Genomic DNA, 72089 nt, shown 5'->3' on the forward strand with positions numbered 1-72089 from the left:
GATGAGGACTTCTGGGGCGCCATGTCACAACTGGATGTTTTCGATGAAAAACTTCGCCACTTCGGCTGCACTGCCTTTCGGTACAGCTTTAGCTTCAGCTAAGGGGGTGAGATAGTCCATCGCCACGACGATTCACTTATTCCCGGATGATGACGTCGGAAACACTCCCAAGAAATCCAACCCGATCTGCTGAAATGGTCGGCAAGGAGATTCGATCGGCTGTGGTAATCCTGCTGGCCTTGTTGGCGGTGTCTTGCGTTGCTGACAATCTCGGCATGTCTTGACGTAATGGGCGACGTCGGCGATCAGACGCGACTCGTAATACCTTTCCTGTATCCTCGACAGCGTTCGGGAGAATCAGAGGTGCCCAGCGACTGGATCGTCATGTAAGGCGTGCAGTTCTTCTGGATGGAGCGCTGACGAAACAACAAGAAGGTAGTTGGCGAGAAGTTCTTCAGGAGCAGGTTGCTTTGTAGCGTGAACGAAGACAATCCGCGCTTAACTGCAATGGGGACAACGTCGGTGGTCTCTTCCATATACTCGACGAAGCCTTTTAGCTCCGGGTCTGCTCGTTGCTGTTTAGTGAAGTCGTCCGCCATTATTAGTCCAAGGAAGGCGTCGTCGTCCTCTTGCGGTGGGGGATCGATGGGGGCGCGTGATAGACAGTCGGCGTCAGAGTGTTTGCGTCCGGACTTGTAGATTACCGTGACGTCACAGTCTTGCAGTCTGAGGCTCCACCACGCCAGCCGTCCGGAACTGTCCTTTAAGTTAGCTAGCCAACAGAACGCGTGATGGTCGCTGACTACTTTGAATGACCTGTCATATAGGTAAGGGCAGAATTTTGATGTAGCCCAAATGATGTCAAGGCATTCCTTTTCGGTCCTAGAATAATTGCCTTCCGCTTTTGACAGTGGCCGGCTAGCAGATAATATCAACCGTTCAAATCCGCCTTTCCTCCGGACTAGGACGGCACCGTGGCCCAGGCTACTGGCTTCAGTGTGGATTTCGGTATCGGTGGCCTCGTCGAAGTGTGCAAGTACTTCCGACTCCATGCGGCGTTTGAGTTCTTGAAATGCGTTGGCCTACGGTGTTTCCCACTTGAACTCGATATCACATTTGGTTAGATGTGTTGGCGGCTTCGCGATGCGTGAAAAGTCCTTGACAAAGCGCCTATGGTAGGCACACATGCCAAGGAATCTACGGAGTGCCTTCTTGTCGATGGGCTGCGGGAACTTCGCTGTGGCAGCTGTTTTCTGCGGGTCGTGGCGGACTCCAGATTTGCTGATTACGTGGCCTAGGAACAGAAGCTCATCGTAAACGAAGCGGCACATTTCCGGCTTCAGAGGGAGCCATGATGACTTGATCGCCTCTAATACTTTCGCAAGCCGCCTAAGTTGATCGTCGAAATTTCCGGCGAAGACAACGACGTCATCCAAGTAAACAAGAGACGTTTGCCACTTCAATCCTGCTAACACCGTGTCCAAGACGCGCTGAAAAGTTACAGGTGCCGAGCACAGTCCGAATGCCTTGACCTTGAACTCGTAGACGCCGCCTGGGGTGATGAAGACGGTCTTTTCGCGTTCTCTCTCGTCGACTTCTATTTGCCAGTAGCCAGACTTGAGGTCCATCGATGAGAAGTATTTAGCGTTGCAGAGCCGATCCAATGCGTCGTCTATTCGTGGGAGGAGGTATAAGCCCTTCTTCGTGATCTTGTTGTCTACCATAATCGACGCAGAAACGTAGGGTTCCGTCCGTTTTCTTCACCAAGATTACAGTAGATGCCGAGGGGCTTTTCGACGGCTGGATGATGTAGCCGCGCAGCATTTCGTCGACTTGTTGCCTAATAGCTTGACCTTCTCGTGTCCAAAACTCTGTAAGGGCTGTGGCAGGGTGGTCGAGCACACTCTTCGGTGATTATGCGATGCTTTGCGACTGATGTTTGTCGAATCTTCGATGTCGTCGAATATCAGTCTTTGTAACGTTGGAGCATGCTTCTGAGCTCTTGCTGCTTAATCATGGGGAGACTCTGAATCATCACTTGCATTGATAAAGACCGTCTGGTGTTACAAAACTAGTCTTCTCACGGTGGAGATCATCCACGGCAATCTGCCAGTAGCCGGAGGGAACGTCAATAGAGGAGAAGTAGCGAGCACCGTGGAGGCAGTCAAGGGCGTCATCAATCCGATGTAGGGGATACACGTCCTTTTTGGTAACCCTGTTAATGTGCCGATAATCTACGCAAAAGCGCCATGATCCAGCCTTCTTTTTTACTAGTACAACAGGTGACGTCCATGGACTACATGACGGTTCAATAATGTTCTTGGCAAGCATTTTGCGAACTTCTGCGTGAATAACTTGACACTCTGCTGGTGACACTCGATAGGGGCGGCTATGGATAGGAGGGACATCGCCGGTATTAATTCGATGTTTAACAGCTTGTGCTTGGGCCAAATGACGATCGATAAAGTAAAAAATATTGTGGTAGGAAAACAGAACGCGGTAGAGTTCACGAGCGTGCTCGGACGGAAAGTCGGGGGCAATCATTTTCTGTAAGTCAGCGATGGTACAATTTCCCGACTGCGATGGTAGAGGAGTATCGGAGGAAGTGTCGTCTACTGCAACGGATGCTACTGAGTGATCCTTGCATGAGCAAAGGTGGGCCAGAGATATCCCACGTGGCAGCACTTGTGTCGTCAAGCCAAAGTTGACCACTGGTAGGCAGACGCAATTCGCCGTAATAGATAAAACTGTATGAGGTACTGTGATCCCGTGTGTAAGGAGGACGTCTTGCATAGGAGCCGCTATGTAGTGACCGTCGGGCACTGGTGGGGATGACACTAAGTCAACTTATGTCAGTGCCTAAGGTGGCAAGCGAACGAAGTCGACGGAACTGAGGCGAGTGGGGTGTGGTTCAGCGGGATCCAGAACGGACAGGTCAAGGCGGAGACAACTGGCGGAACAATCGATGAGAGCAGAATGTGCGGAGAGGAAGTCTAAGCCGAGGATGATGTCGTGGGGACAGTGGGCGATGACTGTGAATAGCACGATAGTGGAGCGATCGGCACAGGAGGAGCGGGCGGCACACATACGAATTATAGGGGCTGTTCTGCCATCGGCGACACGGACAACAGGCGTCGAGGCAGGCGTGATTATTTTTTTCAGGCGGTTGCGGAGGCCAGCGCTCATTACCGACAAATGCGCCCTAATAAGAGCAGATACAGAAACACAGTCGACTTGCGCGTCGAGAGCGTCAGTAGAGGATTTGGCGGCGTAGGGAACAATGCAGCGTCAGCCCGAGGCGCTGCATCGTCTAGTTTTCCGGATGGGAGCGGCGTGCGAAGGGAGTCGGCGAATAGGAGCGATGGGGCAGGGGAGAGCGAGATTGTCGTCGTTGGGGCGATGGCAAGCGAGAATAGGAGCGGTTCGGCGCAGGAGAATCAGTCGCGCCATTATCGGAGCCTGCGACACAGGGACGAGAAGGGCCAGCTGAGGGGCGAGAGTAGTCAGTATAAGCAGACCGGGTCGGGGAATTCCAGCGACTGCAACGGTGCCGAGAAATGTGCCCGATTCGACGGCAGTGAAACCAAACGGGCTTGTCGTCAGCAGTGCACCATTCAGATGGGTTGCGGAAACGTGGTGGGTAATAAGATGCCGGACGGGGCGGAATCGAAGAAGCCGGGCGGGTATCAGGACGATGGGCCGAGAAGATGGTGTGAAGACCCATGTTTTCGACCTCTTGGCGGACAACTGCCTGGATCAGTGAGACCGTGACTGCAGATGTGTTGGTGGAACTGGAGTCGAAGGCAGCCGGATAGGCGGCCGAGATCTCACGCCGGACGATCCAGGTAACATCGCCAGTGTTGGTGGGACAAGGAGCGTCGGCACAGGAAGATGTCGCTGGGGTGTTGGGCAGACGGGCAAACTGCTGGTCAATACGTCGGCTTTTAGCGAGTTCCAGGCGGTGGCACTCTTCTTTAACTGCATCCACCGCCGCCACGTTGTTAAAAACGAGCAAGTTGAAGGCGTCATCGGCAATGCCTTTGAGGATGTGGGAGAGCTTGTCGGACTCAGTCATGTGTGCGTCAATTTTGCGGCACAGAGCCAAGACGTCCTAAATGTGCGTGACGTAGGGCTCCGTTGACGTCTGCACGCGGCCGGATAGCGCCTTCTACGCGGCAAGTTGGTGACCGCATCGGTTGCCGAACAAGTCTCGGAGCTTTTGCTTAAGCGAATCGCAACTGGTGAGCTCATCTTCGTGCGTCCGAAACCAAACTCGAGGTGTGCCAGCGAGGTAAAAGACTACGTTGGCGAGCATGATAGTAGGGCCCCGCCGGTTATTGCGGCTGACGTGTTCGTACAGAGTGATCCAGTCATCGACGTCTTCCCCATCTTTGCCCGATAATACGCCAGGATCACGAGGAGCGGGGAGAGTGATGTAGGTCGTCGAAGTGGCAGCAGGTGTCGGAGCCGGTGGAGTCGAGTTGTCGTCGTCGGGAGCCATTACGGAAGGCACCACGTTTCGTCCACTGCCAAGCTCCGTGACGAGGTACAGGGAACGTCCACCTTCACCAGATATGTTACTTAGGAAGACCCAGACACAAAGCTATATACAAGTATATTTACAACGGAATACGCCGCACTTTGCCAAGAGGCAAGAGCCCGCGCTAGCCTCGAATTGTCGTCGTCGTCTTCTGACTGCTCGCCTCTTCGTAATTGTAAACACTGTTGCGTAGCAATATTATAAACCTGCGCCCCTGAATCGATGAGGCAGTAACGCATCTTCAGCTCTATCAGTTTAGATATTAGCACTGTGTGCGGCTCGCTAAATTACACTAAAGCCTATACATGCTAGCCTTGTACGAAGGCTGATCTATTCTCAGTCATCGTCAACTCAACAGACGCTCCTGGAAAATGCGTGTACTACATATACGAGTGGGTGATTTAACCTCCTAACGAACCACGATGAACATAATGTATTTATTTACCCTGCATGGTGTTTCATCAGTTTCAGAGTGTATAACAATATAGAAAGGTGCTCTTTGATATTTTATTATACATGGAAATCGACAGGGAGTCAAACCGGAAGTCTGCGAAAATTGGTATTTTTCATCTAACGTCAACGCACACAAGAATTACAGGTCCAGTACACTTTTTCTGGCAACTGGAAACAGTTGCAGATAAGCGACCGCCAAATTCACATATTCACCAACTTATATTTGCAGATAAAATGACCCGCTCGGTTTGTTACCTAGTCAAGCTACAGGCCTCTTTCACGAGCGTAGGTGGAAAGCGGCAAAAGCGCGCAAAGGGAGGGCCATCTCGCCCCTCTTGAACTACATTGTGGCACATGCGAGGAGAGAGCCGCTGGCTCTGCGCACGCTCTGATGCCCTCAAAAACCCGAAATTCTGATTTTTGATTTACGGTACGAAAGCCCTATTCCACGATGTCTTATGCCGATCGCCAGGTACATGCGATACTGGTGTACTTCAAGGCCGTTCGTTTGGGCAGCCACTGATCGGAAACATTGTACGATTCCGCTTGAATATTCACGCTTGATTACCCGTACCGCTCATTCCAAGACCTGGAGCTAACGTGCTTCCATCAAGTGTAACGTGGTTGGCACAGCTGGAATAGGCATCGCTCAGGCACATAGTACATAGTACCTAACACCGAGTCGCACCGCTCGCCTCTTGATTTCCTGAGACGGCGTCTTGCCTTCCCGGTTGCCAATGTTCCACGTGTCGTAGCCTTGCCCCGTGCACAAACATAGCGTGATATATACTCGCGAGGTATCTTGAAATTGCACATTGCGTTGAATATTTTTCCCTTTTACCTTGGAACTGCGCACGTAGACTCCTGATATAGAGCAGATGCACCCGGAACAGTGTACAGCATGTCCCTGCTATCCTTATCCAAATTGTTTGTACTAAAATATGTAATACACGACGACACAACCGATGGTATTCCGTCAACAGTGACGTATCGCACCAGTATTATATTTTTCTTGATGGGATCATCCTTAATCAATTGATATCAGTTAACGAAGTCTTTGGTTAATGAATTTCTGCAGCAATATCTTTTTTCACCGAAATATGAAATAAGAATGTGTGCGAAATGTGAAAATAGCCGCATGATTGCGCGTCCACGCGCCGCGACACCAGCGGTGCCGGGCGTTACTCGTAAGAATTAACACGGAGCTGTCAGCATTCCGCGTAGTTTGTCCCCATCCTAGATCGTTGTCAACATATGGTCCGCGCGGGCACGCCATACGAAGCCGCCGCCGGAGTAGAACGCCCCTCTCCCCCTCCTGCTTGCCGCCGCGCCTTGCGCGTGACGGAAGACGGCGCGCTTCGTCCCCGCTTTCCTGCCTTGCTCACGTGAGATTGAACCACCATAGTCGGCTCACCTTCGCATGGTTTCATTCCCACATAGAGCATGCGACGCGCGGTAACGAAGTTATCGCCCTTCGATTTTACGCGGAACGTTAGAGCGACGGCGCCACCGACGACTACGGCAGAAAGCGCCAGGAGGCTTCCAATAATTCTTATGGCAATAACGATATTTAAGCGAGATAATCTCGCTACTTCGCAAGCGAGCGAACGCACTTCATACGATTTTTACACGCAATCACGCAATGTAATAGAGAGAGCACCAGCCGCATGGAGTAACGCAGGCGTTCATTGATCTGGAACGATTATCCTACATTAAAACATCTCCAGTTACATTAAGCTCTTCTTCACGATATTGACATGTGTACTTCTTTATCTTCATCGGGCGACCACTTCTCGCCGCCTAACAAATGTTATCGCACAGCGCAGCACGCGCCTGCATGTAAAAGAAGTTTCTCGATTGTTATCGATGGTTCCGTCCACTGTCTTTCACCGCAACTTGTGTAATCTGATTGCATGTGTGCGCGAGGCGAATAGTGTGCAACTTTGTGGAAGGGACGCGGGTCCCAGCGATTACTCTGGAACATTCGACGACAGATGTATAAAAGCCGACGCGCTTGACCCGCTCATCAGATTTTGGACGATCGCCGACCGTGTTCGCCCCTATCGTTGTGCTATAAGTGTAGCCTGTTTTGTGGACACATGTTCGCCAAATAAAAGTTAGTTTTTTCATTCACGGTATTGCTACTGCGTTATTCAACGTCACCACCACTTGACAATATTGTCGCGGTACAACGCGGGCAGGAGACCGGGAGACGTTGAAGAACAACGGGACAACCTGTTCAAAAACAAACGGAACCGAGGCACCTCTTCTTCGTCCTCTCCCAATCTCAGCCACCGACTACACGGAGTCCGTTAATGCCCCCATCGTCATTGCCTTCTAAGTAGAATACACGCGTCATTTGTCATTCCCTAAAAGAGCATCACCCCGATGCTAAACCAGAAATGTCACTCGCGGAAGTAAGACTCTCTCGCATAGTTATTCGCGCACATACGGCTTCATGCGGACAACGTGCACAAGTTCAGGACAATGTGTGCGGCGCCGCGTACAACTGGGACTATCGAGGAAGACCTCGTACATGAAATCACTGAGTCGGCGCAATACTCTATATGGTCCGAAATGTCGTCTTTACAGCTTCCCGGAGAGGCCTTGTTTCCATATGGGTGTCCAAACCCACACTCTGTCGCCGACGTCATAGATTACCATTCGACGGTTAAGATCATAGCGCCCTGCTTCGTAGTCTTGCTGCTGACAGATACGCAAGCGTGTGAGCTGCCCAGCCTCTTATGCGCGTTGCGCAAACACATCGGCGTCCGTATCGGTGTCGTCAAAGTCGTGTGGAAGCATTGCATCCAACATCATTCCTACATCCCGTCCGTGAACAAGGTTGAACGGAGTTATGCGCGTTGTCTCTTGTTTCACCGTGTTACATGCAAAGGTGATATAAGGTAGGATGTCGTCTCAATTTTTCTGTTCAACATCCACGCACATGGAGAGCATGTCTTCAATTGTTTTGTTGAGGCGTTCTGTTAATCCATTGGTTTGTGGATGGTAGGTGGTTGACCGCCGATGAGACGTTTCACTTAACAGGAAGGCGTGATCTAAAGGTGCAGTCGTGAATGCGGTTCCTCGGTCTGTTATGACGACGGTTTGCGCGCCGTGTTGCAACGCGACATGCCCAATGAAAAAGCGTGCCACCTGTGCTGCTTCACTTCTCCGGATTGCCTTTGTTTAAGCGTAACGTGTGAGATAGTCGGTTGCGACGATAAAGAAAGCGATTCCCTGCAGTAGAAGTCGGAAGTGGGCCTAATATATCCATTCCGAATTGGTCAAATGGTCTTCGAAGAACCTGGCCGGGTTGCAGGAGACCGGCTGGTGTCGACGGAGGCGACTTGCGCCTCTGGCAGTCGAGGGAAGTGCGAACGTGATGTTTCCCGGTGGTCTCTGCCAGTAGTACCTCTGCTGCGCTTTGACCAGCGTTCTCGTATAGCCTAAGTGACCAGAAGTAACCGCGTTGTGACAGACTTCAAGTACTTCCGTACAAAGAGCTGCAGGAATGACGAGCAGATAGGGGGACCCGGTCGAAGAAAAGCTTCGTTTGTAAAGTAATTTCGCCCGCAAAAAAATGACGACAGTCTTCTTGCGAAAACTCTAGGTGGTTTCGCAGATCTGCCCTCTAAGTAATTGATGAGTTCAAGGAACTAAGGGTCGTCCCGCTGTTGTTGCGCGATGGTGGATGTGTCCAGAACACGAAGAAATGCCGAGCCTTCTTCGGGTGGATCAGGTAACTCTAGCGGTGATCGAGACTGGCAGTCAGCATCCGTTTGCCGATTCCCCGGCTTGTACATGACAGTCATGCCAAAGCCTTGCAGCCTTAGGCTCCAACGCGCCAGTCGTCCACAAGGAACCTTAAGGTTTCTCAAACAACACGGTGAATGCTGGTCGTTGATAACTGTGAAGTGGTGGCCATAGAATTATGGCTGAAATTTCCTAACCACCTATATCATGGCGAGGCATTCTTTTTCAGTTGTGGAGTAATTAGCCTCTCTGGGTGCGAGTGTTCTACTTGCATAGGCAAGCAATCTTTCTGTGTCCTCCTGCCGCTGCACAACAACAGCTCCCAAGCCAACATTGCTGGCATTAGTGTGGAGCAATGTAGGAGCGGTCTCATCAAAGTCAGCAAGCACTGGAGATGCCTGTAGACGTCGCCGCAAGTCGTTGAGTGCACCTTGCTCTTCGTCGCCCCATACAAAAGCAATGTCCTCTTTCGTGAGGAGAGTCAACGGCGACGCAATGCGATCCAAGTCTGCAATAAACCACTGGTAATAGGCACAGAGGCCGAGGAAGCGCCTGAGAGCTTTTTTATTGGATGGTACAGGAAACTGTGCGACGGCTGCAATTTATCCGGGATCCGTGCGGGCACCTGCGTGGCTGACGACGTGACCGAGAAACTGCAGTTCCGCAAAGCCAAAGTGGCACTTCTCCGGTTTCATGGTGAGGCCGTCAGACTGGATGGATTGCAGAACCGCTTGAAGCCATTCGAGATGTTCTTCAACTGTTGCAGAGAACACGATGGCGTCATCGAGGTACACTAAGCAGGTTTTCCACTTCAGGCCTGAAAGCACGGTGTACATGAGGCGTTGGAAGGTAGCAGGGGCAGAGCGCAAGCCGAAAGGCAAGACCTTAAATTCGTATAGGCCGTCTGGTAAAACAAAAGCATCTTTTGCGGTCTCTCGGGTCTACTTCGATTTGCCAATATTCGCTATTTAAATCCATTGAAGAGAAGTAACTAGGGTGTCGAAGCCTGTCGAGTGAGTAGTCTATACGGGGAAGCGGGTGCACGTCTTTCTTTGTCACCTGATTTAGTTTTCGGTAGTCCACACAGAAACGCAAGCTGCCGTCCTTTTTCTTGACTAGAACTACAGGAGATGCCCAGGGACTCATTGATGGTTGGATCACGTCATCTTTAAGCATTTTTGTCACTTGTTGTAGTATGGCTTCACGTTCTCTGGGAGCAACACGATAAGGATTTTGGTGAATTGGTCTTGCCGTATCCTCTTTAATTATTTGGTGCTTCGTTAGAAGTGTCCGACTGACGCTGGACGTCGACGCAAAGCAGTCGCTGAATTTGGCCAGCAGCGTAAGAAGCCGTTCTCGTTCGTGTGGTGAAAAAGCAGTGCTGACGTCAAGTACAGGAGCTGGGTCTTGCGTAGGCGTCCCTTGGAGTAGTGAACAGCAGCCGCGGACATCCGCAACGCCGTCAAAATAATCCACAGTCGTGTCTTGGGAAGGTGCCGTCGCTCTGTGCTAAAACTTGTTAGCAACAGGTTCGTGCGCCCGTCCGTGACGTTTACGATTGCTCGTGTGACCGAGATACCATGCGTGAACAAGAACTTGGTTATTTGGTAGGCAACGCCTTCGCAGTGTAACGGTACGTCGCATGCTACCTAAACGGGGCTACACGATCGAGGTGGGATGACAACGTCGCCTTCTGTTAGACGAAAGGAGTGGTGTTGCGGCGTTAAGCAATAGACTAAACCAGGACTCTTATAAAACGTCACCATGCGATTCGGGATGTTAATTATGGTGCCATATTCTTTCAGAAAATCCATTCCCATAATCAAATCTTTAGAGTACACAGGCAGAACGATGAAACCGGCCACGAAGGAAGAATCCCCGATATTAATTCTTGAATTACATATTCCATTAGGCATCAATTATTGGCCGCCTGCATTCGTTATGTGAGGTCCCGTGCATGGCGTCCTTACTTTCTTCAGGCGGAGGACGAGTTCCTGACTCATTATAGAGAAGTCGGCACCAGTGTCGACTAAAGCTGTCACTGGCTGTCCGTCCACCAAAACATCAATGTCGGTGCTCACAATTTCTTCGGTGTTTATGGGATTCACTGCGTTCTGCAGCGGGAGTGTTCGGCGCTTTTTATTCTCTTGCGGCGGGCCTGCAACCTTACCCCCAGATGTCGCCGCCTTCAGTTTCCCCGGCGTGGGCTCGGCGACCTTCCTCCTTGGACGTCAGCAAAAGAACGTCCAGTAGGCGAAGTCATCTGACGTGGAGGGGTTGGAGAACGCGACCGACGGCAGAAATCAGACCTATCGTTGGGCATGGATTCGTCATTCGGGTGCGCTATTGGAGGTTCCCGAAAAGTGGCGTCGTCGTGGCGTAGCATGGAATCGTCATTTGCACGTCGACCATAGGACCACGGACGATGAGGTCGAAATGACGTGTCGCGATGCCAGCAATTACGCGAAATATGGCCGGCGACTACGCAGTGAAAACAAAGTGGTCGCCTATCGACGGTGCGCCATACGTTGGTTCTCCGAAAATGCGGCCGTCCCGTAGCGTCGTTTCGCGGCGTTGACCAAGGTGCGGCGAACGACGGTTGCTGGTGTGACTGCAGTGGCATAACGGCTGCGCGCCTCGAAGCATTCTCTTGCGGCGGCGATTAAGGAACGGCTGTTAGAGGCTGGTGGTACCGCGGTGTGGTTGTGACGGGTGGTGGACATCGGACACGGCGGCGTAAGTCATGGGACGCTGGTGATCTTGAAGATCGGCTGCCGCGAACGCCTGCCTGATTTCGTAGCGCACCACTTCGGCGATTGATGCTACGGGTCTATAAAATGTCGGTGTTAGAATCTTTTGCACTTCCTCTCTGACAAATTCTGTGATCGATTCACGCAAGAAGTGCTGATACTCGGCAGTCCCTGCGGCGGCATTGATTGCACTGCTGGTGGACAGTCGATCGTACCGCCTGCACCGTTGATGAAGGGCCCGCTCAATAGCCGTAGCCTTCTTGATAAAGTCAGCGACGGTGACTGGTGGATTCCGCACAAGCCCCGCGACCAACTGCTCTTTTACATCTCCCATGAGGTAGCGTATCTTCCTATCTTCGGTCGCGTTCAGGTCGGCTCTCCGAAAGAGGCGGGCATGTCCTCGGCAAACATTGTGACCGACTCATCAGGTTGTTGCACCCGTAGCTCTATCATCTGCTGGGCGCGGTCGAATCGGTCCGCACTTGCAAAAGTATCCGTGATCCATTGCCGAAAATCATTCCATGTCGTCAGGCTAGGTTCACGGTTCTCGTACCAAGTACGGCCACTGTCGTGAAGGGCGAAATAGACATGGGAAAGCTCTTGCTACTCATTCCATTGGTTAATATGTGCGACGCGTTCATACTTGTCAAGCAAGTCTTCAATGTCTTAAAAGACTGCACCGTGATAGCGATCGGGAACCAGTGGATGCAGAACGGTTACCTGTTGTGGACTGGGAAACCGGCTGCTTTGGGGTGCTCGCGGTGAGCTGGTTTCAGCCATTGCGAGATGTCTGCAGCTCCCGGAGAGAGGTGGTTGAAGAGGGGAAAACTCCGGGGCAAGGCCTAGCACTCGGCGACTAAAGCGGTGCACGGGTGTCGTAACTGGTGACAATGCCTCCGGGCTAAATGAACGACTACCAGAAGGACTCCAGAGCATCAGGCGAGCTCAGTACCCAGCGCCTCCACCAGTGTCGCGGTACAATGCGGACAGAAGAAAGGGAGACGTTCAAGAACAACAGGACAACCTGTTCAAAAACAAACGGAACCGAGGCACGTCTTCTGTGTCGTCACCCAATCTCAGCCACCCACTAGACGAAGTCCGTTAATTCCCCCATCGTCGTTGTCTTATAAGTAGAATCCACGCGTCAATATATTTAGGCAGGGCAAGACTGGCCATAAAGAAACTTCTCTTATACGTAAGTGCCTTCTGCAGTTCATCACCGTCGCCGCAGTCGTCACGTCCAGTATTACGCGCAGTGAGGATACAGTGTCGTCCAGTGATTAAGTGCGAATACGCACTTTTGCGAATACAAGCCATAGTTCTTATTTATTTAACTTCATGCTTGAAAACTTATTGTCATTTCCAAACCTATGCGGTGTCGCGTAATAAACTGCAGATTTCTTGCGCGCCCAGAACGCAGTCTTCTGTTACGCATAATTATAACAGCGGGTGGCACCAGACGCTGACAATGCAAATTGCATACGTAGGATGATTCGGCCTGGCATCGCTTAGCTACGGAGAAAAAATAGCAAATGGTAAGAGAAATACCTAACAGCTTTTGAATGCTTATTGCGCTACTTCAATTAATCCCATACCCTAGTAAAAGCGAGAACTCATTTTGTTGTCTTTGTGCCCATAACCATATATACTGTATGGAACCAGCATTGTCTATTTGTACACCCACCTTTTCCTATGCAGAGTAATTATTGCTAATACGCGCCCACTCCATGAACACAGTGTAACGTTTCTGAAATTGATGGACTTACAAGTACGAAAATGATCCAAGTATTTGAAGGTATGCGCCAGTTTAGTGCACTGAACAGTGGTATTCATGTTCATATAGGTTTTGCAGTTTGCCCGGCTAAACTCGTCCACATCGCTGTCTTTACCAAGAGCATTTCAAAGCCGGCACGACTGTCACTTATAACGAAGAATTATTTATATATATATATCTATATATATATATATATATATATATATATATATATATATATATATATGTATATATATATATATATATATATATATATATATATATATATATATATATATATATATATATATATATATATATATATATGTATATATTCATGTCTTTTTCTGGGGTCTCGAGACTTACGTGAGAAGCGTTATAGGTGTTCCTTACCTATTTACTACAAGCTTCCTGCTTCCTCTGCATCAAGGCTTCTAAGCTTAATTCCTGGGCGTCAGATTTATCTACTCACCCACAATAAAGAGCAAAACACTAATGAGACAGGTACCAGTATCCGTTCTCAGCAGTAACAATACGGGTCACGGCCAGGAGAAGCTCATATATTGCTGTAGTTCGACAAATAAATGATTGATAGCATTGTACATGTAGTATAGAAAAAGAAGTTTTTCAGCTTTAAAAATAATGTTCTAACTATTGTTCAAATGCTCCTGCGCTTCCATTGCAAACAAAACAATATTGTGAAGAAGGACAACTTTATTCTTTTGTCCCCATTCCAAGGTAAAATTCACGGAATTTAACTCGTCACTCAGGCTAGACGTCCTTGTCGCAGGTTTTTGCGGATAGAAGATTATGTGCCACTAGGTGTAGACAGAAACAATAACAAACTGTTGCACTGCACCAGACCGCACTCATAAAAAAAAATGAAGGTTTTGAGAAGTCAACAGCGAAAAAAATCAGAATGAGAATTCTCGTATTGGCTGCACCGACCTCGCAAACGTAGGCACTCCAGCTAAAGCCAGAAGGAAACCTGCAATGTAAATGAAAACATACGCTCCACCTGAACATTTCGCTATACGCGTGCTCATGGCCGAAAAACTCCGTTCTCTATGTAAACAAGTTAACTTAGATAAATACCTGCTGGCACTCCTCCACCACAAAGAAGAAGAAATAAAAAAATCGAGGAAGGATGGAACCAGCAGTTTAAGTCTTCAAACATTTCTTTTATGAGGAAGGTTCCTATGTGATTACATTCTAAGATATAATATATTCCAACGGTGTCTATGACCGTGTCAACCACTTGAGCAATCTGGTAGATGCCACTTACTTGCCTTTGTGTCGGCGTTTATTCGCAACGGTGACTGAACAGTGGGGCAGAGCGCTGGCGCACTGGCTTGATTGTTGTGATCACACGAAGGGCATATTGTCGTATTTTTCAAGGGAGAGCGTGAGGTGTGGCTACGGGTGTTGCTACATCGAAAGCCGGTGCCAAACCAACCTAACGGGTCCTCTTACGGCATATAGGTAGGATTGACTTACTGTGGAATGGTAGCAAAAGGAGAAAAAAAATAATAAAAACTCCATCCCATGCTTTAGAATATAAATATACTTTTCGGAACTGCCGACCAGGAACCACAACATTACATAACCAAACTAAATTCACCTTTCCTAATTCCTCTTGCATTACGATACATTTACACACACCAGCTTCTAGTATAGAAAATTCCCCGGACTGTTCAGTGTGTGGCGTTGTAGAGAATATAGACCATGTGCTCGTGGTGTGCCCCGAGTATGCGCGCGAAAGACTGACAATGGTAGCTACCTTAAGACATTTGCACTACAGACCACTGCCGGAGGACCTCGTGATAGGCGCATGGCCTCAGACTTGGCAGACGATAGAGACAATGCGGGCTCCTTCACGTTTCTTAGGCGATACGGGCCTGGACTCACGCTTGTGATAACATTTATGCAATGTGTCCTGCAGCTCCTTCCTCCCATTATCATCCCCCATTGTGAGCCTTTTTCTTCCCTTCTTCCCCTTCCCTTACGTAGAATAGCAGGCCAGATGCTCCATTTTCCGGCCGACCTCTCTTCATTTTATAATCATGAAATTACTTCTTCATGTCATACAAATACAGGCTACTTTTGAGTAGAGCAGGCAGCTTAACTTCTTAGTAATAACGTAGCCATAGTAAGCTGCTTTGCATTGGTGTGTACTTTTTTCATGTGAACACGGTATAATTGCGTTGGAGTCATCCTCACAAAATTTGTTACCTTAACAAGGAAAGACCGTTTTATTTCATAGTGTTGATGGATGGGTTAAGTGCTATCTTAGTAATGAAAAAAGCCCGATTTCGTGCAGGTCTGTGCCCGAGAACTCTATGCATCCTCGAGCTTCAAAAAATATTGTCTCACGCTAGGCCGGATATGTATCCTGCACGCTGAATAAAGAAATCGAGCTTTATATGGATGGTTGCCTATAGAGCCATTTCAAAAATGCTTTTATTCGATTTCCTTGTTGTCTTGCTGTCAGAAGTATGCAATGGAACCAGAAGAAATAGTGCACACTGACACATTTCCAAGCCCAATGTTGCCCATATATATTGGGTGTTATATGCTGCTTATATTCACCTGTTTTAAAAGTTATAGACAGTTTATTTATTGATTACACTTATTTATTGATTACATTATTTATTGATTTACACTTTATTGGGCGTAAATCATGCGAATGTGCTTAAAGTCTCTTCGAAACGGCTTGGACACATTTTCTAGACATATCTTATAGCGGTACAACTACAGTTGAACATTCGCGCCACAATTTAAGTGACACTTCTCATATAAGAGTGCTACGGACGATTACAACTTACTCTCCTCACTCGGGACGCTTTGTCTCATGGAGGAAGGAAACTGAGGAAAGGCCCTACCCCCTCCGCGCGCTAGGAGAAAAGTGTGGAGGAAATGACGCAATAGGTTCTCCTTTTTTACTGTTTTTTATTCATTTCCTGTAGCGGCCACGCCTTTCGGGCCAAAATGGCGGCGGTGTTATGGTTATGGGCGCTCACACGTGTTGCTTTGTAGGATCCGTACAGTGGCAAAGGCGCCGTGCGGGCAGGTTTGCGTTGGTCTCCGTGTGTTGTTGTTTTGCGTTATCTGGACCGTGCGCTCCCGGATGTTGCTGTGGCAAGGTGGGACAGGAGGAACAAAAGTTCGCGAAATGAACGCGCATGTAACGCTGTACGCAATGTACCGCGCCACGGCAATGGCAACGGACGAAGGAATATCCGCGGGAAATATTGCCCTCGTTGGCGGAATCATGCTAACGTGCCATCGCAAGCTGAAACCGATGCGTTTCAGTATGTGTACAATGAACGCCTTGCAGGTCAGTGATTCCTGCTTTTGACAGCGCATATGGTGCATTTGCGGCACGTAGAACGTACGTTATGAATTCATAGTTTGTGTTCAGTAATAACTTGCTTTCGTGCATATTCTAACACACCTTGCTTAACTGTTGCTTGTTCCTCGCAGTACTCGCGACAGCACGAGGTCTTTTAAGCAGAGCGCGTTCGAGATTCATGCACACCTGCACAGGTATACCTCAATACACGTGCTGATAGAGCGTTACGCAGAATATGTGCATTTTGCTGCCCTCGGCACCGTGCGCCTGCGAGCCGACGCTTCACCCTGGAAGATGGGAAAGAAGCGGCTGGTTTGACTTAAGGAACGAATCCTCCCTACCGCAGGCGTATTTTATATGTGCGTGCGAGAAGCGCAGAGAAGTGAAGGTTAGCGGGTACGCTGCAAGAGTGAGCAAGGCTCCACAGAACGTACGCCTGCTAACACATCAAACGGCTGTTCCATGGTCGCACGTAGGCCGGTTCTACGCGCGTACTGTTTCACAGCGTGCGCCGGCTATCGCAAAACTTTGGTTCCGTGATGCTTCACTTACCGTGGTAAGAAGGCACCTCAGGCCGCAGTCGATGAACCTAAACGCGGAGTCAGAAATAACATTCTGCCTCCTCACCGGCGCGCTGTCGTAGTGATGCGCGGCCACCGAAATTTTCATCCATAAAGCACGACGACTCCTCAAACGAGAATGTGTTTGTGCTCATAAACTCCATATGGATCGCAAATGGGTCGGTGTGTCGTACGTGTCTCAAGTGCGTTCTTGCAGTGCAGTGAGTTTTTTGCGTATCGGCAGACGTCTAGCTCGCAAGTCCGTCTGCGAGCCACAGGAAGACCAAACTGAGAAAAGCAAGTAGAAAGCAGCGATAAAGGTGACCTTCTTTTAAAAACACGCAAGAACTGAGCAGCGACATGTACCTGCGGTTGATGAGAAAAGTTCAGTTGGCAAGCCTTATAAGGCATGCTTATTCTAATAAAAGCCGCGAAAAGAGGCCGATTCGACCTCACGGCCAATTTGCTAAGTTCATTATAAACTTCTTTCAACACGACTTCTGCAACGGTAATGCAATGAGACATCGCGATTGTTTATTATTGCTGCGGAGCGCGCGCGTCCGAGCAGCCCCTTTGCGCGCAGCGCGGCGCGGTTTCACGAGAAATGTAAACAAGAGAGGAGAGCTCGCCCGATAAGCGGAGCAACGCCACGAGCAACGCCAACTTGCCGCTTCACTTTAGCTTCACAAAGAGTGACGTCAAGGCCTCTCCTGAGTTTCCTTCCTCAGTGCTTCGTCTCCTGAATTTGTTCCCCGACTGACTCGGGGCAAGCTCCGCCTTCACTGACTCTGCGTAATGATGTGACATCGTGTCGTCTACTTCTGGTTGCCTTGGAGGCAGCGTGCCAAGTCTCTCCAACCTCTCCGCTGGCTGCTTTGCTGGTGTTCCCTAGCGAGAACTATTCAAGCAGCGTGCGTTGCGAGTGCTCTATCGTAGCGGCGAACGTGTCCACTTTTCTTGTAATCGCAGGCAAGCCGGGCATTTTGACGGGTTTGCGTGGAGGCGTATACCAAAGCCCCTCCATACTACTACCACTCGTGTGAAGGGTTTTAGCGTAAACGTGACTGCCCTGTAAGGTGTAGTCAACTGGTCGCGCAGAGATTACCCAGCCAAAGACAGAGCTAATATAGCTGTAACCAACTCTAAAATATTTCAAAGTTTTACATAGGCAGCGTGTTCACAATTATGCTCCTGGAGAAAATTTACGCATAGCAGCAATGTTCGGTACGCTTGGTTACTACTATATTAGCTCTGTGTTTGTCTGGTTCAGCTATGTGCCACCAGATGGCTCCACCGTTCAGGATGGTAACATCTGAGCCACCACTCATCCGGCAAAATGCCCTGTCGGCCTGCGCTTACGTTAGTCTGAATACCGGTAGTAATACTCAGGCGTGAAGTTACCGGATACCGAGAGGCCGATGCACTACAGCCACTTCGCTCGCATATTGCCTTGCAGAGGGACATGATGTCGAGGCTTGACACGTCGCCAGTCGCTAGATTTGCAGCAGACAACGTAACAAAGGCGATTCATAATGATCGCGAGAAGGAAGCTAGAGACCAACGGTAACCCCCGCAGCTTGCGTCAGCGCGGAGAACGTTGCAACACCAGCGTAGACCACTATCTCTGGGCAGAAAGTGCTTCACTGTAAGGAGAAATGGTTGTGCATTCTCTTTCTCTTCCTGAATAAAAAAAACAAACCAAATAGGCAACATTGCAATTATTACAAACACTAGTTTGACATTAAGTTGAAAAACGCTATCGATGACGCAACCTCAGTACAGTAGCTACAACCGATAGCTCGCCCAACCAACGTCTGTTCGGCTTTCTACGTTGGTTCTCAAAGGGGCGGCTGGAAATTCAGGCGGGCGGCGCCGCTGCGATCGGTAGCGATGCACATTTTAAAACGTTTATATTAAATTTAAAACATTTTACGGAGCGCCACAATCCTTCTCCTAGTAAACAGAACGCCTAGCCATAATGACTCAGTGTGTTTGTACAAGATCGCAGAAATCGTTTCAGGCTTGCTTTTGCTATTATAATGCAGGAGAACGACGTTTTCTAGTGATGAAAGCTAGGTGAAATAAAGGTGGTGGATGCATCAAATACTGATGGTGGTGAGTTTCCTGAAATAAGTATGTTTGAGAAATAGCGGACGATCGCAGTTTTCCTTTGATTTGTGTGACTAGCACTATGGGAGATGGACAAAATAAAACGAGTGGCACGTTTATTCACTGCATCCAGTTTGTTATTAAAACCTTGCCAGGGTGAGATATTGACGCATACCAAAAAGCCAAGTTTTATTAGCGTATGGCATATTCATCCCGCAGCAACTCTTTTTTTAATACCTGTTTGTAGAACGTCACCCCACAACAACTTGACCTCCTTGCAGTCCAGCAAGACCTGTTTAGTGGTGTCGCTCTTGCGAAGGACATGATACGTACCTCCTTAAGGTACCAAGTAAGGTACGGAGAGTGGTACCTTATGGAATTACGTCTCATGCTTGTCGCAAAAGCCGCACCACTGCTACGTGGGCGGCTGAGCCAAATGCGTGGGGAAGTGGCCAGTCACCGTACTTATTGACATACGGGCTAAGCATACGACGAAACTTCGTCACAGAGTGCGGGTAACTCATTGTGACAAGGTCCGCAACGATGACAGAGGAACAAAATTTCATGCAGCGACTAACATCTTAAACTGACAAACAATTACACACTACTCAAGGATTTCTGCGAAAGTCAACAACGACAAACGGACGCCTAACCTGCACCTCCTCAACCAGTGGGTGCAGCACCGCCAAGCTTAACACAGAGCTAAATGTAACCCATTGCCACTCCAAGCCCCCGTTTTGTCAAACTGAATGAATGCGCTTGCTCTGCGTGGCGGAAAGCAACTGTCACATAATCGCAGGCTCGATTCGTGCATGAAGTTAGACTAGACGAAGTTTTGGAACCCATTTAACAACATTGAAGATTGCGACAGGAGAGAAAAAAATAAAAAAAGTGGAGCAATTATACGGTATGGAATGTGTAGTGCAATCAAGTCTGTCGGCCATAGTGAGCAAAAGAGTTGCGTAGATCTTTGTACAACTACGCATACTATTTCAAATCTAGTTAAAGGTGTTTTGAATAGTTGCATATAATAAACACGCAATACGAAAAATATTTGAATTACGCTAAACAGTCCAAAATTATAGTATTCAAAGAAAACGAATGCTCTAGAATATAAGGTCAAACAAGAACTATGTCAGGAACGAGTCTCGAATAATAGAAGATGACATATAGAATAAGTTCTCATAGAGTCGAGTGTTTAAGCAAATATACAATAACCAAGTCCACACATTGAAACGATACTTAGCATAAAATCAAGGTAAGATATAAGTATGTCGTATTCTAGTTTCATATGCAGTAATAAACGGGGTCACCTTTACTATGCGATAACGCGAAGGATCATTTCTGCTACAGTTCTACTTTAATAAACAGTCAAACTTGCACTCATACAATTTATTTACACGAACAATTTTAGATCTCAGGGGCAGGAGAAGTGATGGGGCATCACATAAGGTACCCGCCATTATCACGAGCATTTGGTTCTACACAAATTGTTTTTGAATATTCGAAACAGTGGTGTTGCTCCTGACTAGAAAACACCAAATTAGATACGAGTAAAGGAAAGCGTAGTAAAACTACGCTAAAGAAGACGGGTAAACTATGCCTGCTGCGCGAAAACATGGCAATATATCTAGATAGAGTAATACAAGTTTTATTTATGGTAAGCGCGCCATAGCAGAGTGCTAGTAAGAGGTACACCAAGACAAATAAATTCATCACGATATGCAAATATTACTACAATTTAAGACTAAAGGCCACGAATTTGTTATGTATATGTTCTTGAGGTGAAAAGTCATCGATTTACTCTTACCTTTGTTAATTTTTCTTGAATTGTAGAACGACCATTTCGCCAATGTTTAAAGAACCTAAATGGCAGTGGCACTTACTTCCAAAACGTTACCGGATGAAAATAAAGACAAGTATCGTCTCCGTGGAAAATGAATTTTGCCTCCTTAGAAATATTAGTAATGCCATTGACATGAACAATAAAGAGATGAGCTGACAATTAATGGCCTTGCGGGACATCATTATAAGCATGATATGTATTTAGCTCCCCTTATCGGCATCGTTCAAGTTACTTTGAGCCAAAAGCCAAAAGCATTATGCCGGCACTCAAGTGAGACTATCGGGGCAAGTTTTGATAACAAAACGACCCCTTCTGGGCAGCCAGTCAAAACTTAAGGAAATGCGTTCTCTGGCCCTCAACCCTTTATACAGGACCGCATTACATAGCTTGTTTACTGCCGAAGCAAGTTATAGGAATGTTATTTCCGAAGTCTTGCCAATTTTGGTTCACAGTATCACTCAAGCTGTAACTTCTGGAACGCTGAAGTTTTATCTCTAATTTTCGATGGCGAAGTTCAAAGGGCAGGAAGTGGGTCCCGTGCACTTCATTGTGATTTTTGCAGCTTAGACAGGCTTGCTTGCGGTCTTTCGAACGCTGGCGCTGGGTGAATGCTGCGGGCCCGGGTTTTACGTCACCTCGAGAGATGGCGCCATGCTGCGTGGCGCCTCCTTCATTCGCCTTCTTCTAGCTAGGCGGTGTACTCTGCCTCGCTGGCGTCTTTCGATGCCTGTCGTACCGCCTTCAGAGGGTTTCCTCTTCTAGCCGGGCAGCACCCAAAACGACTAGTGCACAGCATGTCGTGGTGTGTTGTGGGCCGGTGTGGTGCGGCCCGGTGTGGTGAGGTAGAGTGTGCCTTCGCAGACACGCACTACAACCATACTAAGGCTGTCGCTAACACCATCTTTAACCAATCAGCTCTGCCGGTTGCATTTTATGCTATCATCGAGTCTCGATTACGGAAGAGCCAGCAATATGCGGATTTGCAGGACTTAGCAAGAATAGTTTCCAGTTACTACATACTGGAAATCAGAATTTAAGTATGATTCAATTACAGAAGGGCGTGCCCTGTACGACAACGTGTTTTAGTCTTGCAAAAAGAACGCCGTGGTTGGGAGTGTTGAACGCCATTGCTGAAATAAATAAATATCCGTAATGTAAGTAGTTGGGTTTCCAATTTATTAAGTGTACGTTTTTTTCATCACGCAGTGCAGGTGCCATTCATTTGTTCCCAGTATAGCCATACTGATGATCAGTAAGTGTAGAGTGCTTCATAAACAAGAAAGTCACAGAGAGAGCATCGAATCATTTGCTCCAGTCCCACTGAGGCGTACGGAAGCATGGATATAGGCCTACAGTTACTCAAAATAATCTTACTGCGTTTCTTATAAATGGCTGTAACTCTTGCTAGCTCCGTATCGAACTCGTGCTGTGATGTATCAAATATATCTGTTAGACATGGGACGAAAAAGGATCATGCATACTTTAACGACCTACTATGGACATTAAAAGCGTCTAAGGAGAGTTATCAGCTAAAGCTTTAGAGGGAACCTGAATGTCATGTGGTGGCTCAAAAAAAAAAAAAGCTGAATGGCTTGTTCGGTTATCCATAAAACATGAAAAGTTAGCATTGTAACTGCTTCTACCAACCGGGGAAATGAATTCTTTCAAGGCAGCGGCTAACCTTGAGCCACATAGTTTTTGTCTGCCTATGGTCTACCATCTGAGTAGCTCGGACTGGGTATCTCTGTTTAATAGTGTATTCAAGTATGTCCATTTATCTTTTGGCTTGCGTAATAGGGCTAAGTGTAGTAAGTTATATGCAGTAGGCATTCCTAGCAGAGCAAATTTCGCTGCTTCGTTACGTAGGGATTTGAATTGGGCCAAAATTTTAGGGGTTTTAGTGCTGATGACGTTAGCTAATAGTTTGTGTTTCTTTCTTATAATAAGTATTAGGGAAACTTTCATGCATGACGCCTTATTTTTAGAGGTGAAATATTATCGACAAGCAGTCGCTGTCGATTGGCAGGGCATCAAAATTTCAGAAATTCTTTCTGTCCGTTTTCAGACGTAGATTGTACGTAAATTCCACTCCACTCTGTACATGTTATGCGACCTTAAATGTTTAAAGTCGTACACTACTGTCATGCGCCACTGTAATTAGTTGTGTGACCGTTGAGAGGGACCACTTCTAAAGCAGTGTTGTTGTGGTAAAATATATGTTCTTTCTCGAGAAATATACTGATGTGTTTCGAGATAATATGTTCCAATATTTTACACGATGTGCCTATAAATGATATTGGCCTGTAGTTGGAAGGTTCCTTGCTGTCCCTGGATTTCTGTATAGGAATCACCTTCTCTTTTTTCCACTCATCTGGTAGTCATGCGGACGCACGCGAGTGATTTGCGGTATATAATGGTAAGGTATTGGCTACAGCATTCTGCATACGTTTTAGAGAACATATTCGGGATATTATCGGGCCTATTAGCTTTCTTGATGTCAAGATTAAGCAATAGACTAAGAACTCCGGCATTAGTAATGTTTAATGAATCAATGGTTTAAGACGGACAGGGTCGGGAGAGAAGTAAGCCATTATCTGAAATGAAAACTGAAAAGACGAAGTCGAATACGTTCGCTCGAGTCGTTTTATTTTCTAGAGACCGTTCAGATTACACACCTGAACACGGGCGAAAATATTTCCACAACTTGTGTAAATAGTTTGCAATGAAGTCGAGGAAATGCTGATGCTTTGAATGTTTTAACTTTCCTCTGAAGTCAGCGAGAGTGCAGATCAGTTTGTCTTTCAGAGGTATATTCGGCCCGCTTCTTTTAATAGTATGTCAAAGTCTTTTTACACTACGCAAGGATCTCACGCAAGGATCTCTTACACTACTTGAAGGACCTCACGCGGTACCTCTGGGTTTTTCTTTTGTGTTTTGCAACGTTTCATCGGGATGTAGTTTGTTGTGGCGTGTAGCACAATTCACTTAAATTTATATCAGAAAGGGTTGACGTCACAACACGTTTCTGAAGCTGCTTGGAGAAAAACATCAAACTCGTGTGCCAGGTGAGTGAGAATATGGTCATGAGCTGCTCTACGAAAATCAAGCAGAGGACGCTCCAGGTTCAGCTTCTTGGTGCTGCCTTTTAGCGAGAGCTTACATTTAGGTGTGTCGTGGTCCGATATACAACCGACTATTGCCATCTCAAATGCGTAAGGTGGAAAATTGTGACTCATTAGTATGAGTATAATTATGCTGTTCGTAGAGCCTTGTGAGCGAGTTGGCTGGTCGACTACCTGGTAAAGCTTGAAATTTAGCATTAGATCCGTAAGTGTAGCGGACGTGGCTGAAGTGTAGTGCATGGCACTCTAGTTCGGGTCTGATAAATGCGAAAGATAAAGTAAATGAGGGATCGGAGGACGCCAGTTGACGGTTTGGAGAAGTCGAACAGTAATCGCGACATTATAAGTATTCCAATGGTTTAGCATATGGGCACAAAAGCAGACTAGAATAGTTCTAGGTTATACCACTCCTGGCGACAGAGATGCCTGGCAGTCGAACTTGCTTATAACTCACAATTTTGGTGCCGTTGCAGTTTTGAACCAGTTATTAGGAACCTGCGTTATTCGCCTGGACAGCTTCGAAATCACAAGGATAATGTATGATCAGGTCACGGCGCGCGATAACCATTGTGGAAATCAGAGTAGGCATGTGGCGTTTATGATGGAATATCTGCTTGTTAGCATGAAGTGTCTGTTTTTTTTCTAAAACGTGTATGCTTGATTTCTGGCGAGCCGGCGGCGATCTGTATTCTCAAGAAAAATAGCTGTGAGCACAAAAACGAAGCGCCTTTCACCGGGTGTTTCGTTTAACGATGCCCCACTGCGGGGAACTGGGCTCGAGCAGGCAGATGGGGTCGTTCGAAAGAGGCAAAGAGGTTTACATAACAAAATATATTGACAAGTGTACTTGCCTTTCTTTTTCAGGCGACCACGGTTCACGGCCTAACAAATATCGCACAGCGCAGGAAGCGCCTGCATGTATCGGAAGTTTCTGGAATGTTATCTATGGTTACATCCGCTGTCTATGACGGAACGTTGTGTAATCTGATTGCATGTGTGCGCTACGCGAATAACGTAGAACTTCGTGGAAGGCACGCCGGTTCTAGCCATTACTCTGGAACATTCGACAACTGATGTATAATTGCCGATGCGCTTGACCCGGTGATCACATTTTGACGATCGCGGAATGTATTCGCCGTTGCCGCGGTTCTTTAAGTGCAGCCTGTTTATGTGGGCACAGGTTCGCCCAATAAAAGTTAGTTTCATCTTTCACAGTATTGCTGCTGTATTCTTCATACTTCACTCAACGTGTCATGTGGTGGAGGTGCTTTTCGTTGATGTACCGGACGCTCCCGAAAAGCCGTGATCCAAGCCCGGACCGCAAAGACAACACCAACGTAGTCGCGGGCCATCGAGAAAGCCGCCGTCTTCAACAGCTGCCCCGGAACACGGACTTCTACCTGAGAAGACCAAGAAGATTGTGGCCAAGGCAACCACAATGCAAGCCCCAGTGTCACCCATCGTATTTCAACAGCCCAGAGAGCCCCCTACCTCCCGTGGAGCTACGTCGGAGGATCCGAAAACCTGGCTCGAGCCTTTGAAAGGATCGCGTTATTCATCAACTGGACCTCTGAGGATAAGCTACGACATGTGCACTTCTCCTTCGAAGATGCCGCGAGGACTTGGTTCGACAACCGGGAGTCCACCCTTACGACATGGGACCTGTTCCGCAGTAAGTTCCTGAGGACGGTCACGAGCGTTGTTCGTAAAGAAAAGGCCGAAGTTCTGCTGGAAACCCGAAGCCAACTACACAATGAGACCATCGCCATATTCACGCAGGAGATTACCCGTCTTTTCCGGCACGCTGACCCGGAAATTTCCGAAGAGAAAGAAGTGCGTTTCTTGATGCGAGGCGTAAAGCAAGAACTTTTCGCCGGACTGATCCGAAACCTACCGAAGACCGTAGCCGAGTTCTTGACAGAGGCAACGACGATTGAGAAAACTTCAGAAATGCGCACTAGGCACTATAACCGCCAAGTGCTCACGCCTCAGCGCGCCATCCAAGCACTCGACTCCGGTGATCTCCAAGAGACCATCAGTGCCATTGTGCGCGAAGAACTGCGCAACGTCTTGCCTTCGTCGCAGCTTCAACTGGCCTCGATCACTGACATCATGAAAGATGAGGTTCAGTGATCGCTTGAAGTTCCTGAGGTGCAACCTCAATTACCGCAGCCCCAGCAACAAGCGATGACCTACGCCGCCGTCGCACGCCGTCAAGGTCCCCGTCCGCGACCGCACCAGGGCCCTGTAACGCCCCACTTCCATCGTCCACCGCCGCCGCCCCCAGCATGCCCACCCGTAGCCCAGTGAACCTATTCGAGGAAGGCGCACAACTGGTGCGGCCCCGACCACCGTCCGCTCTCCTACCACTGCGGCGAAGCCGGCCATTAGTACCGCCGATGCCCATACCGCGACGATGGATTGCGAGGCTTCGACGTCAACGCAAAGCGTCCGAGGGAAGGTGAGCGCCCTCGTGACTTCGCCGACTACCTCGCCGCTACTAATTGGCGACCGTCTCGTTCGCCGTTAGCACGACGCTACCTGTCGGCACAGCGCCGTCCATACACTAGCCCAGCCCGGGGCCGGTCCATGAGCCCATATCCAGAAAATTAAAAGCAGCAACCGATATAGGTTCGGTTGCTCTTCGTCGAACTGACGATGATCCTCCGCCGCCTACGAAGACTACGAAGGGACTACCTCGACGAATAATGACACGCCGCCGTCGCGACGAAGTCTGGAAGCAAAGAATACGCAGACGAAAGACCACCCGACGACGCCTGGTACAAGCGACAGGTCAACGCGACGCAGCAGTGATCCGACGCCAAGGCCTAACTGTAACGCGAGACAAAGAACCACGGACCTCGACGTGCTTCTCGACGGCCATGCAGTCACCACCTCTAGTGGAAACAGGAGCCGGTTACTCCGTCATGAGTGGACCCATTGCCACCCAGTTGAAGAAAGTTAAGATTGCATGGGAAGGCCCGTCAATTCGGACAGCTGGAGGACACCTCATAACGCCGACTGGAATCTGCACGGCAAGAATTACCATTCATAAGTCGACTTACTCTGCCACATTCATTATCTTCCAATAGTGTTCACGAGACGTCATTCTCGGCATGGACTTCGTGAACCAACACGGCGCAATCAATGACCTGAAGTCGAAGTCAATAACACTGTCGGAAGATCAACCTATACCACCGGAGAGCCCTCGTAGTCACCACGCCTTGAGTGCGTTCGAAGATCAAATGAGCATCCCGCCTCGCTCCAGCATTGTTATTTCGGTCGGCACCTAAACACCCGCTGACGTTGAAGGCGTCATCGAAAGCGACCAACGTCTACTGCTCGATCGCGAAATTTGCGTCGCAAGAGGAATTGCTCGACTGCACGGAAGAAACACGAAAGTGTTGCTGATAAACTTCAGCCAGGAATTCAAGCACATCAACAAGGGCACGACAATCGCATACATCAAGGAAATTCTGGAAACCAGCAATGCGTTCGTCTTCTCGGATTCTGCCGCATCTACCCCGACGACCGCAGTTCCAGAACCAGACTTCGACATAAATCCAAGTCTCCCCATGATTAAGCAACAACAACTCAGAAGTTTACTTCACCGATACAAAGAGTGCTTTTCGATGTCATCAAGGATTCGACAAACGCCAGTCGCAAAGCATGGCATAATAAACGAAGAGTGCGCTCGACCACTCCGCCAGAGCCCTCACGCAGTTTCGACGCGAGAACTCGAAGCTATAACACAAGTCGACGAAATGCTGCACGACGACATCATCCAGCCGTCGAAAAGCCCGTGGGCGTATCCTGTTGTCTTAGTGAAGAAAAAGGACGGGACCCTACGTTTCTGCGTCGATTATCGTCGACTGAACTAGATCACAAAGAAGGACGCATACCCCTCCCACGGATAGAGGACGCAGTGGATCGTCTCATCATCATCATCATCATCATCATCATCATCAGCCCGGTTACGCCCACTGCAGGGCAAAGGCCTCTCCCAGGCTTCTTCAACTACCCCGGCCATGTACTAATTGTGGCCATATTGTCCCTGCAAACTTCTTAATATCATCCGCCCACCTAACTTTCTGCCGCCCTCTACTGCTTCCTTTCCCTTGGAATCCATTCCGTAACTCTTAATGACCATCGGTTATCTTCTCTCGTCATTACGCGTCCTGCCCATGCCCATTTCTTTTTCTTGATTTCAACTAAGATATCATTAACTCGCGATTGTTCGCTCACCCAATCTGCTCTTTTCTTATCCCTTAACGTTACACCTATCATTCTTCTTTCCACAGCTCGTTGCGTCGTCCTCAATTTAAGGAGAAACCTTTTCGTAATCCTCCAGGTTTCTGTCCCGTACGTCAGTACTGGTAAAACACAGCTGTTATAAACTTTTCTCTTGAGGGACAATGGCAACCTGCTGTTCATTATCTGAGAATGCCTGCCAAACGCACCCCAGCCCATTCCTATTCTTCTGATTATTTCAGTCTCATGATTCGGATCCGCAGTCACGACCTGTCCTAAGTAGATGTATTCCCTTACCACTTCCAGTGCCTCACTACCTATCGTAAACTGCTGTTCTCTTCCGAGACTGTTAAACATTACGTTACTTTTCTGCAGATGAATTTTTAGACCCACCCCTCGGCTTTGCTTCTCCATGTCAGTGAGCATGCATTGCAGTTGGTCTCTTGGGTTACTAAGCAAGGCAATATCATCAGCGAATCACAAGTTACTAAGGTATTCTCCATTAACTTTTATCCCCAATTCTTCCCAATCCAGGTCTCCGAATACCTCCTCTAAACACGCTGTGAATAGCATTGGAGAGCTCGTATCTTCCTGCCTGACGCCTTTCTTTATTGGGATTTTGTTGATTTCTTTATGGAGGACTACGTTGGCTGTGCAGCCCCTATATAAATCTTTAAGTATTATTATATACGGCTCATTTACGCCCTGATTCCGCAATGCCTCCATGGTTGCTGGGGTTTGGACTGAATCAAATGCTTTCTCGTAATCAATCAAAGGTATATATAAAGGTTGGTTATATTCCGCACATTTTTCTATCACCTGATTGATAGTGTGAATATGGTCTATTGTTGAGTAGCCTTTACGGAATCCTGCCTGGTCCTTTGGCTGACGGAAGTCTAAGGTGTTCCTGATTATATTTGCAATTACCTTAGTAAATACTTTGTAGGCAACGGACAGTAAGCTGATCGGTCTATGATTTTTGAAGTCATTGGCGTCGCCTTTCTCATGGATTAGGATTATGTTAGCGTTTTTCCAATATTCCGGTACGCTCGATGTCATGAGGCATTGCGTATACAGGGTGGACAGTTTCTCTAGAACCATCTGCCCACCATGCTTCAACAAATCTGCTGTTACCTGATGCTCCCCAGCTGCCTTCCCCCTATGCATAGCTCCCAAGGCTTTCTTTACTTCTTCCGGCGTTACCTGTGGGATTTTGAATTCCACTAGACTATTCTCTCTTCCATTATCGTCGTGGGTGCCACTTCGTCTCTGCAACGCTAAATACTTCTCGTCGATGGACCTCAAGTCTGGCTACTAGCAAAAAGAAGTCGATGACAGGGATCGCGAAAAGACCGCCTTCATCACGCCAGATGGCCTCTGTGAGCTCATGGTTATGCCATTTGGACTTTGCTCAGCACCTGCAACGTTCCAGCGCATGTTGGACACGGTTTTAGCAGGATTGAAGTGGCAGACCTGTCTTGTTTACTCTGATGACGTCGTCGTCTTCGCCAGAAATTTTCGCCATCAGAAAATATAGAGTCCGCCCCGATCCGCAGAAGACAGCTGCCATCGCAAAGTTCCCTCAGCCAATCGAGAAGAAGGCAGTGCGCGGGTTCCTTGGCATGTGTGCCTACTATAGGCGCTTTTTCAAGGAATTTTCACGCATGGCGGAGCCGCTAACACATCTAACGAAATGTGATGTCGAGTTCAAGTTGGAAACGCCGCAGGCCGACGCATTTCAAGAACTCAAACGACGCATGCAGTCGCCGCCAGTACTTGCCCACTTCGACGAGGACGCCGATACCGATATACACACTGACACCGCAATAGCCTGGGCCTCGGTGCTGTCCTAGTCCAGAGGAAAAGCGGACTTGAACGGGCGATATTTTATAACAACCGGTCGCAGTGAAAAGCGGAAGGCAATTATGTTACGACTGAAAAGGAATGCCTCGCCATCACTTGGGCTACAGGAAAATTCCGCCCTTACCTCTATGGCAGGCAATTCAAAGTCATCAGCGACCATCACGCGTTGTGTTGGCTAGCTAACTTAAAGGACCCTTCAGGACGGCTGGCGCGGTGGAACCTCATACTGCAAGAATATTTCGTCACGGTAATCTACCATGTCCGGACGAAAACACACTGACGCCGACTGCCTATCACGCACCCCCATCGAGCGCCCGCCGCAAGAAGACGAGGATGACGACGCCATGCTCGGAATAATAAGCGCAGAAGACTTCACTAAACAGCAACGAGCAGACCCGTAGCTAAAAGGCCTCGTCGTGTATTTGGAAGAGAGCACCGACGTTGTCCCAAGGGCATTTAAGAGTGGATTGTCTTCGTTCACGCTACTAAACGACCTGCTCGTGAAGGACTTCTCACCAATCCGCGCCAACTACGTTCTTGTTGTTCCGTTAGCGCTGCCTCCAGAAGTACAACACGCCCTAAATGGCGATCCAACAACTGGGCACCTCGGATTCTCCCGGAAGCTGTCAAGGATACAGCAAAGGTATTACTGGCCGCGTCTGACCGCCGACATCGCCCGTTGCGTCAAGACATGCCCAGACTGTCAGCGACGCAGGACATCACCGACAAGGCCAGCAGGATTACTACAGCCGATCTAACCTCCTCGCCGACCATCTCAGCAGATCGGGCTGTATTTGTTGGGACCGTTTCCGACGTCAGCATCCGGAAATAAGCGGATCGTCATGGCGACGGACTATTTGACCCGCTTCGCTGAAACTAAAGCTCTACCGAAAGGACGCGCAGCTGAAGTGACGAAATTTTTCGTCGAGAGCATCCTGCTGCGACATGGTGCTCCATAAGTCCTCATCACCGACAGAGGAAGGGCCTTTACAGCAGAGCTCACGCAAGCCATTCTGCAATACAGCGAGACAAGCCACAGGAGGACAACTCCCTACCACCCGCAGGCGAATGATCTCGAGGAGCGCCTCTTCAACACCCTCGCCAATATACTGGCACTGTACGTCGACGTCGAACACAAGAACTGGTACGCCGTTCTACCGTACGTAACCTTCGCTTACAAGGCGGCGGTCCAAGAAACAACGCAGATCACGCCGTTTAAGCAGGTTTACGGAAGAAACCCGACGATGACGCTCGGCGCCATGCTGCCGCACGTCACTGACGAAGAGTATCTTGATGTCGCTGCCTATCTCGAGCGCGCCGAAGAAGCCCGACAGCTCGCCTGCCTACGGATGAAGAACCAGCAGCGTACCGACAGCGGACACTGCAACCTACGACGACGCTTCACCGAGTACCAGCCCGGCGACCGTTGTTGGGTTTGGACCCCGATACGCCGACGAGGACTCAGTGAGAAACTATTGCGACGCTATTGCGGACCCTACAAGGTCATCCGACGTATTGGCGCACTGGACTATGAGGTCGTGGTAGACGGCATTTCGCTTGTCAGAGCGGCGCCGCGCAAAATCTGAAGAGGTCCACGTAGTGCGTCTTAAACCCTTTTGCGCACGTTGACGAACTTCCTTATTTTGTTGTTTCTTTGCTAAGGGTGCTTTTTTATTACTATCCTTTGTTTCCAGCATCGGGTCGATGCTGTTTAGGAGGGGGGTATTGACACGTGTACTTGGCTATATTTACCAGGCGACCACACATTGCCGCCTAACAAATTTCGCACAGCGCAGGATGCGCCTGCATGCATCGTAAGTTTCTGGAATGTTATCGATAGTTCTATTCGCTGTTTGTGACCGAACGTTGTGTAAACTGATTGCATGTGTGCTCTACGCGAATAATGCCGAACTTTGTGGAAGGCACGCCGCCCTCAGCGATTGCTCTGGAACATTCGACGACTTATGTATAAAAGCCGACGCGCTTGACCCGCTGATCAGATTTTGACGATCGCCAACTGTGTTCGTCGTTGTCGCGGCTCTTTAGGTGTAGCCTGTTCTTGTGGGCACAGTTTCGCCCAATAAAAGTGAGTTTCGTCTTTCACAGTATTGCTACTGTGTCCTTCATACATCACTCCACGTGACAATATTAATTAAGCTGTAACTAATCTGGAAGAAGAAAGGCGCAAATGCAACCGTAACTTCTTTAACAAGTAATGTCGACCACCCACGAACGGCCTTTGAGGCCACCAATGGAAAAAACATTTACTCGGATGTTTTCGCCGGCTCATTGACAGAGATTGCTGTGGCCGGTATTTATTCCTGTGAATACGCCTGTTATCACAATTGTTGGCAGCATGATCTTGACAATGTAACGAAGATGCGGTTGTAACTCGGAGGCGTCGAGGTGACTTGTTATGAGATCTAAGTTACAAAAAGCAGGGCATCCTTGTGGGCCATGAAGAAAAAAAAATTACACAAATTTTGGGCCATTAAGCTTCAAAGTTCAATGAAAGTAAATTCTGCTGCTTTACGTGCGAAAGCCCTCAGTTCATTATGAGCACGCCACAGTGGGAGACTCCGGGTTAATTTGAAACTCCTGCTGTTTTGAACGAGCACTGAAAGCATGATACAGGGGTGTTTCTGCTTTCCACCTTCATCGAAATGCGGTCGCCGCGGCCGGCGTTTGATCCCGCCACCTCGCGGTTATCAGCGTCACACTGCAGCCACTAAACAACCACGCCGGGTACGTTCCAAAGTTTAAACATGACAACAGCTTGCCAGTACCTTTCCGGTCTTGTTCGTGGCTATATTAGTTAAAGGGAAGGCTGTTGCAGGCAGCACATTTTTCACCATCAGACACATGGCTCTTGCCCCTCATCATAGTCCAACTTCCTAAGCTCTGCTTGATATTCATGAATGCCATCGACTTCCATTTCATTGGAAAATTATGAACGGAGTTTTAGAGGCTCAGTTTGCACTCTCCTCCAAAGCTTACATTGATGACCTTCTGATTTACTCAAGGTCAGAACAACACTGCACACTCTGCGTAAGCTTTGCATGTCATTACTAACGCTGATCTTAAGAATAATAAGAAAAGTTAGTTCTTTAGGTCAAAGCTAGTTTTCCATAGAAGCATGTTCAATAAAGGTATCAAGAACACTAAAGAGGAGTCCTTCCTTACAATCACGAAGCTTACAAATCCACTGACATTCCCTCGCTCTGACGACAGGTTCTTACGAAGGTATGCCGACACAAAGGTAGCCTTGGTGCAAACAAAATTCTAACTCATTTGCACACGAACGCGATCTATTGCCACAACAATCTCACAAAAAGGAATGAGTATAACCAAAAACACACGCAAATTCAGTTTAAGCCACAGCCATAACACGCATATAAAGATAGAGGGGACGAGACAATTATCTCTTATATAGATAAATGCACCCGTTAACGTCACTGAAAATCAAACTGGGAGAGTTATTTCGAAAGAGCAAATCGACCAGGGCCATTCCGACGGCTTCGTTTCGACGCCGTCATCATGGCCAAGCTTAATTTTTGTCGTCAGCGCGGTGGACAAACGGGTAGTTCCTACGTTCTCGGGAAGAAGTTAGTTGGGCCGGTTGCGAATCCAACCCTCAAGAACGGCTGCAATGGTCCAGGTCGTGGAGCTAGCTCGCGTGAACTCGCATGAATGGACAGTCGTATATACACACCCGGCACAGCTCGCCCTGCCGCCAACTTTCTGAGGTCCACAGCCACCCGCGCTACTTAACGCATGTATTGCGCTCTGTTCCTCTTGTATTGCCCTGATACTGATTTTCGAACTGCCCGTATTTCGTGTAGGTCTTTGCTTGTTTCTTCTTGTCCTTTTTTTTTAGTTGCAACTGTCGAGCACATCCTCAAACACAGGTATGACGTCGCACTTCGAACTTTCTCACCACCTTGCTAAGACTCGCAGGTCACTAAAGGAGCTTTCTGAAATATTTCGCCAAGATAACCATGTGATCAACAGAACTCACCAAGAAATATACGTTTCGTATAGTTCAAATGATGCCGTGAGATTGAACAAGAACTGACACATCGTATTCGACTTGCCCTGTTCCTACACTACCAGGCTATACCTTTTCTTTCGAGGTGAGCAAGGACGCACCAAACTACACTACAGGGGCCGGTTATGTACGAAAAAAAATTGCCTTGTTTCACTGAGCAGCTTACGGTTAGAGGACAGTACTATTATACGTCCAATCCCTCTCCCATGAAGCATTCCGCAACTGGAAGAAAGTCACTGACTTTTCTAATTGAGCTGGTTTACTTCCAACCGTAGATCGGTAGAAGCAAGTTCAAAAGGCTGATCACCAAGCACTCATCCACTTTTGAATATGTGAAAGCGCAGAGAGAGCCTGGCCTGTCAGATTAATGAGGCAGTTCGGGTAGCATGTGGAAGAGTCAACAGATTGATGGCATAGGTATTGAAACGTGCACATTCAGGAAGGAAGGCTCACTGCACGAGAGATGCCAGTATGAAAATTATTTAGCTTATATTAAGATAGCTCTGCATCTGGCAGCCAAAACCGCTTTCGTGGAACATATAACGAAACTCATAGGCTCACAGGAAACAACTTTAAAAAGGACATCAAAGAACATATCAAGTCGCGACATTTGTGCCAATTTACTCAGGCCAAATGTCGGTCACGACTAACAACCATGCCGACAAGGTCGTGCATGTAGGCTTCCGGGCACCTAGACATCCGTGAAATCGTGCATGTAAATTTTGCTGAACTAAGGAAGAGTTTTGAGTTGAGGAGGTGGCATGATTAGTGGTCGCAATAGGTGGCTGCAACAAAATGGTAGTAGCATGCTAGATGTAGACACAAACAGTGTTGCGGCTTTCCTTGATCAAGCAGCTGAGACTTGTAATATCAAACGATGGTCCCATATTCCTATGCAACAAACTTCGGCAGAGCAAAATGCTATGACGTTCGCCTCTATACTACCGGCCAAGAATTGAAATTATTGAGAGAGTGACTTGTGACATCAAGCCGACCTCTCAATGTACCCAACGTTAAGAGGCTGGTGAAAATTCAGCCTTGTTGCGGCTGCGGCACACACAACGAGTGCAGGTTGCAGCCCGCATTTCGCTGTTCATATCAAAGCACCGGTCCTACCCCAGGACAAAGAACTGGGAATTATGGATGAAATGCGCATGTTTTTAAATTCCGTAAAAGCAAGGAGGAGCAAAGCATATGTTGAAAGACGACGAACTTACAATTTGACATGTGGCGCGCAACAAGACGATGCAAGATGACAGTTATCAGAAAGTGAAGAGGAACAAGGGTCCAAAAACAGTAATCGCGACAGTACGAATATACTCTTCAATGTCGTTAAAAGAAACAATTGATTCAGTGCTCTGGTGCAGTGCCACAACGAGAGCAAGAATATTCAAATTAGTCTATCTTGCGAATACAATAAGTGTTTTATCCCCTAAGTATAAAGCCAAAAGAGTGCTCAACAATTTCCTAATTAAGTATGAATCCTAAATCAATGACTGTGTCATCGTATTTAAAATTTTGAATGTTAGAATGCCCCCAAATCCTATGGAATTCTCTCTCTTATAATTTTTATTCCAGCAGGAATGAGAACCTGGCTTTTTAGAGGCTAAGTTTCTGAAGCTTTCCTTGTTCCATCGCAACTCTAAATTATGTGTGTGTTACAGGATTAGTCTCGAGCACAAAATTAAGCGCATAAATTAGCCTACTATTGAGACACTAACTAAACGCGCGCCTTCGGTGAACAAAGTGTTAGAATATTGAGCTTAAGAACGCGCAGGATCTAAGGCCTACTGCATATTAGTACGCCAAGAACACTACGCTCCAATAAAGGTATTCTGCTGTTTGTGTTTTTACGGTATTTAGCCATACTCCTGACACCACGTTCGATACCGCATGAAACCCACACTAAAGTTTATATGACATGGCTGTACAACAGAAAAATGCAAAAAGAAAGGAAACAGGACCCCCCGTTTGTTTCGCGGTTGCTGAGTGCTTGTGTTTCAGCGGGGTCTTCATTCTTGCGTTTCCTGGCTGCCTTTAAGAAAGTCAGAAATTATTACAAGGAACATTGCAGAAGGATTACAAGACTGATTACATTACGCTTCCTGTGCTTTACTGTTGTCTATAGAGTGCCTTGTAGGTAATTCGACAATGTTTTTGTTTATATTTTCTGTGCGAAACGTTTTCCAAGCTTATCCACCGGCAAACCTAATTGATTACAAACATTTTATTAAGAAAGAAAGAGCGATGATACGGTGGTGTGTAACAACCACCTCCAGTGCTAAGAAGTAGTTTTAGTGTAATTTATCGCTAGCCCTGCGTCATATACCCTTTGGACCGCCTGGAGCAAGTTCTAAACAGGCTATAAATTTACTAACAATAATGCAGTTTTTCAGCGTTTCAATATCGTTCAATGTATATCCATAGTCCTCATCTGTAAACGCTGTCACCTTAATGAAATCACAATAATGAATGATTATTGCACTCTCAGGAGCTTTAACAAGTTTGGAGAATCTATGTCTTCTCTCAAATACCCATTTTCCCAAGTCGATCATCAACTTGGGCCACTAGCGTAGGCCGGGCGCTGCCTTGCCGTGCAGACGTGTCACTCAATATGCGTTGGATTAAAGAACATGCTGCTATGTAATGTTTGGCCTAGTACAATACTTAGGTCTTGGCCAATCCCCCAGAATGGATGTCCTAAGGGTACACATAGGGCATATAGCCTTAGATATCTAAAAGCCATACCACCGCATTTGCAACAGATAGCTTAGCGTCGAGTGCGACTGCTTCATGCACAGCTGTTGTAACAAATTTAAAGTCAGGTTACAAGGAATAGTGGAAGTTGCTACGGAGATTTGACTGGGATGCGTGCATTACGACATGATATTGTTACGGGAAGGGAGAAGCGCACGTCTATTCACAGATTACTTTCAATGGCGCAGTCAACATGCCCGTACAGCAGCGAAAAATCCAAAACCTTCTCCATCGTCTGCAAGGCCGTCATCAATGTTCTCTTCTTGCCTCATTACAGATTGTCACTTCACCCCAGGCGGAAAAAGTACCTTATGGGTGAGGCCTATGGGTCTGGGAGAGGTGCAATGTGAGGCGGCTGACGCGGATGATGTCAGATAGATGTGAAAGCACGGTGACATCCACTGGAGACACCTCATATGTGACAGGGGTTACCTGGCGTAGGATGAGTTAAGGGCTGTAGTATGGCGAGAGGAGTTTCTCCGAAAGATCAGCACGCCGCATTGGAGACCAAACTATCAGAGGAGCACGTGGTTCGTCTTCCACGACGTGATGGCGCTGGTCATAAGGGCACTTCTGGCGTGTCTGTGAAGCAGACAGACGAATGCGCAAAATGCGCGGGTTGCTGTGGCCATGACATCACCAGTGTACTCTGTCGAAGAGTCGACCTTGGTCGAAAGGAGAGTATCGAAACGCAAAGTGGGCTCACTGCCGAATAGGAGATAGGAGCGTGATCAGCGAGCTGTGTCTTGGCGCCAGGAATAGTAAGCGAACGCTAAAATATATAGAGTCTTAATATCGTTCCGCATTGTGGTTGGCAGCGAGATTGCTATTTTTTGTGTGTCTAGAGGTGCCCATAAGGTGTCCTGATTCACAGATGGCATAGATATACGAGGTGGGAATAGAGTAATCACCGTATTGTTTATCAACATTTAAAAGCCTATCTCTACTACGACCCATCATGGGAAAGTTGCATATTCTCATTAATGTAGCCCATCATATCCAGAACAAGGATGCGCCGTTATCTTTTTTTTTCATTGCTGCCCCATTGTGAGCAATATTATAATTTTAAACGTTACCCTTTCTTCTTCTAAACTAGCCTTGACACTTAAGGCCATATTACGCGCCTGCTTCAAATAAACACCTTTAGGCCTTTTCGTCGCTTTGTTATATGCTTTGTACTTGGGAGCGCTTGCCTAGTGGTTGTCTTCATGTCTTACTTCAAACTTGAATTGCGCCCTCTGAAATTTGTTAAGCTGCTGCCTCATTCACGATCCCTATGTTATCATTGCGTTCCTGTTCTAAAGCCGCATATTTGTTTGCCAGCAAAAGTGAATTCTTATGCTTTTCCCCTGATCGCATTCACGTTGACCTCCTTCCTCTTTACTAATTTTATCGTTCTCTCTAAAAATTAGGAGTAATACTGGACCTCACTAATACAGAATATGACCAGTCGCGTAGCAACAGGGGGGGCCGGGGGGCCGTGGGCCCCGGGTGCAAGGGGCCAGGAGGGGCGGAGGGGTCATATACGTCTGAAGACACCCTCTCCGCCGGCTACACCCGGTTGGGGGGGGGGGGTGTTGCCAGAAGACCTATAGGCCCCGGGAGCCAGACGACCTCGCTACGTCACTGAATATGACTGCTCTGGGCCATACATAAAACTTCTTATCCTGGAGAGTGATGTAGTTGGCCCAGAGAGTCAAATCTTTTTAATTTCTTGTTTCGCTGTTAGGGCTTTTACGAGTCCGCTTCCTGTTATCGCGCTTCCTGAAGGATGCGTTAATTATTTGGAGCTAATTTAGTTCTACCGAACGTACCCACATATCTCATGTGCCATTTCTAGAGGCATCAAGCTTGGTGCATTTATTATCATTGAGAGTAGCAGCAAATCATAGTCAGACTGCGAACTTCTTGCCAGAGACAAAGGTTGGGGTAAATCATTCTTACAAAAATGCTGGGCGTAGAACCAACCAAACTTGGTGACTATAATGATCAATAAGAGCCATGGACCCATTTAGCACTATGTAGCTAATAATTTGATAACTCTAATTAGGGTAGTTCACTTACGTTGTGCGGGCTGACTGCTTGGCAATCAGTCTGACCGTTTTGACGCTCTTCTCAGGCTTTCACCATACCCTCTTCTTCTGCTTTCCGTCTCATGGTTCCGCTGCTCCCTCCTCCTCCCCTTTTCCTCGCTCTCTATGCGCTCGCCATCTTTAATCCCCCGCTCGCTCCGCGTTGGGTCTTTTGTCCTTCGCTGTGCTCATTCGCTCGGTTACGCCGAGGGACGACGCCGACGCGAAACGCAAAAACGGGCGCCTGAGAGCTATGCTCTAAAACAGTCAAGCGGAAGACTTCCTGCCAAAGTGACTGTGAGGCACTGACTTGCATTGGGATAAGGTGCATTGTGGGACACATGAGGGCTGTATAAAATAATAAAATCTATGAACGCTGTTGACATCTCGTATATATTGGTGCAAGGAACAAGCATGCAATAGAAAACAATAGAAGCAGTTTTACGCATAGCGAAGCATCCCACACACAGAAAAATGATTCTGCAGAGCTCACAAGTAGAAGAGCGCAAATTATGTGTGTCCTCAAACTTGGGCGTGGATATTATAAAGTGGAATTCCCTGACTTTGTCTTACATCCTTTACTGTACAAATGCTGTGAAATATCAGGCGTTATCGCATTTGAGGGTTATATATATTTTTTAACATGTCACGGCCTAGTGCTTCGATGTGCATGGTGCGACTACCTTCGAAGTGTAGATACCGGTAAACTAAAAAAAAAAATGTGCAAGTGTGATTTCTTGTTTTCTTCACTTGCACAGAAATTAGTTACGTATATATTTAAAAAAATAAAACGCATAAGTCATAATTTCGCACGCATTCGCTGAAGAAGGATGCCTACGAGGCCTAATGTTACTATTTTGTTCTGTTCTCCATAGCTTATTTCTATATCTTATATGTTGAATTGACTGCAAGTACTCCAAATATTGTTTGTTACTTCACTTTTTGTAAGAGAATAAAACACAATGAACTGTAATCTTTTCCTTATCGTAGCGGTAAAGAAGTGAATACATATATCCGCCAATTCTATTGAAGTTTGCTTTTCAAGCCTAAAGCGGTTGCGTTAGTGTAAGGATAAAAGCGAAATTAACACAGAGTTACCAAGACATCAGAAAACATAGCATTTTATTAAAGCTACTTGTCAGAAAATAATCGTGCTTCTTTATTAAACAACCTTTTTTCTGCAATTCAAATATCACTTTCCGCTTATGACGCAACACCCCTAAGTCGAGCTACGATATTTTAACAGACAGCGGAAACCTGCAAAACACATCCTGTAGCGTACAGGTAAGTTGTCATGATAAAATCACAGATCAACGTTCGATTAGTTTGAATTACATGCAAGTTCTACGATTCCATTTAGAAACGGTCCAATTGAAGCCGCTCATTACTTCAAGCGGGCACATATATACCAGCAATTGTTTGGCTAATGCGACTTTCGAAATATCCGTTGGTTGTTTTTTGGCGTGAGAGCCGTTTTACTTATTGGATGCTTTCACTGGCTTATATGAGTCTAGAAATTTGTTGTCCTGCAAATAAAAATTAGGAAGAAATAATATTCAGCGGGAATGTCAAAACGCCCGTGTCCCAAGATTAAGACTTAGGCCTACGGAGATCTACTTGGAGAAAATTATTTCCCAGTGCTCAACTACATGCCTCTCATAGCGAATTCCGTAGTCACCACGAAAGGGGAGGACCTGGTTGAACTAGCATAGTTAAAATATTATCGTAATCACCACGATGAAGCACCACCGTATGATGACATGTCTATTTTTACCCATTGCTATACGACCGACGCCCCTACTGATTGAAATGGATAAAAGTGTTTGCCTTCTTCCCCTCTATACTCCAACACCAATTTACCAGTGGCGATAGGGAAACTCTCGCAACTGAGAGTTAGGCTGCTTGCGAGATGAACCCTCTGCCAAAGCCCTTTATGTTCGTTAGTTGAAGATGTGCTTCCAGTGTACTAGTTATCTGATCTTTTAAGTTCAGCTCCCTTCATGCTCTTTGTCAAAGTCGGTGTGAATGCCAGTTGCGTCAATCATCACTAATAGTTTTGATCTACCCCGTGCTTCTGTGTGCACCGGTGGTGTCAGGAGTGTAGGAGGACTGTCACTGTTGTAGGTGTTTTTCTCGGTGGTGCCGGATCCAGCAGCTGCGGCTTTGTTTATTGTGGTAGTATCGGTTTTCTCGGTGGCCTTCGTTCTTGTAACCTGGCTATTCTTGGTAACGCTGGATTTGTACTGTTCGTGATGACTGTCGCGTCGGTTCCGGTATTATTGATTTTCCTTGGTCTTGTTTGTTCGAACGCCTTCGCTTGAGTCGGTTTTACAGATATTCGTCTTTCATGCCTCGTCGATGCCAGCAGGATTGTTCGTGTCCGTTCCAGCGCCGTCAGGTTGCGTGGTCGTGCTGGCCTGAGCCCCCGCGGATGTCCTCTTCTCGCTTGCTAGAACGCCAGTGCCCCGGGCGTGCCGGTTACTATGTGGGCTGTGTTAGGTGTCGCTCTGCCTTGAGCGTCAACTGCGTCACCCACCACGTAGCCTGTATAATGTTGAGAGAATCAGGCAACTCTACCTTGATCTCCGCCGGAGCCCTTGCGTTTTTGTTTGCGTTTGCGTCTGAATTTCTTTATTTTGTTAATGGCTTCGTGAGTGAGCGTACTTCCGACGGCGGCGCCCGCACCCATGGCCACTCCTCTCGCTAGAGTATCAAATAAATTTCTTTTGCGTAGCGAGTGAACTGCAAGTGAATGAGCATTGCCATCAAAATTGCTTTGAGGATGACCAGCAAATGCGGTTATTCTGCGCTCTTTACGGCTCCTTCTGACTCTTGGCAGGGAAATATATTTTCCACTTTCAGTCAGTTGGATTCCGCCACGCCCTTCTTCGGATAGTGACGCAGCACGTTTCTTACGTAACAGATGCTGAAGCGCACTTCGCGCGCTCAGTTCGCGGGGAAATGAAGGGCCGCCGCTTTCCTTTCGATTTTTGCTCCCAACTTTGTTGGTATTCCAATTGAGATTTTCTTCACTGAGTAGGCCGTATCTCATATAGCTGCCGTCAGTTGAGACTGCAGTGCTCCCGGCATGAGTGTCGCCGTTGGTATTGCTGTTGTGGTAGCTTGTCATGCCGGATCTGGGTCCCAATACGAAGTCTTCTGGGGCAGCGAAATTGCCAATATCGAGGCAGGCGCCTGCACTGCAATGGCCCGTAGGCTAGTGGAAAGAAAGAACAGTCGACGAAAATTATTAGCGATCCTTGTTTGAAGTGAGCAATACTCAATGCATAATTCTTCAGGTTATAATCCGTTGCAGCTATGAGCACAAATTTCGAAATTAATTTAAATACCTCCGATATGAGAAGCCGGACGGCTCAGCGAAATGGGACACGCAGAATACAGAAAATGAAGTAGGCAACACGCTATGCGACCATGTAGAACATCCAGTACGATTTCAGGCGAAGCTGTTGCTCATGAGTAGCTGTTTTAGACATTTGATTTGCGATTATTTAAACCCCATGTTTTAAACACTGCGCGCATACGGCTTATCCGATACTCACCCATGTAAAGAGTTGTTGGTATACAAGGCTTTCGAGCGCTTGCCTTGCTAGTTTTCTGCAAAAGCCATAATTCACCTACCCATAGGCATCTTCGCAGGCACGTCAGCCTATATGTTACTCCATTTTCAGCCAATGTTGTTTTGGAGGAAGTTGTAGCTCTTCAAGCTTCACAAACCTAATTCTGTGGTATTCGTAAAGCACACTTATAGCTTGCCGGAGCGTTGGCTTGCGTGACTTAGTGCAAAGACGATTTTTCATCTGTTTTAAGTGAGGCGTTGGAGAACAATCAACAGTCTTATGCACCGTTTATCAATATCGGCAAAGCATTTGACCGTGTTTCCCATAGCCTTCTTTCACCCAAGTGTGACTGTTGAACTTAAGCGGTTCCTTAATGGCGTTCTACAGGAAGTTTTGGTCAGATAGACATACAACTTGTGCATCGTTGCTATGAACGCAGTAACCTCTCCCTAAGGAAAGGAGGCATATTCCTAGTTTCTTCACTCAGTCCCTAATTACATGACATTTTCCTAAACGTCCTCTTCGTACCTAATTTGTTTCCCACTCCATAGAGCTACCGTACAGACGCGAACTTTGGACTACAAGAAGCATTTCAAAAAGAAAAAAAAAATGTTTTATCCTGATCTATGATCCCTGCAAACAAGCCTAAAAATATTTCTTGTTTTGTTTTCATAACCGATTAAAAAATGTCGTTGTCAAGATCGTCGTCTACTCCGGCATAGATAGTGCCCATCGTCTGCTTTTCGTTAAATAGTGCAGTCGAAATGCAAAGCATCTTTATAACTAAAAGCTGTGACCTTGTTTTTCTGAATGATCGAGACCATTTTACGTCGATTTGGGCTCCGTGGACGCAATACATATTTTGGTTGGAATTTTGATGGCCCGTTACCCGCAGGCTGACGGTTTTCTCAGCACAAAACATTTTGCCCTAGTTACTCAGGAAGTCAAGCTCCGGCCATGGCCACTACTTCTCACTGATTAGAATGACTTATCCTACTTTGTCTTATGTCTCTGTGAGCGCTGCTTGCTCCATTTTTTAACACTGACACTGACGTGCTGTACAAAATGAGAAACGCTTCAATTTATTTGAGATAGTTTATGTACCATAAGAACGCTAATTGCAAAAGGAATCTGAAATAAAAAACGAGAGACCCTTCGGCTAATCTGCATGAGCTATGTGATAGAGTTCGGATAAATGCCTACATTAACCAGCAAACCACTAGTGGCTCCGATTTAATGATATGTCTGAAACTTGGAAGAGAAAGTACGTTGTGCTGAAGTCGCCAGAAGTAGCATGTGACGGCTTTTCGATAGAATAAATCGACTGGCATCACATGGTAATGGACCTATTAGGTTGTCTGCTATGCTGAATATCATATTCTTGCGCCGCTGAATCCATCACGCGATAGCGCATACCCAGCTCTATCCGTTTAGACATTTTCGCTGTGTGCGGCTCGTTAAAATACACTAAAGCTTATACACGTTAGCATTATAATAAGGCTGATGTATTCTCGGTCGTCATAAATTCAACAGACGCTCGTGCAAAATGCGTATACTACATATATTAGGTGATTTAGGCTCCTTACGAAGCAATATGAACATTATGTATTTACTTACCCTGCACGGTGTTCCATCAGGCTCAGACTGCATAATAATATAGAAAGGTGGTCTTAGGTATGTTACTATACATGGAAATCGGCAGGGAGTCAAAGCGGAGGTCTGAAAAAAAAATATTTTTCATCTAACGTCAAGGCACATATAATAAGTACAGGTCCAATACGCTTTTTCTGGCGCACAGTTGCGGATAAGCGACGGCCAAATTCACTTATCCACCAATTTATCTTTGCAGATAAAATGACCTGCTAGGCTTGTTACGTTGGCGAGCTACAGGCGTCTTTCACGAGTGTAGGTGGAAAACTGCAAAGGCGCGCAAGAGATCTCGCCCCTCTTCAACTACATTGCGGCACATGCGAGGAGAGAGCCGCTGGCTCCGCGCATGCTCTGATGCGCTCAAAAATTCGAAGTTCTTATTTTTGATTTACGGTAAGAAATCCCTATATTCCACGATCTCTTATGCTGTTTGCCATGTACCTGCGATACTGGTGTGCTTCAGGGCCGCTGGTTTCGGCGGATACTGAGAGTAAGCATTGTATGATTCCGCTTCGATATTCACGCTTGACTACTCGTACCGCTTGTTCCAAGAGGCGGAGCTAGCGTGCTTCCGTCAAGTATTACATGGTTGGCACAGCTGGAACAGGCATCGATGGGGCTCAAAGCGGGTAGTACCTTATATCTAGTCGAAATGCTCGCCTCTCGGTTTTCTGAGATGTCTTATCTTCCGGTTTCCCATTTGTCCACGTGTCGTAGCCTTGCCCAGGGGCGCTATAACATAAAACTTTTCCATAATTTCTATTCCAATTCTGCTATCAGCCCTCCACGATTGGTCAAAAACTTTTTTCAACCATCCCCACTTCACCTGCCTCTCACGCGACGTCACGAAAACCGCGATACCTCCCCATCTGATATGATGTGTACACACTGATTATGCATGATTTGACAGAAAAGAGAAAAACAGTTATTTCTGATTCGACCCCTTTTCGCCATTAGCCCTCGGCTATTGTTCAAAAGTTTTCGGGCTGCACCCACTTCCCCTGCCTGTCAAGCGACGTCACAAAAGGCAAGAACTCTCCGCGTCAAAATGACGTGTACACGATAAAGATGCATTATATGCCGAACAAAACTAAATTTTCTTCGGAATAGCCGCAGGCTGCCCCGTTCCGAAAGGAATAAAAGATTGTTGCCGCCGATCGCTCAGACGCAGGCTACTCGCACCTGCCGGAGAGCATGGGTAGATTGGCGTATAATAAATCTTCTTGCGTGGCCGTGTAACGTTTTCGAGCACTTTCGGCACGTTTACCCCCCTCATTCTGCCAACTCTTCTTTGCTGAGGGTCCGTTTTAGCGTCATTCTTCAGGTTCCGTTGCATGCCGCCGCGATTTTCGACCAGCCACCGCAAGCTAAGTAAGGGAAAGCCGACCAATCGTAGACGCCGGCACCACCCTCTTCATCCGGTTATCGACTGTCAGTGCAGTGGCTCGGCCCCATCGAATCCCTCTCCACTTGAGTACTCTCCTCGCCTCTTGTCAGCCAATTAGATACGACAAGCCGCTCAGTGTAGGCAATGTCATTCGTTTTTCAAGCAAACAAAAGTAACCTCCTATGAACGAGGAGAGCGTTTCATTGGTCTGTTCAGACAACCCTGCGTGTGACCGCCCGGTGCTTGCGTTGGTGGTTCCGCAAATTTGACGTCAGGAGATTGGAATAGAAACATATTGGAATAGTTTTACGTTATAGGGCCCCAGTTTACAAACATAGTGTGATATATCCTCGCGAAGTCACTTCAAATTGCACATTCCCTTGAATATTTTTCCAGTTTACCTTACAACTGAGCACGTACACTCCCGCTATAGAGCCAGATGCACGGGGAACAGTATATGGGTTGTCTCTGCTATCCTTATTCAAGTTCTTTATAGTGAAATATACAATACACGATGACACAACAAACGGTATTCTGTCAGCAGTGACGTAGCGCATCAGGAGTATATTCTTCCTAATGGAACTATCCTTAATCAAATGAGATCAGTTAACGAACTTTTTGATAACTGACTTGAGGGCGGAAATGCTTATAAAAAACTGGCTATTATATTCCGAAACCGCGATTCAGTTGTTTCTAGTGTGACATTTCTTCCAGAATAATTCTTTTTCACTCAATATGAAATAAGAAAGTGCGCGAAATGCAAGACCAGCCGCATGATTGCACGTCCTCGCGATGCGACGTCAATGGTGCCAGGCGTTACTCGTACGAGTTAACACGAAACTGTCAGCACTTCGCGTAGTTTCTCCCCATCACAGATTGTTTTCAACATATCGTTCGCGAGGGCGCGCCCATGCGAAGCCGCCGTCGGAATAGAAGCCCCTCTCTCCCTTCCCCCGGCCTCTTGCGCGCGACTGAAGACGGCGTCCTTCGTCCCCGCCATCCTGCTTTGCTCGCGCGAGATTGAACCACCATAGTCGGCTCAGCTTCGCATGGTTTCACTCGCACAAGGAGCATGCGACGCGTGGCGACGACGTTATCGCCCTTCGACTTTGCGCGGCACGTCAGAGCGACGACGCCACCGGCGACGACGGCAGGAAGCGCCTGGGGACTTCGAATAATTGTTATGGTAATAAAGATATTTAAGCGAGATATCTCGCTACTTCGCAAGTGAACTGACGCATATCATACGATTTTTACACGCATTCACGCATTTAATGGAGAGACCGCCAGCTGCCTAGAGGAACGCAGATGTTCATTGACCTGGAACGCTTATGCTACATTAGAATATCTCCAGTTACAAACAGTCCTTCTTCCTGATATATGTAGACAGGGAAAGACTCGCACTAAAGAAACTTCTCTTAGGCGTAAGTGTTGTGTGGAATTCACCACCGACGCCGCAGTCGTCACGTTCACTATTACGCTTAGTCAGCGTACAGTGTCAGCCAATGCGTAAGTGCATACACGCGTGACTTTTGCCAATTCAAGTCATAGTTTTATTTATTTAACTTCGTGCTTAAAAGATATTTTGAATGAGAAACCTATGCGGTGTCGCTTAATAAACTGCAGTTATGTTGCGCGCTGAGCATGCAGTGTTCAGTTACGCATACTTACAATAGCGGCCGGTACCAGTCGCTGACAATGCAAAGTGCTCACGTAGTTTGATTCAGTTTGGCATCGTCCACCTAAGGAGAAAAAAAAGCACCTGGTAAGAGAAAGGCTTAACAGTTTTTGAATGCTTACTGCACTCCTTCAATTAATGGCATACCCTAGTAAAAACGAGAACTGATTTTGTTGTCTGTGAGCCCAATTCAGAGGGATTATCGCTTAGACGCGCCCACTCAATGAACAACGGCTAACGTTTCTGAAAGGTCCGAAAATATATATATATATATATATATATATATATATATATATATATATATATATATATATATATTTTCGGACCTATATATATGTATATATATATATATTCTGTGCTCTCAAGGCTTGCGTGAGGAGCATTTTCGGTGTTAACATATTTACTACAAGATTTTACTTCCTGCCTCCACTGCATCCAGGCTTGCAAGCTTAATTTCTGGGCCTAAAATTTCACTACTCACCCACAATGTACAGGAAGACACTGATGAGACGGGCACTAGCATGCATTCTGAGCACTGACGAGGTCTTGCAATACGGGTCACTGCCAGGAGAAGCTTTTATATTGCTGTATTTCGACAAAGAAATGATCGATAGCATTGTATATGTAGTACTATAAGAAATGAAGCTTTTGCACTATAAAAATATTTTTCTATTTCTTTGTCAAATCCATCAGACCTTCCATTGCGAACAAAACAATATAGTGGAAGAGCACAACTTTATTTTTTTTGTGCCCATTCCAAGGCAAAATGCACACAATCTATATCGACACTCAGGCTACGCGTCCTTGTCGCAGGTTTTGGAGGACAAAACAAGGGTACGTGCGACTAGGTGTAAGAAGAAACGACAAAAAAGGAGTTACACTGCACCAAACCGCACTTATCGAAAAAGTTGAAGGTTTTAAGAAGTCGAAAGCGAAAAAATTCAAAATGAGAACTTCGCATTGACTGCACAACATCGTCACTGCAGCTAAAGGCAGAAAGACCGCTGCAACGGAAATGAAAATGTACGCTTCACCTGGAGTTTTCGTTATACGCCAGGCCGTGGCCGAATTCTGTGTTCTATGGAAATCAGTTTACTTAGATAGATTCCTGCGAGCCCACGGCACTAAGAAGAAGAAATGAGAAAAGTTGAGGAAGAATGGAACCAGTAGTTAAGTTTTCGAACATTTGTTTTATGAGGAAGGTTCTTAAGTGATTACATTGCACGATATAATATATGCCAACTTGTCTATGACCACGTGAACCCCTTGAGCAAGCTGGCAGATGCCAGCTGCCAGCCTTTGTGTCGGCGTTTATTCGCAACGGTGACTCACCACTGGAGCATAGCGCTGTCGCACTGGCTTGATCGTTGTGATCACACGAAGGACGGATCGTCGTATTTCTCAGAGCAGAGCATGATGGCTGGCTACGGGTGTCGCTACATTGAAAGCCGGTGCCCAGCCAACCAACCTAAATGATCCCCTTAATGCGTATACGCAGGATCGACTTAGTCTCGAAAGGTAGCAAAACGAGAAAAAAAATTAATGAAAGAAACCTTCACCACCACGGTTTAGGAAAAAATCTGCTTCTTGTAAATGCCGACCGGAAATTGCAAGATTACTTTGCCAAACTAAATTCGACTTCTCTAATTCATCCTGCATTACGATAAATGTACACACACTAGCTTCTATTGTACAAATGTCATAAAAAGACAGGCTAGTTTTGAGTAGAGCAGAAAGCATTTTTTACCTTTACAAAGAACCGCGCTTTTATATCATAGCGTTGATGGATGAGAGAAGTGCTATCATAGTAAAAAGAAAAGCAGGATTAAGAAAAGGACTGCTGGCCAGAAATGCGGGCCAGCTTCAAAAGATATTCTCTCATACTAGGTCGGATACATATCGTGCACGCTGAATAAAGAAATCGTGCTTAATATGGATGGATGATTTTAGAGACATTTAGAAATGCTTTTAATTGATTTCCTTGTCGTCTTGCTACCAGAAATATGCAATCCAACCAGAAAATATACTGAGGACTGAGACATCTCCATATATATTGCGTGTTGCATGCTACTTAAATTTATCTGTTTTGAAAGTTGTAGACAGTTTATTCATTTATTGATTAATACCGTCAATGTTTACCTTTTCGGAGGGATTTGTCACAGAAAAAGAAAACCTACGAATGAGAAAAGTATATAGTATGCGCAGTATAGACGTAATACGCACAGCACAGAAATTCCCCGATAATTCAAGTTACAGGATCTGTATTTTTATGGGAAATTCATGAAAAAACTGCATAAAATTTACGTATCGAAAACAGTCACACATTCACACATTTCACATATTCACATATTCATACATATCCACACATATCAAAGTCACACACTCTATTGGTAAGAAAGCCTGCGAATGTGCATAAAGACTCTCGGAAGCGGCTTGCACACATGCGCCACCATGTCTAGCCACCTGGTGGCGCAGGTATTACCATCCGAGCACAGAGCTATTACTGTAACGAAGTCTAAAAATTTTAAACATTTAAAAATACAGCGTGTTCACGATTACACTCCCGGCGAAAATTTACTCATAGCAGCAGTGTTCAGTACGCTTAGTAACTATTAGCTATTAGCTCTGTGTTAGTGTGGTTGAGCTCTTGCGAGGCTCGTCACATCTGCGCCTCCACTAATCCGGTGAAACGCCCAGTCCGCCTGCGCTTGCGTTAGCCTTAACAACGGACCCGCCAAAACTAAATTATGGCAGCAGTACTCGGGTGTGATGCGACGGGCGCAAAACACGTACACGCTGGCGCAGACCGGATACCGACGGCGCGATGCACTGCAGCCACTTCGCTTGCATGTTGCCTTGCAGAGGGAGACGATGTCGCAGCTTGGCACGTGACCAGTCGCTGAATTGGCAGCACACAACGTAACAAGGGCGATTCATAATGATCGCGAAAAGAAAGCTCGAGACCAACGCTAACCCCCGCAGCTTGCGTCAACAGGGAGAATATTGTAACACAAGCAGAGGGCCCTTGCTGTGAGCAGGAAGTGCTTTACTGTAGTGATAAATTGTTGTGTATTCTCTTTCTCATCCTGATAAACAAAAACTAATTGATCAACATTCATGCCTTTACAACCAACACTTGCTTAACATTAAGTTGATAAAGTTATCGATGACCGAACCTCAGTAGCTAAATCTGATAGCTCGCACAACTAACGACAATTCGTCTTACTGCGTTGGTTCTCAAGGGGACGGCTGGGAACTCAGGCGAGCGGCGCTGCCGCGATCGGTAGCGGTGCACATTTTTTAGAATATTATATTCATTTTCACACTTTAGGTGGAGCGGCTGATGCTTCTCCTATTAATCAGAACGACTTACCATAACGACTCAGTATGTTTGTACAAGAGCGTCAAAACGTGTCACGCTTTCTTTTAGTATTAAAGCCAGGGAAAACGACGTGTTGTAGTGGTGAAATCTACGTAAAAGAAAGGTCGTGAATGGATCAAATGCTGAAGGTGCTGAGATTTTTTAAATGAGAAATACGACCTACTTCAGTATGTGCGCAAAGTAGCGGATGATCGAATATTTTTTTTTTCTCATACATCACCTGGACACCTGCTCACACCCTCGCGGAGGACGGCAACAACGAGGCGGCACACGACGCGGCTCGAGGGCTTACGGACCGAGCCGCAGTCGCAAGTGACGCCCCGACACCCTCCGGACGTGACGGTGCAGTAAATGAGTGGGAGTGGGAGGACAGAATAACCACATACAATGACATCACGAAACATTATAGGTTAGAGAGGTGCATGTTCCCGCGACCTCACGCAAAATTGACAAAAAAGCAGTCTGTCGCATGGCGGCAGTTACAAACTAGGATGTATCCGAATCCTGCGCTCTCGCACATCATATATCCGGATGTATATCCTACAGACAAATGCAAAACATGCGAATCCAGAGCCACTCTGGAGCATATATTATGGGAATGCCGAGGGATAAAAATAACAATAAAGAAAACGAGGCCTCTAGCAGCAGCCTTCGCACGCGCTGGGAAGCCGCGCTGCTCAGCCCCGCCCTCGAAGATCAACTATGGGCCGTCCAGCGGGCCGAGGATGCCGCCAGGACCCAAGAACTCCTGGCCGTCACCTAGGCGGGGCCTTTGGCCCTCTCCACCAACTCGCAGGTCACACCATAAAGTTCTTTCCTCCTCCTCCTCCTCGTGTCATCCTAGTCATACAGGAGTTCGACATAATAAAATGAGTTGCTCACTCATTCACTCTATCCAGTTCGTTAATAAAACAACTTCAGGGTTAGATATTGATGACGCATATCAATTAGTCAGTCAGTCAGTCAAGAACTTCAGTGAGGTCCTGAGGAGTTTTAAGCCGTTAGAGATCCCATGCGGGGAGCTCCTCGGGCCGAAACCGTAGGCGACGTCCAAGTCGGGACGGGAACGTGGTGACGCTCCGCCAGTTCTTGGGCCCTCTGGACGACCTTGAGCTGGAGTTTGAGGTCCGGGCTTTTGAGGGCTTCTTCCCATTCGGGCGCACTAGAGAGAGGGCCCTTTGGTAACGCGGTACATTGCCATAGCATGTGCGACAGTGAGCAATAGAGTTCTTGGCAGTCTGGGCAATTTGCCGGGATGTCTGAGTTATAGTGACTCAGTAGGCCTCGTGAAGGATACGAGTCCGTTTGTAGCATTCGAAACGCGGCCGCCTGCGCGCGTTCGAGTTTGGAGTGCGGGAGCGGATATTTCATTCTGCCTTTTCGATAGTATGAGGTGATTTCGTGATAAGTGAGTAGCGGGTCATTAAACTGAATGTCCAGCCCCTCGGAGGCCGTAGGACCGTCGCGGCGGGCAAGTTCTCGCGCACGGTCGTGGGCCGTTTCATTGAGGTTTGGTTTCCGCGGGTGAATGTCTTTCCCCATGTGAGCGGGTAACCAGGAGAGGCGTCGTTTTCTCTCCTTTGAGCTCGCTAGTAGTATGTGCGCCACTTCTTCACATACGTTGCCGCTTTCGTAGGCCCGAATTGCGGCACGCGAGTCCGTGAGGACATGAGTAAATGTGGGGTCTGCCATGGCGATGGCTACGGCTATCTGTTCTGCTTTAGCGCTGGTGGTCGTTTTAACCGATGCGGATGATCGTAAGGTTCCGTTACCGTCCACGACTGCTATCACGAAAGTGGATGTGTTGCCGTACTGGGCCGCATCCACAAATGCGGTGGCTTCACGATCCGCGTCGGTGCGATCGAGAATCGCGCGGGCGCGGGCTCGGCGCCTGCCCACGTTGTGTTGTGGGTGGACGTTTCTAGGAAATGGTGAGACCTTGTAGTTGTCTCTAATTTCGCTCGGTAGGGTAATCGCATGCTCGAAATAGGGAGAGGGGGAGATATTAGCTTCGTTTAGGATTAGTCTACCGGCTTTGGACGAGGATAGGCGTAGTATTTGCGCCATAGTCTGAGCCTCGATCACTTCGTCGATGTTGTTGTGCATGCCTAGCTGGTCAACCTTTGATGTACTTGCTCTTTGTGGAATGCCCAAGACCTGTTTGATGCTCTTGCGAATGAGTGTGTTTAGTTTCGTCTTTTCTATTTTCGTCCAGTTGTGGGCAGAGGCGACGTAATTAATGTGGCTCATAAGGAATGCGTGGTATACGCGCAAAAGGTTATCCTCGCAGAGACCCTTTCTGCGCCCCGAGACTCTGTGGATGAGTCTGATCATGTTTTCGGTTTTGGCGGTTAAATGTTTGATAGTGTGTCCGTGGCATCCGGTGGCTTCGATTAGAAGCCCAAGAATGCGTATGTGGTCGACTCGCGGAATCTGTTGTCCGTCTCTTGTGTGTAGTGCTATCGGAAGTTCGTCTAGAGGTGTTAGGTAGCGGACTCCTTGGCAAGACTTGCGAAATAGTAAGAGTTCGGATTTCTTGGAGGATAGTTTCATGCCTGTGTCTAGTAGGTAGTCTTCCGTGGCATCTAGGGCAGACTGTAATGCCTGCTCCATGTCTGCCAAGGAGCCTCCCGGGCTCCAAATGGTGATGTCATCTGCGTATAAAGCGCAGTTTACGTTCGGGATGTCTCGTAGTTTGTCTGCGAGTCCCTTCATCACTATATTAAATAGTAATGGAGAGATGACTGAGCCTTGAGGTGTTCCGACGGAGCCCAGCGTGTAAGGGCCCGACTTTAGTTCTAAGACTCGCAGTCGGGCTTCTCTGTCTTTCAGGAAGGAGCGTACGTACTCCTGAAATCTCTGGCCGAGGCCGAGGCCTGCAACAGACTCCAGTACGAAGCGATGCGAGACGGTATCGAATGCTTTCGTGAGATCGAGGGCGAGGATGCCTCGAACGTCTCTTGTTTTAACGTCGAAGATCTGTCTCTTTAGGAGTAACATAACATCCTGAGTGGATAGGTGGGGTCGAAACCCTACCATGTTGTATGGGAGGAGTTCGTGTTCCTCAATGTAGCGTGATACTCGGTTGTGAATGACGTGCTCCGCCACTTTACCCACGCATGAAGTAAGAGAGATGGGTCGTAAGTTGTCCAGGTTAAGGGGTTTGCCGGGTTTGGGAATGAGGAACACCGTGGCCGTGCGCCATTGCGTTGGTACCTCTCCTGTTTCCCACACGTGGTTGATATCTTTCGTGAGCAATGTAATGGATTTGTCGTCTAAGTTACGTAACATTCGGTTGGTTACCCCGTCCGGTCCTGAGGCCGACCTGCTGTTTAGGTTGTGTAGCGCCTCTCGGACTTCTGCTTCCGTGAAGGCAGCGTCTAGCTCGGGAGTGGATGCGCACTTTATGCTCGGGTAATCGTTGGGGTGAGCGTCGCCTAATGGAAGGTATCGTTTGGCAATTTCTTCCACGAAAGACTCCTCCGTTCCCCCTTTCTCTTTATGTGAGTATAAAAGTCGGTCTAGCGCGTGGCTTTGATTATCCTTCGTTTGGCTGTCGTCTAACATGCGTTTCAGGAGGTTCCACTTACGTCCGGTCCGCATGCGGCCGTCGACCGCCGAACAGAGTTCGTGCCATTGGAGTCGTGTGAGTTCCGTACATTATTGGTCGATGTCTTGGTTGAGGTTCGCGATGCGTTTGCGCAGTCGTCTGTTTAGACGTTGCTTTCTCCATCGCGTAAGTATCGAGGCCTTGGCCTCGAGTAAGTGAGCGAGGTGAGGGTCAACCCTCGGGACCTCCAGTTCCGTTTGTATCGTTTTCGTGGCTCTAGTTACGTCGCCCTTTATCGCGGAGAGGAGTTCCGCGAAGGAGTCGTACGTGTTCGTGTCTTCCTTCCGTAACCTACGAAAGGTGTCCCAGTCTGTGAGGGTGAAAGATCGGGGTGGGGCGGTCGTGTTTGGTATTTCTGTGCGTATGACGAAGTGATCGCTGCCCAGGTTCTCTTGCGTATTTGTCCATGTATAGTTGTCTACATTGCGGAGTAACGTGAGGTCCGGCGTAGTATCGCGTCGCGTCGACGTACCCAATCTGGTGGGAAACCTGTGGTCCGTCACCAGGGTGAGGGACAGGTCGTCTATTGCGCGCGAGAGGTTGTTGCCGCTCGGCTTGATTGTGGGGTAGCCCCACGACGGGTGGGGAGCGTTGAAGTCACCTGCGATAATGAGCGGTGAGTTTCGTGCCAATGATGTGACTTTAGTAAGGATCGCGTGGAAGGATTGTTTGTAGTGCGTGGGGGAGCTGTAGACGTTTAGTACAAAAATGCTTTGTTTTAAGAGTCGGTTAGGTACAAGCTCGATTAGGATCGCCTCGATGCGACTGTTTTCCGGTAGGACGTTATGAACGATGTGCGCGAATTTTCTATTAACGAGCGTGGCGATGCCTCTCCTGGCGTCCCCTCCTCTTTGGGAGATGGGGCTGTACCCTGCGAGCGTGAGGGTTTCGCATAGAGTTTCTTGTAATAGTATTACGTGCGGCTTTTTGGGTTGAATTTTGAGGTACTGTTGCAGCGAGGATTTGCGTTTCGCGTAGCTAGCGCAATTCCACTGCCAAATTTCTAAGGTATCCCGTGTCGTGTTAGCCATGATGGTTTTGCGGGGGATTTATTGGTGGTGAAGGGTGCGTCGTCGTGTCCATCTGTTGTGGCTGACTAGCTTTGTTTTTAATTTTTATGGCGACTTTGTTTTCGACCACCTCTACACGGTTTGCTAGGGTACGAATACTTTCTAGGTTCTCTCGCTTGAGGCGCAGAATTTCACCTAGGGTGTCTTGCGGTGCGTGACTCTCTTCTTCCGTCTCAGGGAGCGGAGGGGGTTTGCGTTTGGCTGTGCTTACTTTTACGTTTGTCTCTTGGGGTGGTACTTGTTTGGGAGCATTAAGGCTTTGAATCTGCTGTTTCGCGTCATTAAGCTGCTCTGTAAGCACTTGTATGGTGGCTCGAAGACCAGCTAGTTCCTGTCGTAGTGCTGTTACTATCTCGCTCTCATGCTCGGGCAATGAAGACCGCGTTACCTGTCTGGTAGATGAGGCGTCCCGTTGCTGCTGCTGGTGCTGTTTCCCTCGTACTCGGTCGGCCCACGTCAGTTCTGTGTGGCCGGATTTAGGGCGCCCCCTGGAGCGGGAGCGGCTGCTGTGTCGTCCCCTGGAGCGGGAGCGGCTGCTGCGGAGGGCGCTGAGGCGCTCGGGTGTCGGCGTGACCGAGCGACTCCTTGTAATCGCTACGGAAATTCCCGAGGTTGCGCTCGACTCGCTGTGACCGGCACCGCTCGGTCCTCGGGAGCGGCTGCGGCCGCGTTGGTTGCGTCTGCGGCGGCGTCTCTGTCGCACGATGTAAGGGACTTGAAACTTCCGTTTACAGTCCTTGTCGGCGGTTGGGTGTGGTCCGCCGCACAGGGTGCAGTAAGGAGTACACTGGTGATCTTCTGGTGGCGTTTTGAGGCCACACTTCCGGCACCACGTGGTGTTGGGGTTAGGGCATACATCCGCGCGGTGACCGATGTTGCCACAGTTGTAACAAACTTCCGTGTGTCTGCGAAAGAGCGTGCACCGAACAATGCTTGCTCCGCAGTAGATGTAGCTGGGTACTTGCATTCCTTGGAAAAGGATTGTCACGGCTGTGGTGTTCTTTATTCTCTTCACCTCCAAGGCATTGGGGTTGCGTTTCGTGACGATCAGTTCTCGGAGTTGGGAGTCGGTGAGCTCGAGGTCAATCCCTCGGACTACGCCTTTGCAGGTGTTATCGGGTGGGGCCGGGTATACTGCGACCCGATACGTGGTATCTTTCATGCGAATCTGTTGCACCGTGGCGTATGCTCTTGCATTACGTTCGCTGGGGGTGCAGATGATGCAGATATTCTGAGTTACGTTGGGGCAGATGGAGTCTTCCGTGAGGTCTTGAGGAGCCAGGGCTGCCGCCATGGCGAGGGCTTGCTCAACCTGCACTGGTGTGGATTTGGCCACGTTGAGACCGTCTCGGGGTCTCACGATGATACGGAACGTGTCCCTCGGTAGCTGAGGGAGTCTCGAGGTGGCGACGAGGCGCTGGTATGCGCTGTTCGGTCCGGCGGTGCGATCGCCGTCCCTTCGTCTGCCACGTGTACTTGACGAACTTGGTCCTTGAGGTTGACTGGCCTTGCCCTTGCGGGGTTTGCGGTTATATGCCGCGATCCAGCCCGGGTCATTCGCTTCTTCCGGCGATATCGTCTCACCGGTGACGACTTCCATGGCGGTAATGAATGACTTGCGGTGTTAGGCCTAGGCCTGCCCGCCTTTGCACGCCGAGGTTGAAAATGCGAACGCAGAAAATGTTGTGAAAGAGCCCACCCACCGAAATAAATCTGGTATCCCCGGAATCCGTGTAACTTGCTGCTTTCGCTGGTACGCAATACACGTCGATTTGGGGTGAATAACCTCGTGCAATCATTGAAGATATCGGGAGCCGATGTTGTCGCGTCCGCACAATTTTTTTTTTGATCGGCAATGGCGATGATGCCTTGCGCATACTCTTTCCAAGATAATGTACTAAGAATTTACTTTCGAGGTAATAGCTACGAAAATAAATGCTTTAGCGCTGTGTTATTGAAGAATCAGCCTGTACTGTGAGTTAGCAACAGCAAACGTGCGTATAAATGCAAGAAAAATATGTAATTAAATTTTTTTTCGAAGTGGACGCCGGGTAGAGGTACTTATATTATCACCATCAATTAGATTAGAACGTATAGCCCACTCGTAAACAAAGAAACAAATATTCAAAGAAACATTAGATAGTTATTTATTATTAAAGATCACCGAGCAAACAGAGCAGAACGCGCGCGTGCGTCATGGGCAGCCTCTTAGCATCTCACTTATTAGAGGAACATTTTTTTTTTCACTTTTCTTTCTTTTTGTGATTTTTGTTTGTACTGTGATGCAATCGCATGCACTCAACGCACCACGAGTTTTCTGTTTGATATCCTTAAAGTGGGTGAAGTATGCCTATAATTATACAAACGGATACGTGACACATCGTTGGATGGAAACTGTCTTTCGGAATGGAAGGTGAATGGTGCAATCATTAGGCCACAATTCATATTTTTCACTACTGTCTGCTTTTCACAGAATACTGCAGTACCTGCAGTATTATGGGAAATGTATTATTGAAAGCTAGTCCTTGGTGAAGTAGAAGCTTTGACGTTGTTTCGGGCACACAAACGGCTCCAATTGTCAAGTTATACTGGTACAGGGTCTTCCGCTCTGGAAACTTCAAGAACTATTTTGATAAGTTCTCGGAAACGCAGATGATTTGGTTGAAAGTGATCACCAGCATTTATGACAACAAAGCGCTTATTCCAAATAGTAGGTCTATACACATCAATGGACACGACAGCATAAAATGGCCTTAATTCACTAGGTAGTGTCAAAACCGTATGGCAAATGCATCCCGCAGCAACTCTTTTTGAATACCTGTTTGTAGAACGTCGCCCCAAAGCAACTCGACCTCCTTACAGTCCAGGAAGACGTGTTCAGTGGTGTCGCACTAGCGACGAACATGGCACGTAACTCATCAAAGTACCAAGTGAGGTCTCGAGCGTTGTACCTCGGTTGAAAAAGAAGTTGAACAATTGTACGGTATGGAATGTGTAGTGCAATGTAGTCTCTCGGGCATAGTGAGAACAAGAGTTGCGCACATCTTTACAAAGCGATGCCTGCAATTTCAAATGTAGTTAAAGCATGTTTTGAATACTCCCATATATTAAATACACAGTGCGAAAAATATTTGAATTTCGCAAAACAGTGCACCATTATAATATTCAAAGAAAACAAATGCTCTAGAATATAAGGTCAAACAGGAACTATATCAGAAATGAGTCTCGAAAAATAGGAAATTACATAAAGCATAACTTCTCATGGAATTGAAAAGCGTTTAGGCAATATGTACTTCAACATAGCGATACCATATTGAGTTTTCAATCAATGTAAGATATAAGTATGTCGTATTCTAGGGCCCTATAACGTAAAACTATAGCACTACGTTTTTATCCCAATCCTGACAGATGACCGTACTGCTTATTTTTCACAGTTTGGCAATGTTCCCGTAATCGGTCATTAAGGCATCTCCCTGTCTGCCCGATCTATTTTTTCCCACATGACAGCGGAAGCTCATATACAACAGCTTCTACGCATCCCACTGGCGCTTTTCGATGACTCGTAGAGCCTCCGGCAGCTGGCTTACGGTACGGGTCCGTTATTCGACATATTTTTGCCAGCTTTTCTGGTGAGGGAAAGATCACTGTTCTGTCCACCCGGCTAGCCATTTTCATAAGTTTATGTGCCGTTCTATGCAGGTAGGGCACTAGCGCTACCTTCCGTCTACGTTCCGTCCCTTGATTTGCCGTGTCCCGAATTGTGCTACCTGACCTGCAAATTTCTAGCAGCCACTCGACGACCGAAACTTGCACTGATTCCGGAAACCTTGCTGCTCATAACCTTCCCGATTGATCCATACGACTCGTATAGATCTTATGGTGGCAAGACTTCTTTAGAGCATTTCCAAAGCATAAGTTGGCAGTGCTCCTGTTGACGAGCTTCGAGTGGGCTAACCTATACGATAACAGGGGCTTATTAGCTGTAGGTTTACACTTCCAACACGTGTGCCATTCCATAAACTAGAGCTGAATATCTAGAAAACGCAGCACGTTATTGGGGGGCTCTTCAATCGTGAGAGTAAGTGGGCTAAGGCCTGCAGAAAAACTTCGCAAAGCTTGCCTACTGTAAAACGTGCGTCTGGTTCAAAAAGAACGAGATAGTTGTCAACGTATCTGACAACTCTAACCACCCTGTGCTCCGACAAGGTACGGGACAGGTTTGTGTTATGGTGAGCTAGAAAAATGTCACTTAGTATGGACGCCAAACATGAACCGATGCAAACCCCTTGCTTTTGAATGAATATGTCATCATTCCACGCTGCATATGTAGGGTGAAGGTAGCAACTCAGCATATCTAAAACGCCCTGAACGTACAAACCGGCTGAATTTTGGAACGAAACCACGCCATACTCGTCTGTGCACTCTTCTACACAAGTTATTAGTTTCTTTTGAGGCAAGTAGTACAAGTCCTTTATGTCAAAGGAGCAAGCTGATAAGCTTTTGTCAGAATTTTCTTTCAGGGAATCTGCGATTTCTGTAGAGCTCGTAACCAAAAATGGGTCGTCAATATTAAGAATTAGGAGCTTATCTTGCAAGAAAAGAGCGAACTTTTTCTGCCATGACCCTGTTTCTGAATCTATTACCCTTAATGGGTAATCGGGTTTGTGCGTCTTCGCACTAAACATAACTTGAAGGCAACCAGACTTCGCGTTGTCAATTTCACGAACCAACTGACTAAGGTCTGCCTTCTTACGAAGACGCCTTGCTTCTAGCTTGATTTTTCTGAGAGATAGATTACTACACTCGTCGAACACAGAGGCAATCGCAGAGCAGGCTTTCGTATTAAAGTCACCTTCCTTGAGGACAACAAAGCCACCTTCCTTGTCCGCTGGCAAAACACACAGACCGTATCTGAATCAAAAACAAAGTTGCGCGCTTAACCGGTACACGTGAGACCTTCGGTTTGTTGCGCGAAACCACATCAACCCCTTCAGAGATACATGGGTTCACTTCACCTTGTGGGGCGCACTTTGAAATCCTTCGCACAATGCTTAGAAGTTCCGGCGCGCTCAACCTTGGTTCTACGGCGAACTTGGGGCCAAGTTCAAGAACATCTTCAACGTAGTCTGGAAGGCTAAACTCGCCGAAGGTCCCGATGCCACAAGGTCCGGTAGGTTTCTTCTTAGGGATCCTGTCACGCAGGCCGGGTAAGGTCCTTTGCCACAGAAATACCGTGCCGCTACTGATGATCGCCAGGAAGTCGGTCCCCTTCCTGCAGGCACCCTGTTGTCTCCCTGGAGCGTCCAGCGTCGCTCTCAGCAAACCTTTCACCACCCTCGCTTGCCTTTGCCACTCACTTCTCATTATATTTAGGACTCTGGTGCCATGGCCAATGGAAGGAGCAAGGCCACCAAACAACCGCAGGATTTAGTTCGGCAAATTCTTGCAGCGAATGTAGAAGGAAAGTGACCGAGCTTGGCAATTGGCGTAGATGAGGAGGGGGGCCACTGAACATGGTTTTAACGATGAACACGGAAAAGAGCCCGATGTACTAGAAATAAATTTCAGCGTTGCCATTTCTTGGGCGTGTTGGTAAACTGAAAGCATATTTAGCGCCAGCAAGCAAGGACGGAAGGGAGGCAACACCACAATGCGCTAACTTCAACAACTTGATTTTCAGGAAACACACCTATGTAACCCATGCACAGTGGCGCCACCTTATCCAAATCTTACCCATCCAAAAAAGCCGTCTCCTTATCCAACAAGTCGACTGAAGGGGCGTGTTCCGTCCACCTCAACGCCAGCAGAAACTCCGGCCATGACGCCTTAAACCACTTCAGCACGTCTCACAGAACCGTTTACCACCTAGAAGACGCACTTCATACTAAACAGAGCGCACGACCGATAAACAAACGCCAGAACCTACCGCTGAGCGTATATCTGCCATGCAAAATACCGCTCCAACCCAAGCAAGTATGGCGTTGCTCATAGGCGGCGCCACTGCGTTCACAATATGGCGGCGCCTACGAAACAACGGTAACAAGTTACTAAACGTACTCAACATTGTTGCTGGCGTAAATGTTCACCAGGAGCGTGATCGTGAACACGTTGCCTGTTTAAATGCTTAAACTGTTTTAGACTTGGCCGCTATAATGTAAAGCAAGTCCAAACTTTCCATTAGAGTTCTAGAACCAGCCTTCGGCGGCTGGTCTAAAATTTTTTGGACCACCCCCACTTCACCTGTCTGTCCAGCGACGTCAGGAAAACCGCGATAACTCCCCATTGATATGACATGTACAGAGTGACTATGCATGATTCGGCCAAACAAAAGAAAAAGTTCTTTCTGATTAGACACCTTTTCGCCATTAGCCCTCGGCTATTCGTAAACAGCCATTTCACCTGCCTGTCAAGTAACGTCACAAAACTGCGAAAACTCATCGCGTTAAAATGACGTGGACGCGTTAAAGAAGCGCTAATACGCCAAACAAAACTGAATTTTTTTCTGAATAGCCCCAGGCTGCCGCGTTCCGAAAGGAATGAAAGATGGCAGCCGATCGCTCAGGCACTGGTTCCTCGCACCTGTAAGATAGCATGTGTTTATTCGCGTACAATAAAACCTTCTGTGCGACCAGTCAGCGTTTCTGAGCACTTTCGGCATGCTTACAACCTCCCTCTGCCAACATTTTTTTGCTGAGGATCCGTTTTAGCAGCATTCTGAACCTTCTATTGCATGCCGCCGCAATTTTCGACCAGCCACCGCAAGCTAAGGAAGAGAAAGCGGACCAAACGCAGACGCCGGCATTACAATCTTCATTCGTTTATCGATTTTCATTGAACTGTCTCGGCCTCATCGAATCCCTCTCCACTTTAACGGGCTCCTCGCTTCATGTCAGCCAATTAGGTAAGACAAGCCGCTCAGTGTAAGCAATGCTATTTGTTCTTAAAGCAAACAGAAGTGACTTCCTATAAAGGAGGAGAGGGTTTGATTGGTCCGTTTAGACAGCTCTTCGGGGCTCGGCCCGATGCTTGCGTAGGCGATTACGGAAATTTGATGTCAGGAAATTGGAGTAAAAACATATTGTAATCGTTTTACGTTATAGGGCCCTTGGTAAATGTAAATAATGTAATACATAATGTAATATAATTTGCGACTTTTTGCGACAGTGTGGTGCGACCGTCGATTGTCGCACGGGGGAAGTTTGCGTCGATGGCCATGTTTCGTCCGGGCTCTTAGAGGAGACTTGCCGTCAAGGTGAACTTTGTGTGTCTGCAGATACTGTTGTGCCTGCGTCCACCTCTGTGTGCGTGCCGGTTGTGTGTCGCGGTGAAGTTCCAGACAGTTTTGATGCCTCCGTAGAGCCAATGCATCTCAATTGTATGAAGAAGAACGTTTTTGTCCCTCATTGTGTGGTATCCATCGGCAACGGGCGTGCTGGCTTGTGGACGGCCAACTGCTCGGCAGAACCCATCCTGCTTCCAGACGGCTTGAAACTCGCCTACTTTACAGAATACACGTCTTCGTCCGTAGCCGTACTAACAGATCGGCCGTGTGAACCTGCTGACCTTCGCCACGTCTCAGACAAAAAGCTTCTGTCTATGGTAAACAAGTCACTCAGCACAAGGGAGCGCCATACCTTGGTGGATACGCTTTCTAAGCATCTGTCAGTGTTTGACTTTGCGCAGCCGGACAAAGCGTTCTCGATCCCCGAGTCACGAACACGCCATACTATCGATACGGGATCTGCGCGCCCGATCAGGCAAAAGCCTTATCGCGTGTCGCCTAACGAGCGGAAGATAATCGGGGAACAAGTGAATGACATGATGAAAAATGGAATAATACAAGAGTCCTCGAGTCCTTGGGCAGCTCCGGTCATACTTGTCAGAAAGAAAGACGGTAACTGGAGATTTTGCGTCGATTATCGAAGATTAAACGCCGTGACTAAGAAGGATGTCTACCCCCTGCCCCGGATTGATGATGCAATTGATTGCCTGCATTCGGCCTCTTATTTTTCTTCAGTGGACCTGCGCTCAGGATATTGGCAAATCCCGATACACCCGGCAGACAAGGAGAAAACAGCCTTCATAACCCCGGATGGATTATTCGAATTCAATGTGATGCCATTTGGGTTGTGCAACGCTCCAGCAACCTTTGAAAGGTTCATGGACACCATTCTACGTGGGTTAAAGTGGAACATCTGTATGTGCTATCTTGACGACGTTGTTATATTTGGGCGCACATTCAATGAGCACAATACGCGCCTGGATATTGTCCTCGACTGCATCAAAAACGCTGGCCTGGTTCTGAACTCAAAGAAATGTAACTTTGGTGACCGTCAAACACTTGTGCTGGGACATCTTGTTGACAAAGACGGTATCCGGCCTGATCCCCTCAAGACGGCAGCTGTCGAGGCATTCAGTGCACCGCAGTCAGTGAAGCAACTTCGTAGTTTTCTGGGTCTTTGCTCTTACTTTCGCCGATTTATTCCTGGTTTTGCTGACGTCGCTTATCCTCTAACAAATCTGCTACATAAAGACGCACGGTTTGAGTGGACACCCGAGTGCGATTCTGCATTTCGTCAGCTGAAGTTCCTGTTAACCTCCCGACCTATCCTTCGCCACTTTAATCCTACTGCGCCAACAGAAATCCACACAGATGCTAGTGGCGTTGGTCTGGGTGCCGTCTTGGTCCAACGCTATGACGACCGTCAGCACGTGATTGCTTATGCAAGTCGCTCATTAAGCAAACCTGAACGCAACTACACGGTGACAGAACAAGAATGCCTCGCTGTAATCTTTGCGGTTCAGCGATTTCGCTCGTACTTGTACGGACGCCCATTCCAAGTCGTCACAGACCACCATTCCCTGTGCTGGCTCGTGAACCTTCGCGACCCTTGTGGTCGCCTTGCGCGCTGGGCTTTGAGGTTGCAGGAATATAACTTCACTGTTTCCTACAAGAGTGGCCGAAAACACGCTGACGCAGACTGCCTTTCCCGTATGCCGCTTGCCACGACGGACTGCGACGCAGACGATTTTGATCATCTCGTCGCTTCTGTGACACCCGCTTTTCCAGATATCGATGCATTCAAAGCAGAACAACGGACAGACACTAAATTGGAGCCACTCTTTACTTCTGCCCATTCAAGTGCAACAAGCAGCTACTGTGTACGTGACGGGCTCCTGTACAAAAAGAACTACTCAAGCACGGGTGCACGCTTCCTTCTAGTGGTGCCGGAGCGTCTCCGGCCAGCAATCCTTCAGGCTATGCACGATGACCCTACCTCCGGTCACTTAGGCACTGTGCGCACACTTTATCGCATTCAAGAACGCTTTTACTGGCCCCGGATGCGACATTCGGTTGAGTTTTATGTCGCCAGCTGCATACAGTGCCAACGTCGGAAACGCCCAACCACTGCCCCATCTGGTCTCCTTCAACCTGTGCCGCCTTCCAGCTCACCCTTTCGGCAAGTTGGAATTGATCTGTTAGGCCCTTTTCCAAAGTCATCTAAGGGGAACCGCTGGATAATTGTCTGCGCCGACTATTTCACACGCTATTGCGAGACGGCGGCTATACCATCAGCAACTGCCACCGAAGTGTCGCTTTTCTTACTTCACGCTATTGTTCTACGACATGGACCGCCTGGTGTTATCATAAGCGACCGGGGACGTCAATTCACGGCGGATATCGTGGAAGAGCTTGTGCGTTTATGTAACTCGCACCTCCGGCACTCGACGCCGTATCATCCGCAAACGAATGGCCTCACTGAGCGCACTAATCGAACAATCACCAATATGCTTTCCATGTATGTTGCGTCCGATCACAAGAATTGGGATGAAGTTTTACCGTTTATTACTTACGCCTACAACACCGCCAAGCACGAGACAACCGGCTACAGCCCCTTCTTCCTTCTATATGCTCGGCCGCCCCAGTATACGCTCGACACTGTCCTCCCCTTTTACCACCACGAAAATCCTACGGTCGCCGATACGCTATGCCTCGCTGAAGAGGCTCGGCGACTTGCGCGTCTGCGGACTTTGGCATCACAAGAAAACTCCAAAGCCCGCTACGACGCACGACATCGGCCTGTTACATATCACCCTGGTGATCTCGTTTGGCTTTGGACTCCCACAAGGAAGCGCGGTTTGTGTCAAAAGCTGCTGGCAAACTACGATGGACCGTATGTTGTCATCGACAAAGTCAGCGAAGTGAACTATACTCTCGCGCGCCTCACGAACACTGGTAGACGTTCTGCTAGGACACAAGTCGCGCATGTCGCACGGTTGAAATCATGTACGCCACGACAAGCTAGTTGACTCGCTCAGGGGGCTTTGTCTGCGAGGGGAGGTATGTTACGTCCAAGCGCGTCAAAGGGACGCGGGGATCAAGAAGAGAGGGGAAGAGGAGAACGAAGACTGTGCAGCGGCCATTCCTGTTCTTCGTAGCCTGCCGTTCCTGCCCTCGCACGCCTAAATAAACCCCTTTTCCCCGTGCTTGTAACAATATAATATAATATGTAATGTAAGATAATAATATCTGCGTCACCAGGCGACTACTTCCTACAGGTCACTCACGTTTACACTAAAGCCCCTTCATCCCAGCGGTAGTAGTGTGGGGGGGCTTTAGTAAACGCCTCCACGCAATCTCGTGTAAGTGCCCTGCTTGCTTTCGGTCACAAGGACAGCGAACACGTTCGTCGCTACGACAGAACGCTCGCAACGTACGCTGCTTGGATAGTTCTCACTCGGGAACCACACTCAAGCGACCAGCTGAGAGGTTGGAGAGGCTTCGCACGCTGGCTCGAAGGGAACCGGAAGTAGACGACACGACGTGACATTATGATGCAGAGTCCGAGCAGGCGGAGCTTAGGCCCGGTCAATGGGCGAACGAGAGTAACTTCTAATCGTCCGTAGGCTCTCTAAAAGGGAGAAGCGTCACTTAAACTGCGCCGCAAATGTTCCACTGTAGTTGTTCCTCTAGAAAATGTGTCTAGAAAAAGTGTCCAGGCCGCTTCAGAGAGTCTTTAAGCACATTCGGTTGCTTTATGCCCCATAAATAGGGCAGAATGGAATCCCTTCCCCCAGACAGCCAGTGGCCACATTGCGACACCCGTTTCCGAAAACATCTTGCTGAATGTGTGTGATTGTGTATGTTGTTGTGTACATATTATATATATACCTTCATCAGTTTCCTAAAGCAAGTAGAGTTGCAATAACTTCAATCCTTGGGTAATTTCTGTGATGTTCATTGTACGCCTATACTGGGCATGTTATATACCTTTCTGATTCGTAGATTCTTGTTGCTATGTGCCGCTCCCCTCTGGTAAGTGAAACATTGATGCTATTAATCAATAGATGAATAAACTGTCACCAACTTTTAAGACAAGTTTAGGTAGCCTTCAACACCCAATATATATCGGCAGCATAGGGCTTGGGGTTGTGTCAGTGGGCAGTATATTTTCCGGTTGCATTGCATACTTTTAGTAGCAAGACCTCAAACGAATTGAATAAAAGTATCTTTTCAACATCTGCATAGTCCTCCACCCATAAAAAGCGCAATTTTTCGTGACCGTGTAGCATACGCATCCGACCTAGCATTGTACAATATGTTTTCAAGCTCGAGGATGCATACCTTTCTGGCAGGCAGTTCTGGCGCAAGTCCTTCGCTACATCGTGTTTCTTTTTCCACTGTGACAGCACATCACGCATCCGTCAGCGCTCTGATATAAAAGCGTTGCAAAATCCTGCGCTTCTTTTCCATCGCCTGTCTTTGCTAAGCTAAAAAATTTCAAAGGATGGCACCAGCGCAACTATGCCGCGTTCATATCAGAGTAGTAGGCACTGATGCTAAGCAGCTGACTTAGGCAATGTTCTTACTAAGAAGTTGGGCTGCCTGCTCTACTCAAAAGCATCTTGAATTTTACGTGACATTTGTGCACTAGAAGCTAGTGTTTGTACATTTATGATAATACAAGATTAATCAGATCAGCTAAATTTAGCTAGGTCATATAACCTGGTAGTTTGCGGTCGGTAGTTAAGGAAAGCAGATTTTTTTTTCTTATGGAAAGCGTGAATGTTTTTTCATTATTTTTTTTTCTCCTTTTGCCACCCTTATAAAGCAAGTCAATCCTGCGTATGTTCTGAAGAGGCTCATTTAGGTTGGTTTGGCACCGGCTTTCAATTTTCCGGCACCCGCAACGCCCTCTCATTCTCCCCCCTGAGAAACACGACGATCAGTCGTGCGTGTTACCAGGCCGATTAAACGGCTTTTATTTCTAAACAGTTATGAATCATCCCTGCTTTCAACAGATGATTTTAGGCTTCTAAACTTCCGGTGGAACTCGAGAAATGCCTTTCACGACAACGCGAGATCAGCTTATGAAGCTTCCGTTGTGGTGTTCCCCGCCTAAATGTTTACCTTCATATATCTGGTTTATCTGTAATTAACATCTGCTCTTCTTGCAATGAACCCGAAACTATGGATCATTTCTTTCTTGCCGCCGCTTCTCCTCCCTCCGCAGAATTTGCCTCGTATTTCCAACTAGTAAGCAAGGATTAGCGCTTACTACGCCAAATATCTTGTGGTGCCTCTCCAACAGGCACAAGCCAAAGGTGCATAATATCTACTATGCAGAGATTCATTGAAGCATCAGAAAGGCTTCGCTTCTTGGGTACCGAATGTGAGACACTTCACTTTCTTTTTATCTTAAATTCTTGTATGGATCCTCTCGTATATTTATTAGCATTCATTTGCCTAATGATTTGTTTTGAATGTTTGCCTTCACCACTTTTGGCATTTTGTTAGACGCTCTATTGAATCAACCTAGTCTGGCGAATCCCCCCAGTGCGTACGAGCCATGTTTTGGGGCAACAACAACAGAAAAAACAACAACGATCAGGCCAGGGTGACATGCTCTGCTCCACTGGTCAGCCACCACTGCGAATAAACGCCGACACAAAGGCGGCCGGCTGGCATCTACCAGCTTTCTCAAGTGGTTGACACGGTCGTGCGCAATGCTGAAATATATTATATTGTAGGATGTAATCGCTCAAGAACCTTCATAAAACATATGTTCGAAGACTTAAACTAGTTGCTCCATTCTGCCCCAACTTTACTCCTTCCTTCTTCTTAGTGGCGTGAACTTGCAGGGATTTATCTAAGTAAACGTATTTCCATTGGACACCGAATTTTTCGGCCACGGCCACGCGTATAAAGAAAAGACTGCGTGAAGCGTATGTTTTCATTTCCGTTGCAGCTCTCTTTCTGCCTTTAGCTGCAGTGTCGACGTTTGCGAAAGCCCGTGAATTAAATGCGAAAGATCTCATTTGATATTTTTCACTGATGAGTTCTTAAAACGATGGATTTTTTTTCTGTAAGTGATGTCTCGTGCAGTGTAATTGTTTGCTATTGTTACTTTTTACACCTAGTCCCACGTAATCTTTTTGTACCTTCAGAAACCTACAACAAGGACCTGTAGCCTCAATGACGAGGAAACTGATATGCATTTCTACTTTCAACCGCCACAAAAAAGAATGTTCTCACTTTTCACTGTGGCGTTTTGTTTACAATGGAAGTACACGTGTATTCAAACAATGGCTAGAAAATTATTTTTAAAGCGCAAGAACCTTAGTTTCTATAAAGCTAGATATACAAAGCTATCAGTCATTTCTCTGGCTTAGAACAGCAATAAACAAGCTTATCCTGGAGGTGACCCGTATTTCAAGACCTTTTCAGTGTTGGGAATGGATACTAGTTCCAGCCTCATCCGTGTTTTGCTTTTCATTGTGGGTGAACAAAATTTTACGCCCAGAAATTAAGCTTCCAAGCATTCATGCAGCAGAGGTAGAAATAAACGCTTGCAGTAAATATGTTAGCGAGAACTACAAGGCTCTTCGCGGAAGTCTGAAGAGCGTAGAAAATATAATTCTTTCAAAATTGAACGTTCAAATTGGCCGTAATAAAGGACAGTACGGTTGGTATTCATGTGCCCTCGATCATGACAACAATGTGAATTATTTTAGCCGGGTAACCTGCAAAGCCTATAAGAACATCAATAGCTTTCTTCGGTGCGCTGAATTGAAAAACACCTTCACACATGTGGATAACTTTCGGACTTGTAAGTTGTAAGAGCAAATTGTAATACTGAATTGAAATTGCAATAGAAATTGTAATAAGCCAGGAAATTGTAATACTTTCAAAAGTGTTACACTGTATTCGTGAAATGGGCGCGTTCTAGCGATAAGCTCTCCGAATTCCAAAAGTTGCGCTTTGTTTGGGTCTACAAACACCGAATGCGAATTGCGCACAGTATTTGATTATGGACACAAGGACAACCAAATGAGTTCTCACTTTTAATAAAGGATGGGGTTATTTGGAAGACTACAATGAGCACTCAAAAGCCATTCGGACTTTCTCTTATCATTTGCTTTCTTCCACGTAGCTGGGCCATGCGCGACGAAGTCCTGCTATGCAGGTATTTTGCATTGTAAGCGACTGGTGCCACCCGATACGGTAAGTATACGTAACAGATAACTGCATGCTGAGCGCGGAAGATGTCAGCAGTTCATTAAGTGATAACATAGGTTTTGAAATAAAGGTAGCTTTTAGGCACGAAGTAAAATAAATAGAGCTATGGCTTGTATTCGCAAAGTCACACTTATAAGAACTCACTCATTTGTTCACAGTGTAAGTCCACTGCGCGTAATAGTCAACGTCACGATGGCGGCGCGGGTCGTGAATTCCATACAACACTTACATATAAGAGAACTTTCTTCAGTGCCAGAGCTGCCCTTTCTAAATATATCAAAAACAAGGGATCTTCATAACTGCAGATATTTGTATGTAGGATAAGCGTTCCAAATCAATAACCTTATGCGTTGCTTCAAGCAGCTGGCGCTCCCTCCATTACATGCGCACTGCGTGAATACGTATCAAAACCGTAGGATGTGGGTTCACTCACGCGCGAAATAGCGAGGTTAGTTCTCTTAAATATTTTTATGGCGATAGCGATTACATGGACATTCCACGGTCATTCTGACGTCGTCGGCGACGGCGGCGTTACTGTGACGTTCCGTGCGAAGTCAAAGGACGACAACATCGTCGCCGCGCGCCGTATCTAGTATGTGCGAGTGAAAGCGTCCGAGGCTGAGCCGTCGATGGTGGCTCAATGTCGCACGCACCATGGAGGAAAGCGGGGAGGAAACGCGCCACTTCATTCGCGCGCAAGGCACCGAGATTAGGGGAGGTGGGGGGGGGGGGGGGCGTCCTATTGCATGGTGGCTGCGTAAGGCGCGGCCACGCTGGCCCTATCTTGAAAGCCATCTGCGATGGGGACGGAGCACGCGGAGTGCTGATAGCTTCGTCTTAAGTCTTCCGAGCCACGGAAGAAATAATTAATTCATCCGAGTAACGCCTGGGACCGCTGGTGTCGCGGCGCACGGACGCGCAATCATGCGGCTATTTTCATATTTCGCGAAAAAAATACAGCAGGAATCGCAGACTAAAAACCAATGAATCGGGTTTTTTAAACACAATCGTCACTTTTCTATCAACATTTGCGCTCTGAATTCAGTAATTAAGAAGTTCGTTAACTGTTCTCATTTAATTAAGGATAGTTCCATTATGAAAGGTAAACTCCTCGTGCGGTGCGTCACTGCTGACAGAATACCATTGGTTGCATCCTCGTGTATTCTATATTTTGCTATGAAGAACTTGGATAACGATAGCAGGGACGGCCTGTACACTGTTCCGCGTGAATCTGACTCCATATCAGAAGTCTACATGCTCATTTGCAAGCTAAAGTGTAAAAGTATCCAAGGCAATGAATAATTTGAAAAGACCTCGCCAGGATATACACACAATGCTTCTAAACGGGGCAAGGCTATGACACGTGGAACATAGGCAAACCGGTCGATGGGACACCGTCTCAGGAAACCAAGAGGCGAACGGTGCGACGCGGTCTTATAAGGTACTACGCGCTATGTGCCTGAGCGATGCCTATTCCAAGTAGCGAAGCGTGAATCTTCAAGCGGAATCGTACAGCGTTTATATTTGATGGCTGCCCAAATGAATGGCCCTGAAGCACACCACTATCTCAGATACAAGGTTATCACCATAAGAAATCGCCGAATATAGCACTCGTACTCTACATGAAAAATCAGAACTTCGGAGTTTTGAGCGCATCAGCGCGTGCGGAGAGCTCTCGCCTCGCATGGGTCACGAAATTGGGCCGAGCTCCACCACTGGAAAAGCTGGCGCTGCATTCTGCGTGAGGTTAAAGCCCCTGAAACTTCGTAAAGTAGTGCCACTCTCCTCCTCCGCCTTCACTCCTCCTTGTTTCTCCTCTCTTTGACGCTCCCTCCTCGACCATAGCGCCGCCTACGATGCTCGAGCGCAGCAGACGACCTTTCGCAGAGTGAATGCACGCATAGCAAGGCAGTGCTCTTTAGGCGTTCACGTTGGCTTTCCAGCTCCGCGTAACTTCGTGTACAGCATAGAATTTCTAGTC

Source organism: Dermacentor variabilis, chromosome 3 (genome assembly GCF_050947875.1).
Source record: "Dermacentor variabilis isolate Ectoservices chromosome 3, ASM5094787v1, whole genome shotgun sequence".
In the NCBI taxonomy this organism is placed as follows: Eukaryota; Metazoa; Arthropoda; class Arachnida; order Ixodida; family Ixodidae; genus Dermacentor; species Dermacentor variabilis.